Here is a 72089-nt window from a genome sequence, read left to right as displayed (position 1 = left end):
CCAGAGAGGCATTGACAAATGGTTGAAGAAGAAGGGTTTATATTAATTAGGAATTGCAGGTATAGCTGGAGGCATACAGACAGAATGGCATTTCTTTCTAGCTCCACCTAAACCAAATGGACACAGGCTAATGACACTGAAAAACTGGTAGTAGAGTTATTCAGACTGCGGACTGTGGGCAGATGAACAAAGAAAGAAGAGCATGCAGTTTGGGATGACACATTCCGTAGGGATGAAGATATAAGAGCTCTGAATTGTCTAAAAATGTAGGGCAGACCTTAAAAAAAGGTCAGTCAGGAAATGGTGAAGAATAGTTTCTGTAAGTAAAGTCCCATTCCATCAGGCACCAAAGAAACCAGCTACACCAAGACTAAATATGAAAGGTCTTTATAAATATTAGGAATCTAGGGAGACTGATTAATAGTAATGTCTGGTTTTAAATAGGCTACTGATATAATAGGCACCTAAGAAACTTAATAAAAGAAAGATAATCAGACTGCAGAGGATTCAGATCAGGAATCAGCTCAGGGATTACACTTCTTGTGTCACTTTCTGACCCATTCTAGTTAAGGAAAATTCAGAGCCAAATAGAGTAAATAAAGTCCGCTAACAAGAACTACAGAATAAATAAGGAAAAAAAATGTCATCCTTAAAGTGAAGAGTAGTATTGGGCTACTGGAAATAATAGCTAGCATCGTGACTGAGACATCGTAAAAGAGATGAAGAAGCATATAAGATCAGAAAAAAATAATAGGACAGAAAACTTCAGTCCTAGATATAATAGGGAGGAGTCAGCAAACCTACTGAAGTTCTTTAAAGGTACTGGTGGGTATGTGGATAATGCTGATATGGTTGATATAGTGTATTTGGGTCTCCAAGATATTTTTGAATAGGAATCTGATAACACCTTCAAAAAGAAATAAGCCATAAAGACAGAATAAGAAAGCTGCCTCATTTATTGGTAACAGATCAGCAAGACAGCAAAGGTAGAAAGAATTCTCATAAGGAAGACTGTCAGTGGAACCAGACAAGGACCTATGCTGGGAAAAAGTACGTTTAGTGCCTCTAGGCACAAACAGGGTCTGTAATCTTTGAACTAGGTGAAACTTTTGAAAACTGTAGCCAGTGTACAAGTATACAAAGAACTCTGAATGTTTTTTTCCTCTAATGTAGATGTAAAGGTATTGCCTTTGGATTTTGTATAGTGCTTGCTTTCTTGCTTTTGTCTGATTACTGATATTGGGAGAAAAAAGATCTGCTGTCACCATTAACTGCAGAAGCAGCAGTAATGATGGAGAGGTTAATGTTTCAGAGATGAAACCAAGCATGTGTCATCACTGGGTAAAGTAAAAGAAGCATAATGAGGTTTATGCTGCTCCACTGTAAATGTAGCTTCTCCCTTGCCTGCATGAATAAAAGTTATTAGAGAGAGAATTTAACGCGAGGATACCAGGTAATTACAGTATAGCAGTTTTCCTTTGAAGAGCATTTAGCAAAGAATGCAGACTATGATATTGACATTACTGGTATGGGAGAAAAACCATTGCCCTCGACTCGCTGGAAATGGTCATCTTCTGAGAATAGTTTTCATTTGCTTTCTTATATATTTGGTTTCTTATATATAACTTATATAAGAATATATAACTTATGAACTTACTCATCATGGCTCCTGTGGTAGATGGGATGAGTATCTAGCACCTCAGCAGACAACTCTTGTGCATGTGTGCTGATCTAGCTGTAGAAAATAGGGCTAGGAAAAGAATGAGGGAAATAGCAGGTTCTTCTGACCAGAACAGCTTCACAGATCCCTGTTGCACAGCTTTCTTTATCCTCGGCACCTGATTTGCCTTCTTGATAAATCAGCTTTTTAGACTAAAAGGCACCTATCTTCCAGCACTTCAGCATTTCAGAAACTACTGCTATAAAAGTTCTAGCTTTTACAAATGTGTTAATACGGACATTTATATTTGTACTTTTAAGGAAGCCAAGACATAGCTGTCATTTTTTCAATTTGCCCTAAAAGAAATGAAAAAAAGTGTTTCATAACCTATAGCTATGACCTTGCCACACAGCATTTCCCCATGAGAGAAGTAATCCTCTCATGATTCATTTTTAAGGCAACATAATGTCAATCTAAGATCATTTTTCAAGGGGAAAAGTGAAAAAAAAAGGAAAGAAAAAAGTCTTGCAAGATCTGTTAAACAGGCCCAAGAAAGGCAAAGACTCTCATAAATTGCCTAATAAGTGTCAGCCAAAATTGGCTTAAAGCTGTTTTTTTCCAAGTCCTCCTTTTATAAAAAGGAAATATTTTTTATTTGTAGTGGAATTCATTTCTCCTAACTCTAGGTGTCTTGCTCAAATGCTTCACCCCCTGGACTCTATCAACTATCAGGTGACCTTGAAAATCTAGAGCAGATGTAGGCACCAAAAAGTTAGGAGTGATGACTCTCATCCCAGTTGTCACATACATACATTTTTTTCACCACAAAATTCATATCTAAAGGATGAAAAAGGTGCGATATTCCTCTAGCTGTGCCTTATATTTAAATGCCAAAGTGAGAAGCTTTAAAGTGAAATTAAGTGAACTGAGATGTCTAGCAATGGAAAAAACAGCAATAGAATCAATCCTCATTGCCCGCATACTCATCAACGTGTTTCATCACACTCAGGAATACAATACACAGGACTAGGTGATGTGATAGTGTAGTACATAAAGGACAGAAATAGAATGTTGTGGGGTATGTGGCTATATTTACAAAATGTATTCAGACATATAAAGGCAAGTAGTAGACTCCTAAGCATGTTCTCAGTTTGAAAATTGGCAACTATCACACAGTTCTGTAAATGCTGCAAGGCCGCTACCTTTAATGCTTAATACTATTGTAAACCTGGTTCATAGCTTCTAATTAGATTCATCCATCTGGCAATATTTGTAAAAATAAAATATTCCCCATGATCAGACTACAAACAGAATATTGCTAGTATGCTACCAGTTTACTATCAGGAAAAGCTTATTAAATACTTTGTGTTTGGGCAGCCAAATCTGAAAAATAGTAATAATAAAAAATAGCTTGTTACACATAGCAATTGGTAAAGAGAAGTAACCACAGCTGAGTGAGCAACAAAAACCACAAAGCACAGTTCCTAAAGACAATGTTCCCAGCTGATATACTGTGCCAGAACCTAAGTGCATCAATATACTTTATAATAGAAAACTAGATTAAAAAAATCATAAAGTTAAAAATGAAGGATTTAATATCTTCCCATTGGCTATTTAGGTTACCATAATGGTGTTGCAGGAAGCACCTTTTTCCTAAGCAAAATTTGAAACAGAAAAAACATTGTGGTTTAAATGACTAAGTATAAAATTATTCAAGATTTATGAACAGTCTTTGGAAGTGGAGATTGATTTGATCTCAAACCAGCAGGTGAACCTGATATAAAACAGTGATGCAGAAAAATAAAATAATAGGATAGTGCATTTAAAAGATAACTTTTTTCAAAGTAGCACTTAATTAGCTTATGGGAACCTGATCTGTGAAAGTCAGTGAGACCAATAGTCTGGCAAGATTTATGCTGGTATTAAACACTAATTTAGAAATAAAAAACAAGCATAGTTCTGCTAAAGAAAGGAGAGTAAGACTTAGTGCAGGTCCTAAGTCATTTACCAGTGTGTTGACCTACTATATTACTAGCAGAGGTTCTGTAATGATCTCTTAAAGGATTGCAACCCCTTCCCCTGCAATTCTAGGCTGGACTTTATGGGCCTGATTATACTGGATTACATTGTGTTGTGCTGCTCAGGTGTGGCAATTTCTATGATTCCACCTTTAAATATTTCCATTAAGACACAAACATGAACAGTTATCTCAAATCCACGGATGAAGATTCTGTTTGTCACCACGTCTTGGTCGAATCACACAGTTTCATTGTGTTTCAAGGGACTAAACCAGAAAGCAGATGGAAATTATTTGGCTCATTAGGCAGGATTAGAACCACAGATGATGAATGACAAATCAATGTGCTCTCTTTCATGGCAGAAACTGCAATGTTGAATCTCCCCCAAATCAGAGAATGTCTGAGCTGTAGTTTTTCACATGCTCTCATAACCTTCTGGTTACTTAGATGTGGTGTTGGACCATTGATGGAAACTTTTTTCTCATGGGAACGGTATTTTTACTGGAATTTTTGTAACTGAAAGAGGATCAACAAAGGAGCTCTGTTCATCACCCTTAATTTTTTCTGATGTAAGAATGTGTTGGCTAAGGTTATTTTGAAATACCATGTCTTTTCATAACTAAATATGGAAAGCCTAGACTAAAGATATTACAAGGATTTAACGGTTTGTCTGTGAAACCCTAGAAAAAAATCGTATACACATTGCATACAAATCTCACGCAGGCAAATGGAAATGGACTTTTAAGAATATAAAATAGTTAAACATATGCAGAAGAGCCTATGTGCACGTTAAGTTGTGGCCCTGCACTCACAGTTATGACAGCTGCTTTGAAAAATGAGCACATCGCTTTTCTCATAATGCATCTTTAGCTACTTGTCTCGTGTACACGTATCATCTGCCAGGGCTTTTGCAATTTGCATCTCTCTCTCTACTGCTCTCCACTTCAAAGCAAATCCCTGCAGTCCCCTCCTAGCTCCGCCGGCCTCCCGCAGAGAAGCTAAGTGATCTTCTGTTCCTCCTGACAGCTTTAGGCACTGCCTAACTCCGCTCTTGTCTGCTGCAATTGGCCCAAACCATAGGCCCAAATGACACGGATATTTGTTCTTCTGCTCATTCAGTACCAGGGTGGCGCAGTCAGTGCCGACGGGAGCAATGTTTGCGCTGCAGCAGTTATGGGAGAAACAGGGACCTGGCTCTCTTCCGGCTGCAGATCTGAGGAGCAGAGAGACTCGGCATGGAGGAGGCCCGGTTCCCGGGGCTGGGAGGCCTGAGGGCTGCCCGCCCGCTGGTGTGCAGGGGGACAGGGGTGCTCAGACGGCATCAGGCAGCGAGAGTCGGGCTGAGTGCTCTCCCTGCAGAGGGGAGCCGTCCTCTCTGTCACCAGAGTTTTGCTCCCCCAGCAGTAGAGCTCGGGACCCGCGCGTGACGAATGCCACTGCACCCTGCTCTCTGTGCTTCTCCACGTCTTGCCCCAAAGCTGGATTTTAGCCTGTGGCCCCAGGCCAGAGGAGGGCTTGCAGTGGTGGGAACAGGAGGTATACGGCAGCGGTCCGGCACGAGGTGCCCAGCGTAACGCTGCCAGCCCCTCTGAGACCTGATAGGCCCTCAGGCACTGGCAGAAATGTGGGACTGTGCATGAGAATTAGTCTGAGACCCTTCAATCAATATCCTTATCAAAGGAAGGTTTTTTTGAAGGAAGAAATCTACTTAATACTGATAGAAGCATGAAGCAGCTTAGCAGACACCAAAGGGGCAATATTTAAGACAAGAAATAATTGAGCTCAAATGGCAGGAAAAGAGATCTACGAGGGAAACCCCATCACAACCTCTTAACAGTAAAGATGGTCAAGCACAGAAATGGATTGCCTAGGATAATTAAGAGCTGTTCAGACAGACTTCTGCAGAAATGTTTTTGGGTAGAGTTGATCCTGCACCGGGGCATGGAGTGGTCCAGGTGATCTCGGCAGCCACAGCCCCTCTTTCGGTAACGCTGTTTTCCCCACCGTGAGTGTCCTCAATGGGACGACCATCCACTGCATATAAAAGTGAAAGAAGACAAACTCTTTTACAAACCCCTTACTACAGTATTTGAATTCGGGATGGTTGTCACAGCCTCCCTTGCTATTCAGGAAATCACAGCATGTCTGTGTGCTGCTTGGGGAGTGGGGAAGAAAACTGTCTCACCATCTTGGGAAATACCTGATAAGTATTTTTAGTCTGATTTCACAGAAAATCTGTCTATGTGACTGCAGCCAGAAATAAATTTTTCTGGTAACATCAAACTTGGTTTGGCCGCTAAGCCTATATATAAACCTGTGTTACAAACCCAGTGAGCTTCATTATTAACGTCCCTTAAAATACATTGACTGTATTTTTCTCCTATTATCAAAGGATAGGCTGTTAAAATGTTAAATTTATTTTGTCTATTAATGTCTTTAGTTATCCACCTATGAAAATAATTTATGGATGGAGGAAAAAAACCTAGCACTGTGTATCTGCATGGATCTTGGCTTATTCACATATCACAGGAGGTAGGATCTCTTTTCAAGAACTTATAAGAGAGAGCGAGCAAAGATGAGCAAAAAGAACTGAGGAAAAAGATCATGGAGCTAGTTGTCTTATCCCATAGATAACTGCAGACTGTAATTATGTCTGGGTCATAAGCATAATGGTACTGGGACTGACCTATTACCAAGCTTTTAAAAAGTCTTCGTGCTCTGTAGTTTCTCATTGTAGCCTAGGAGAAAAAGTCTTTATGTCAGAGCAATGACAGAAGAGCCGTTCCATACAAACATTTTTGTTCTGTGCCAAATAAATATATGAATTAAAAGATGTATTAAAATTGAATATTACTGATCTGTCTTCAGGTTACAAAAACAAAGCCACCAGTTTGCTATCCAGACAATTTACCAGCTAGAAACATTGCTGTTTTTCCATGTCATTTCCAAAATTATTTCAGCTTCTACTCAAAGCAGTTATTTTTAACCGCTGGCATGGAGCCAGAGAAGTCTGAGAGGGTACACTTCAGGGATTTGCTTTACAATGGAGGTACAAGGGCCGTATGGCAGAACATATGATGCAGCGCAAAAAGGAAGATAGAATAACTATACTGCAAGCATTTCTTTGGGTGTTATACTTGCATTCAGTAAATAACAGTAATTGAAATTCTTTCCTACTGTTTCTTCTCTGATAAGAGTGGTATTAGACAAAGACTGAGTTTTGTATATGCTTTTAAATATATTCTTTTGATTATATTTGTATTCTAATATTCCAGGTATACATGGTCACATCACATAAACAACTGCTCAGGCAGTGCCTGATCTGAAAAGGACCTCAGTGCTGTGGCATTGAGCTCTGTAGCCTTCTAACATGGGTTACCTGGGTCTATGCAATGACCAGGATACTTAGGAGTTAGGCTCTGAACCCTGTGCTCAGAATTTCTCATGTTATAGAAATCCAGTTAAACATTTATCCAGCCCAGTGATCGGGGGTTAGATTGTGTTTCTTTCCTGCCTATCTCCCAATGGTTTTCCCTCTTTTCTCCTACAGTAGTCAAATATTAATTATGTTATGCTGCATTGTCATTTTTCAATTTCTGCAAATGAATGCAGAGTTCATTAGTTCACACATCTTAATGTTTTACATCAATCAGTATGGTACAAATATTTCCCTTTGATAGATCACCTAAGCATAGAAACAGCTATTGCTTCATCTCTGATCACAAACCATCATTGTTTTTTTTTCCCTAAGCCAAACCTTGGTGTCACTGATGTAGCAGGGAGTCTGAACAGGCAGCAGCTACCTGTGGTAGGTCCCAGTCCACTAGACCTGATGTCTATAAAGTGGCTGGATCTGAGCAGGCCCTAGGCATCACTCCTGTTTTAGCACTCACAGACCTGCTTTCAAGGGGCAGATCCTGCCAAGCCTTCCTTCCTGAAACTAGCCCTTGACTGTCACCTTGGACCTACACCTCACCCTTCATTATGGTGTAAACTTGCAGCCTGCCACAATCCCAACCTGAGCAAACCTGAGCTTTAATACTGAGGGCAAACACATGTAGTGTTTCCACTGGGGTTTATGAAGACTCCAGTGCTCTTAACACATAAAACACAAGCGCAGACCGATCATTAGAAGACAGATGAAGGTGCTTGTTGTATTCAGAGAGACACGGCCACCCTACATTATCAGATGTTGGCAGATGCAGTTCTTCTCTCAAGCTCTTAAAATGGTCATGAAATAAATCGGTGCACGATCTTTCATAGTGTTCCAGTTTTTTTGCATCATCAGAGCCATGGCAAACTGCTCACAGTCTTTTCCAGGGGATGCCTGCTTGGTTATGAGCCCATGCACAGAGCAGAGACCTGAAAAGCTGGCTCTGCCTGTGCAGCACCCATCTCGTTTTGTCCAAGGTTGTTTCATATAATTGGAGCGAGGTCAACATTTAATGTCCTTCTGCTATTGACTCTGTGGCATTTGTCAGAATTAAATAAAGACAGAGGTAAAAACAAGAAGATAAAAATAGGCTGGAGCTGACATATTCAGAGTGTCAGACAGAACCCCTGCTTTGTGCATAGTCATTTGCAAAGTCATCACACCATGGTGTTCCTGCTTGAAACTTTCCAAGTAGTATAATGAACTTGGAAACATTATTGCCAATTAAATTTAAAGATATGTCCAAAACCCTCTGACTACTATAAAAAAATTTATGACTACTTTAATTTGGATATCAAATAGTGGCATTTTTCCAGATAGTGGTATGGTGACCAATGCTGATCTGCTCAGCATAGCACTCAGTGAAAGTTCTGCACAAAAATGTGTTCCGAAGGCAATTACCTTTTGTTAAAGGACAGAGTAGAAAAAAGACTGAAGGCAGAGAAGAAAGGGAAAAGGGAAAAGGGAGAGGGGAAAAGAGAAAGGGAAGGGGAAGGGGAAAGGGAAGGGAAAAGGAAAAGGACAAGATTGAAGGAAAAGAAGGAAAATTCATCTTATTTTACTACAGGCAACCGCAAGCCTTTAAATGCAGTATGTGTGGATGAGGTGAGGAGCTGGTCAATAAAATCAAGGAATTCATAACCTGTATAGGAGACGGATGAGACCAGGAGAGGAGAGGGGTTGTAGAGGCAGGAAACAGGCTTACAAGATGATGGAGCAGAGGAGGCTACTGGCAAAAGGTGGCTGCTTGGACAGGACACAGAGTGACCTTGAAAGTATTGTCAAGTTTGATAAGATTTTGCACAGGAAGCCAGCGAACAGAGCTGATGAGGGTATTTAGTATTTGAATATGTAAACAATGGAGATTAATTCAAAAAAATTGTTGTATGTAGGCTGAAGAAGGCAATGACTGCATTTTGGAGAATCCTGTACTAATCAGGGCAGCATGTATTAGAGCCTGAATGAGATGCCTGGACATAAGGATGGAGATTATAAGGATTGTTCTTTGGAGATGCTGAGGACAAAGAAGTGGCAGGTTTTAGAAGTGGGTGTATCATTACCAATGCTAGTGAGAATGGTATCAACATGGAAACACTGAAAGCCAGACTGGAAAGCATCTAAAATAGATGAAAAGCAGAAAAGTGATTGTATTTTGCAGCATATTCAAGGACTTTAGAGAGAATGGGAAGGAGAGAAATGGGCAGAGATAGAAAAGAGCATGAAAAACGGGAGGCAATTTTTTGAGGAATACAGAACCTGGAAATGAGAGTTTGAAAAGTATATGGGGGAATTTGAACAGGGCAGTAGAAGGAAGATGAAGAAAGAGGAAGAGATCACCTAGGAGACAGGTCAGCGCTGAGGAACAAGGTAAGACAACTAAAGAAACACTAAAGCAAAAAACCATTTTAGTAGACCGCAGAAAGACTTGTCAACAGGAGCGTGAGCTTGCCATAGAAACAGCCATCACTCATTATCTGCATTTAGAATAACATTTATTATAACACCGAATAACATTTGGCTATGACTATATCACTAAATTGAAAAGCATCTGAGACCTCGTGCTCTGGCCAGCTGGCATAGAGCAGTGCATGTCCACATTGTTAAATTCTCTTAGTTGCCGGAACAGAGTGGTTCTGTGCAAATTGCTGTTGAGAATGGGCCTTAGCTCCTATTATTTCCTGAACTGTGCTTGGGAATTGTTTGGGAAAAAGCTAGTTGGCACAGGTCAAGTGTGTTTTCAGGACATGCTAATGATTTGGCAGTTCGGATTGGCATTCCAAGTTTTATGAAGACGCTTACATACATACAGAAATTTATTTTGGCCAGCCCAGAGTTTCTTGCTGAAGCTGGCCATGTGTCCCTGATGGTTAAGCTACATAGTAAAAGTATAGAAAAAGGATAGGGTCAAGTTGCTGGAAAGACATGGAGGGTTCAGCACTGGTGCTGTGGTCAGGACGACTGTGCAGTAGGGTACTACTTAAGGGACCACACAATATAAAACATGAGGGGACCTTCAGACCCTGGAGATAAGACAGGCACCAATTTAGCTTAGAGACATTAAATTCTGAAGGAGGTACCTCGGTCCAAATACAGTACATTAAGGATTACCCAGCAAGAAGCAGAAGACAAATCTGAAAGAGATGCATTTTGATTCTAATTCTCTTATATCAAGGACCTGCTGAATATTTGAGTCTTTACTGTATCAGATTAGTGGGATATGGGGTTAAACACACCTTTTCATTGGTACATATTTTCATCACATGGATTTTGAGTGTCTCACCAAATTATTAAGCACAAAGTCTCTATGGGAGAATAAGGCTGTAAATTTAGCGTAAAATTAAACTACCCATTAAAGAATATTTCACATTTATACCTCTGGGAAAAAAAGGTTGTCATCACAGTGAGCTATAGCAGCTGTGAGTAACCAAATGTCTCATTCTATCTACCAAAAAAACTGCCACGGATCAATGGCTGTTGTTCAGTGTCTTTCTTTTGTAAGAATCAACACAAATAAGAGGATAAACTGGAAAGAAACTGAATGAGATTTATTTCAAATGACACCCGCTACCCCGGTGTGGTAGACTAGAAACACATTTAGCATGAAGCCAGACTGGAAATACTTCTGAGCAGGAGAAGGGTTGCTGCACTGCCTCAGACAGAAGTGTTTGCTGTCCCCCAAGAGTGCACACGCAGTCCCAGCTTCTTCAGAGGAAGCTGTAAGAAACTCTCGTGTGGAGAGGCAAAGTTTTCCCACAACTCTTGGGAAAACACCTTTTTATTCTCCACAAGCTGGAGATTGTCTATGACCTGAGGAACTAGGTATTTTTTCGCTAACCAAAACTTATGTTTCTTGTAGTCAGTTTTCTTGTATCCAACCTCCTTCTCACCCCTTCTCTTCCTCCTCCCTCTCCTCCTCCCTGCAGCTTGGGGTGTTCTCTGTACACATACAGATGTCTTTGTGACAATTCACCTTCTGCGGTGGGAACTGAGTAATCACAGTCTCAGCTTTATCACCAATTTTCAACTAGCTAAGCTGTATCAAGAAAATAATTGGTCCACATTTTTGGCAATAAAAGTATCCAGTTACTCTGTTCCATGTTGCAGAGGCACTGTAGTTATGTCGAGAACTCAGAGAAGGACTCTGCATTCTTGAAAATATTCATGAATCCCATAAGGTTCAATTTTACCAGAAATATTTTCTCTAAATAGAAAAATTATACAGAAACTGTTATTTAGTATTCATTATATACTTTTGGAAAACAGTCATCCAGTGCATGAGTATAAACAATAGATAACCAGAATGCTTAATGCAAAAAAGGAGTTCTAGAAATCTAATGCTTCCCATTGTCTGGATTAGGATGAATTTTTAGCTTGGCCAGTTTTCTCCACATCTACCTGCTCTTGTTACAGTATCTACTCTGGAGGTATTGCTGTCCCTTGTCAGAAGATAGGCTTGGACTTTTTATCATGCAAGAAAAACAAACAAAAAAGGAAAATAAAACAATAATTTATAAATGATCTATAATACTTATCACAACCACATTCAAAAAATAGTCCTATTAAGTTGTCTAGGAAATTGCTGTCCCAGAAAGTGACTGAACTCATGAAGAGTACTTGTCATAAATGTAATATTGTCATTAGTTTCTTGAGAAGTATAAGGAGGATGCATATAGCTTTTGTCCACAAGGACAAAACTGCTCTTCTGGATATGTTCTCACACTGACATGTGCTTTGGGTAATCCTGTCAAAACAGGTGGTGAAGGTGGCTTGCAAGCTTGAGGGATTCCCAATGTAAAAATTAAGGAATTTCTCTTCACCTGCATTTTCTTTTCTCTTGGGAGCTCTGACTCCAGCATGGTTCTTTTCTCCTCTCAACAGTCTCTAAAGGACCCTTTCCTCTTTGCAACCCCTCCACCTCAGCTTCTGCCCTCTCCCCTGGTGTTTGGTTTCCTGCAGTGTATTTTGTTTCTGCCTAACTTGGCAGAGGTACTGGTGCAGTCCATCAGTCTCTGTGCTGGCTTACTGTGTGCTCACTGCATAGTTCAGACTCCCTTTGCAGAATTCCCGAATCTTCCGCCCTTTACAGCCCTTCTAGTAGTGAGACCTAACCTCAGAAAATGATGCTTAGCCTTCAGACAGCTACAAATGATAAGCTAGGGAATTACCTTAAAAGACATTTCCACTTCTGCAGATTTCATTCAAAGAATAATAGTTCAATTAAAATTAAATGTCTGTGATTTGCAGCACTGTCCCAGTCATGTAGAGACACTGAATGTCTGGAGGAGTCCTTTGTCCTTGTTAGTTAAAGGTTTTTTTTTTTCCTAACGTAGCATAGCTGACCCTCTGCAGCTGGTGTGTCAAAACCCTCTAGTATACAAACTACTGCTGCTGCTGCTTGATAGCAATTATCAGCTTTTGGAACCTAATTCAAAGCCCATTGAAAATGATGGAAACACTCTTGTTTCAACAACTGTGGATTACTGCTGCATTTCATGGACTCCAACAAAAAGACAGGGTCCTATTAAGTCTGTGAAAATGAGGTGGATCCACATAATGTACCACCAAAATTAACACAGCTACACAGTAACCAAACAAGCCCAACCAATGGCACTGGCATCAGCAGATGTATTTTCAAACACTTTTAGCCTCTGAAAACATACAAATATGTTATTTAGAACAAAATAAACCCTCATCAGTAATGGAGTTCAAAACACAGACAAACTGAAACACCTGCTAAGCTATTTGCATTCATTAACATCCAAGTTTCATAGCAAAAGAGGTGGGGCACCTGCAGAATTCAGCTTAAAGAAAAGGATTAAATTCCTTAAGTCAGTTCCTTTCAGGTTTTCCTAATTTTGCTGGATAGTTTTCACCTTACAATCATTATTTTTTCTTATATTAAAAAAAAAAAAACAGAAAAAACAAATACACATAGAGCCTAGGATGGAGATGATAAGGAAACTCCATGAATAACAGCTTAGTAAGTACTAGAAGGTTTGAACCAGAAAATCCATTTCCAGCTTTCTTTATGCATGATCAGTAAAAGGAAATCAGAGACCGTTTGGCAGACAAAATGAGGATCAACAGTGTCTCCTGTTCTTTCCCTGCTCTTTCAGAGGTGAGGAACCGTTCACAACTTTTTCAATCAGAATACTAACTTCTCGAAAAATACATTATTCTAAATCAGATCTTTGTTGAGATATACAGAAGAATATGATTTCAGCTGTTCCTTTTTAATTTAGTGTGATTCACTTTATATATTCACTCTCTCTCTATATATATATGTATATGAAGATATTGTCTAATTTAATGTATATTAGTTGAAGAAACAATGTGATGATACAAGATAATCAAGAGAAAATGAACAATGAATATCTCCTAATTTAACATTTCAAGGAATTCTAAATGTGTTAGCCTATTGCCAGATCATGTGGGAAGACATGTAAAATCCTGCCAGCCATTACAAAATGTGCTTGAATTTCATGGTGATTTATACTGTATAGGTGCTGAGATAGGTGGAATGTTCCCAGTTTTAAATGCATATTGGTACTGCCTGTACTTAGTCTTTTGTTGGCTATTCCAGGTCTTCTGCAGGACAGATTTCAGAGCTGTTTTTGTCATTAGTCTATCTGATAGAGAAAAAGACAGCTCAACTCAAAGACAGCTAGTGCTATTTTAGAATTGCTAGCTGAATATGTCAGCTGACCCACAACTGGAGTGATATTGTTACAGTAATGGGACAAAATATATGCTGGAAAAAATGAAAATCTCGTGATCTTCTTGTACATAAAAAGAAAAAACCCATTTCCTTCATATCTCCCTAAAGCTGAAAAGTAAAAGACAGATATGCTAGTAAAATATACTTGTTATATATTGGTATCATAGAGTCTGAATAGTCCTCTTGAACAATTTTGGCTTTGTGATGCTATCACATGTCCTGTGAAGTTTGAGCTCTCTTCCTTTAAGCCTCAGCTTCTTTAATTGTGCAGTTGAAAAAGAATCACAGCTTTCAGTTAAATAAGAAAGTTTTTAGTCTTTATATTTACATAGAAAAAACTGAAAGTAGGATCTCTGTTCCTAAACTGGAAGGTAAGTGGAAAGATTACAGAATGTGTTATTTTCTTAGTCTTGTGATTTTTAAATTACTTTCTTGTACTTACTTTTCCTTGTTACATACACAGGCCTGGCAGTATCCATGTCTATTTTTTTTTTAAATATGACCTTCATCCTGCGAAGACCTATATACTAGTGATTATTTATGTAATTAATTAGTCTTGCTAAACATAACAGCTGGTCACTGCTAGTATATTTCTCTTTTTCTTTTTCTTTTCTTTTCTTTTTTTTTTTTTTTTTTTTTGGTCTCTCTTTAAGCCTGCTCAGATCCCATGACAACTGAGTTTAACAAACACCCTAGTTTTGGTACAGCCTAGTTATCTCTGGGAACATCTGGTCTGTTAATTCACATGTAGCTATGGAAGTCTTAAACAGAACTTCACTTGCCCATTATTCCCAGGGCCCCTCGAATGTACTGAGTTTTCTTAACCCCAGTACCTCAAAAAGAAAGTTTCAGAGGCCCCCATCAGGATTAAGGATTGTATATATTGTGTTACTGTTCTCTATTTAACTTTCAAATATCTTTATAAACCCTTATCACTGGTGGATAAGGTGAACAATTTTTATTGCCAATCTTCCTGAGCAAATGAAAGTGTGGTTTTTTTGGTTTTTTTCTTTTTTGATAGTGCTGCAGGAGCTCCCACACCCAAATCTGCCTGTCAGTACAGCCACCTCATCTACTTGTCCCTCATGTCAATTCTACCTTTCCAGGGTCTCCCCTCTCTCCTACAGTGGTGGGGGCAGCAACAGAGCCCCATCCCCATTTCTCCCTTTTGCCTAGCGAGGTACGTAGGGAGGAGTACCATTGGTTTTCTCTTTGTGCCTTCCGTGGCTGGTATGGCCAAGAGGTGCAGGAGGAGCTGTCTCAACAGTCACTCTGCTTGAGCTGGTTTTCTCTTTCTGCTTTGACCTTCCTTTCGGCAGGTTCAGACTGATTATTTTAGGGGAAGTCTGAGATGATCACGTCTTCCTGGAACAAGGAGTTGCTCCACTCTGCTCTTGCCACTTGGCTTGCTAACCTTAGAGACAAGCTCTTTGATGTGTATGTGTGAGCAGCCTCTTCAGAAAGTTAGCTGTCAAGGCAAGTCCACCTCTGACACTGAGAAACACGGCTAACTGCAGAATGGTTGCTCTCTAGTCTGTTGAAATTTCTGCAAGTTTCTTCCTCAGATACGTATACAGCTGTCCTGCAGAACTATCTGGTCAGAATTATCTTGTTAGATAATGCTGATATTTTAAAATTAATGATGTCATGCAGGAGAGTTGGTTTTAGTTAATTTCCCTGTGTGAAGAAGTTTAAGCATAGCTGACATTTTGTATTCTACAATATGTGCATGCAACTTGCGTTTTTCTTGTGGACAAGTCATTTAAGTCTGAACTTAGCAGTGAAAAATAAAAAGGGGGACAGGGGAATGCAAAAATGCTGCTACTGATCTCATGCAAACGTCTTCCGTTCATAACCTTTTCAGGCTTTTGATTTGTTTTGGCAGACTGGGTGAGAGGGGGAGAGAGAAAGCAAGGCTACCAGCCATCTTACACAGTGCAAGGAATGGTCCCCAATCCATCTTGATAAACTAGTAAGCCCAAAGATTTTATATTCTGCTAAGACATAAATATTGTGAATGATAACACATGACGCTTGTATTTCAGTGCAACCTATTGCTGTGATTTCATGCATCTTGGTGAAAGCCCCTTGGCTTCTGGAGAACTTTGTGGTAGTGCAAGTGTCTCGTAGTGCAAGTGTCTCACAGTGCAAGATCAGGACCTAAAACTATTGAAGTTCAGAGTAAATTTATTAGCAGAGAGAAGAACATCTGTAAACAAGAATCTGCCTGTTATTTTCATTCCAGGAAATCCTTTAATGCTTTAATGGATTGAAGAGACTATAAACAAACCCTTTTGTAACTGAACTTAAAAATACTGTGCTGGGAAAAATTATAATTTGGGGTATCTAAAAGACTCTTTAAAAATAATAAAGTTTTAAGTGAAGGCAGTAAGCTAACAATGTTTGTAAATAATAAACAGCAGTAGTCAATTGGTATTTAAAACACACATTAGTTTGCTGGTCATATTAATAGGGAGCAAAAAGTAAATCTACATAGTACTTTGGTTTGTTGCAGATTTGTATTTTATAAGTGATGTTCTAAAGACTTTCCATAATTATTTACCCAGTTAAAAGTGTCAGTTTAAATTTGCATGGGTATCTGTAACTTGTGTCTGGAGACAGTATGGATAATTTATGAGGAAATGAGAAATTATGAAATGCAGAGGAGGGTTCTCAAAAAGTTAGCTTTTAGAAAAGTGAGCTTCTTTGTAATGTTTTTTAGGATCATTAAAATAGATGAGGAAAAAATGAATCTAATTTCAGTAATGGCTATGTTTTAAAGTCTTTCTCAATTTCCTCATTAGTCATGAACAATTTTGATCTGATCTTCCAGTGAGGCCATGAAACAAGTCAAACTTGGTACTTGATAACACTAGAAAGAACTTGACACCAGTAATATTCATGGAAATAATGTGATGTAAACACTAGCTTATGAGTTACCTTGTGCTTTATGCAAGTCTGTGGTTACAAAAAATGGGACATTACGATTTTGCCATCTAAACTTTACCCAAAGTATTTTTATTTTAGGTGAAGGAGAGAAGGAAGGAAATCAAAATTCAGACAGAGCAGCTTTCTTTTTTAAGTGCTTTTCCATGCAACCCAAGTAGTGTCCGAATTAGCTTTTGGTTTACTCTTGCACATCTGAACTTTAGACTGTAAACCCCCCCTGATCCAGCCAGCCAGAGCTCAGCAGTTTAGGCCTACTGGTTTTAGTGGAACAAGGTCAATCTGCACCTCCACAAGCATGGCCACGTCTCCTCTGCAGGTAGCACACATCAGCCACATTTTGTAACTTACTGAAATAGCTCCTGCTCTTCAGACTGCCTCAGACTAATGTATAAGGAAGTCACCATCCACTGCATGATGAAATGGGCACCCACCCATTAGACCTGTTAGAGTCAAGGCCAGGATTACTTTGTGTGCAGAGAAAGCTGCCTCTTCTCTTTGCATAATTCGTAGTGGTGCAGATGTTCCTGGTTTCTCCATAGCAGCAGTGAGGAAGAGGCTGCAGGAATGGCTGGGCAGGTGGGAAGGAAGGCTCTGGCAGAGGTGGCTAAAGTCACATGGGTGTGTTCAACAGGAAACTCAAGAGGCAGATGGAGCCATGCTGGAATATTGTGCCCAGGCATTAACCAGTACTAGAATAATTTAGCTTTAATAAAAAAAATAGATGAAAATAAACTAGTGAGGAGATGAAGAGGGAGAGTGGAAGCCTGACTGGGAGAGGAAGGTCAGTGCTACCAGATGCATAAAGAAATAAACTCTGAGATTGTTAAGATGCCAAAACTGCAAAGCATTTGAAATTCACAAAAATGTGAGCTAAGGGGACAGAAACTCTTTGGCAGGTGGGGTACCGCAGGTTGTTTCAGGAAAGGGGACTGCATTCTGCAGAGAGGCCCCGCTAAGACAGGGGAAGTCACCTGGCAGCAGGAGTGCCTGGGTGCACATGCACTAGAGGTCCCTGGGCCTTTCTCTGAGATGGAGGCTGGCAACACGCTGGTCGCCACAGGCAGCTTCACCGTGTCTTGGATTTTCCCACCAAGAGAGCTAAGGGCTTTGGTGCAGCAGAGGCATTAGTGACCTGAGACACCAGATCTGCAGTCACAGAAAAGCTATGTGCAGGGATAATCACTAATCATAAGTATTTTGCGGGGTTTCTAAGAGTCCCAAGACACGCACCACAGTCATGCCCTCACAGTCCAGTATTAGAGGGAGATCCTGTCACAGGCACCCTTACTGACCGCTTGTAAGACCAAAGACCGTGAAAGCACGGTATGTTTCCCAGCGTTCCTTGTAATTAGCGCATGAATCTGAAACCGTGCTTTAATTTGTATGGAGCCCCTGAAGAGGAACAGAGGAATCTTGACTGGTTGGACTCCAGGCACTCCTTCAGCTCCTGAGCAAGATTTTGATGTAGGTGGCTTGGATTATCAGAAAAGCATATGTAATGTCTCAAAACATCAAAAATCAGCATGATGATAGGGCTGAGATTGTATTTGGGTTTTCAAGACTGGGAAAGAAAAATAATTCACTGAGAACAACATTGGCAAAAGAAATATTAATGAGTAAGAAAAAATTAATAAAAATGAAATGAATAAATCAAGAAAATGTTCAGCAAGCAAATAAATGAATGTAAGGTTGATAGGTAAGCTGGGAAAAGGTGGTAGTCAAAAAGGAGATGACAGAGGTTTGCAAATGATTGCAGTCACAGCTATAATAGACCAATAAGTTCAGGCTCTCAGAAGTGTTTACTACCCTTAGGAATATGCGAAAAGGTAAGCACAGCATTTTTGTTACGAGTCATAAGGACCTTCATCTGAAATATAAGTCATCTTAATAACACAGGCAATAGGGAAAAATCTGATATTTAGTATGAAGACAGAACATATAGGGGAGAAGAAGGAGGAACTCAGAGCAATTCTTGGCAACCTAAGGCGTTAGACTAATGTAAAATATCTGCAGATCTGTTCAAAACGAGTATTGAAAAGAACTTGGAAGCACTGCTGTACTCTGGAAATGAGTATAGGAAACAGCATCCAGTCCAGAATACTAGAGGCTGAAAGGAATAAAAGTACCTGGGGGATTTAGGCAACCCTACACACCTGCCCAGGATCATGTGCTGCCAATATCAGGGGAACCCTGATAGTACATATTATTTGGAATCTGTAATGGCATCAACATGATGGTTTTATTCTACCTCCTCCTGCATTTACTTTTTTTTTTTTTTTTTTTTTTTTTTATGCTAAGCATCCTTTCAAACAAAGTGATAAATCACAGGCATTACTCACCCTGAACTTTCATTTTCAGAAAGTCCTTGACATCACAGGCATGTACTTTTACAGGATTCTGAAAAACTTTCAGTTCCCTTACAAAAGAATCCATTCCTTCCTGGATCTCCATCGAGGTACCAAATATTCTGCAATATACAACCAGGAATCGCCTCTCTGGATCAGCACTCCCAGGAAGGTTAGAAAAGCAAATCCTTTCCCTTTCCTTGGTGACTGTCTCTTAAAGCAGAGTCAGTGCTCATTTCTGGAATAGAAACTGAATTTCCATGCTTAGTAGTGTGCTTCAAGGTCTGGTGTCTTCTTACAGCTGTCTTCTGAACACAGCAGTGTGATCAATAGTTTACTTGGAATGGGATGGAATAGGTTACCTCAGTCTTGTAATCTGCATAGCAAAAAGAAGAGTTATGGAAGTCAGTGTGATCTTAGATGTTCTTGTCACCCTAGAAGTAACCTTGAGCATAGCTGATAAGTTTGGTTAGCAGGGCAATACCTGCATGAATCTGGGGCCTCTAATAATGTAAGATGTGGATTGGTTTAGGTCTGTTCAGCAAAGCACGTAACTACATTTTTATCAGCACCATGCCATCCCACACACGCATTTACCACACGTTCTGTGCTGTGCCCTGATTTATCAACTTTAAAGATCTTGGGCTGAGCTATAAAATGAAGGCACAGACATGAATACTTGCCTTATTTAGAAAAAAAAACTGATGTATAATAAAAAGCCTGCAGACACATTTTTAGTAGATAAAAGAATAATGCTCTCAGCAAATAAATCCAAAACAAGTCTGTATAAAGATCTCTCTTATTCAGGAAATGAAGGCTACTGTAGTGATTTCATGACCTGTGACATTCTTGAAAACATTCTTCCAAAGCAGTAAGTGCTGCCTACCTCCAGTAAAAAACTCCTTAACTCCTTAAAAATATGACAGAACTGAGCCCTATATACTTAAATGATTTTGCAGTAAAAGTTTGCCATATTGTCTGCTGCTATTGTGTTATTTCGAGGTGTGCCAGATGGAGTCATGTTTGCTCAAGTGATTAAAGGTCTTATGCATTCACTGAAGTTGAAATATTAACTCTTGGACAACACGCTTGAGTGTGCAGGCTTGGGCTCACTCATGCCATTTTTTTCTAAGCTTAAAAATACTGCTTGTTTGTTTTCAGTGCTATTTAAATCATCATCTTTGTGTTACTTTTCATTTTACAGTGATTGGCAAAGAATATTAAATTCAAACAAAAATGTGATGTATCAGAAATTTTTCTCTGGAGCTTTGCAGTTTAATATTGACTGGATTCTGTGCTTTCACCCAGTAAGGATATATCATATAAAGGACTAAGAAATCATGGCATCTGTTCTTGTGTTATCTGAAGAGAATTTTGCCTATTTCTGCCAAAAGTCTCTGACAAATATTATGAGCTAGCGAACTGCATCAACAAATTTTGAGTACCTGATAACTGGGAAATGTTTACTTTAACAGTGAGCATTGGCATACTTAATTTTATATCCTTACAAAATTTTATTCCAATAGATTACAACTAAATCAGGCAACCATATGGTAATTAAAACATCTTTCCCTTAATAAACATTAATTTATTACAGGTGCATTAACTATCATTGTGTTGAAGAGTGAACATTAGGTATTCAGAAATTGCAGGGTTTGACTTTTTTATGAAATCTAGTAGGATTTCATGTTTTAATTTAAATTTTAACAGCATATAATTAAAAATATTTTCATCTAGTTAGTCCAAATTATCCCCACGTAGATTAAGATATATACATATGTGACAATGTGGCTGACAGGTAAATATCCACTCTCATTCTGATTTAGGTAGTCTCATTGGAGAACACTATATTTTTCATTTGTTGTCAATCTCAGATGTATAAAATGACAATAATGAGGATTTTATCTTAAGTATATATTTCCAGTTCTACATCCTGTTGATTATGGAGCCTTGCTTACTGCTTCTTCAATTTTACTACTGAATACTGAATAAACACCAAAAATAGAATTGATACTGTGACTGGCAGCAAGTGATAGGCCTTTTAACTACTGAGATAGAAGAGTGAAATCTAATTTTAGTTTTTATCCTTATAAGCATTTTTGTAGTAAATTGAATAATTACCCTGATAACTGTTCCTTCTGGCATTGCATATGCTAGGTTCACTGCACTGAAGCTGCAGAATACAGTGATATACTTGATATACTAAGCTAACTTGAGAAGCAAAGCCATTTACATGCCACATCCAAAAAGCTAGATATTTTTTACTGAACTGTTTGCCTTTTTTTTTTTTTTTATCCTTTAACCATATATTGCTTAGACAAGGTGTAGCTCGTAGTCACCATGAGCATTGTGTAAGTAGTATATAATACCTTTCCTTGCTCTTTCAGATGAAGGAAGCTGGTGCCCTTTAAATTCAGAGTCAAAATGTTTTCTAAATTGGCCATGGACCCTTTCACCTTAGCTGGCTTTATGGTCTGAGAAATTTAATTGAAACTTTGCGTGGCTTTAGTTGGGGATGAAGTTAGTCCATTATGCTTTCAGGCACAATTAGGCTTTCTTGGAGCCTTTCCTTAGGATGCACATAATGTCTTACTGGAGGATAAATTTCTTATTTGACCTTCTCCTATTTCCCATTTGCACTGCATTATGAAGTGGCTTGAATGACTTTCACTGAGAAAGGAGTAGAAGGACAGTAATGAACTTTTGTGGGGATAGACAGTTCTGATGCCTCTGGATATTTGGTTTGATGGTACATATTTGGGGCAGCAAGCAAGTGTGCTCAGTCAGCAGGAGCTCTAGGAGATGCTGACTTGGGGGATGCCAAAACATGTCCTGGATTTTTGGTGTGAAGGGTCAAAGGAGAATATCTATCCTTCAACAAGATGAATCTATTATTTTGTTTTGTGCTGAGGAGGTGGGAAAGGACCTTAGACCTTCTGTAACTGCCACTGTCTATGTTGGAGCTGGTAGCTCTTGTCACTGTTCTCCTCCCCCTTATATGTCCCTGCTGCCTGAGATCTCCAAAATGATGTCTGCAGTGAGCAACATTCCACTTGCCTTTCTGCAATTTAAACCATCAGCCCTGTCAGACATTCCTGGTTGTGTTCAGCTACTTAATTTATTTGAACTGCCACTGGGCGATATGTGCATTTTTAGAAGCCGAGCCAAAAATAAATATGCTTTTCTACTTGTAAATTATGTATACTATATTAATTTTTACTAATGCCTTTTAGTTTTACTCCTTTTAGCCAGCTTGCTGTGTTTGTTTTCTGTCCTCTAATAACCTCAGACTGTATGCTGACATATTGAAACACTTTGTCTTGTTGCACAAGATATAAAATAGTATGCTCAATCAGAAAGGCACTTTTCAGAGCCTTCCGAATAATCCTGAAGCTTGGGGAGGAAAAACAATTCAAACCATTTAATTGAAATGCTTTTTAATGCAGAGCTTTTAGTGCTTGTGCAATAATAGAATGTTCTAAAAAGATGCAGATTTTTTTTAGAGGTGAAGGTTGCATCTTCAAAAGAACCATCAACAGAATTAGGTGCTGAAATCCTTTGAAGTTGCTTTGAAATTTCCAGCTTAATTTTGTTTACTTTTGTGGAGTCACTGATCCAAATACAAGAGGAATATAAAATAGGAAGGACTTACCCTTTTCAGACTGCACATTCGTGGCCTTGGACAAAGTGGAAGGGGTTCAGAGGGTTTTAGCACTTCTTTCATCCTACGCTGCTCTTTCGTTCCATGGAGGTTTTATGGGTTATGGTTTTATGGCTAACTATTTCCTGATTCAAAGTTACAAATGACTGCTTCAGTAGTGTTAAGGCGCTGGCAAGGAATGCAATCCAAAGGCACAGAGGACAGTGATGTGACACGTGAGGGCTCTGTTCCTCCTTTTTCAATGAGGAGTTCTTGCTAGAACAAAGGCAGGGAGAAAGAGAAGCATGGTCTTGCCACCCAATTTAGAGCATGGATTGGTGTTGGACAAAAAATCCATCCAAGAAAAAATATTCTGGAGTTTTCTGGTTTTAGACAGCATAGTAGGCAACTAACCCCTAGATCTTTTGTACTAAAAAACTCAACTGTTTTTTTTATTATTTTAGAGTATAGAATTCTGTGCTCTATCAGCACAATGAATCCCCTGCAGTGTCAAAGTTGTTCAAAATGGAAATTTTTCTGAAAAGCAAGAGAACATCCAGGACCCTCTGAGATGCACAAGACAACATTGTATACAGCAAGTAGCTCTGGGTCTCAGCAGTAAACTGGCAAAGTTGATTTATTTTTTGACAGACATTTTTATGCAGAGCAAAAAGGCACTTAGCCTCCAACCAACAATGGTTTATATTTATAATTCTTAGTGCAACAGAAGTCTGATGACAGTTAGAACTGATAGCAAATAATGATGCTGTATTTTTCTACAGAGGAGTTTTGTTTGGCTACCTCTTAAACTAATTGGATAGTCAAGATAGGTATTTGCCCAGATTCTGTAGCTGCATCAAAAACAGAAGCTTAAGATTTTACAGTGTTGAGATGGTAGCAAGTATTTTCATCATCTGAATAGTTACCTATACATGAAAGTATATGCTAAATTAACCAAAAAAAGTGACTTTAATGGTACTGGAGCAAAAGCCAACAAAGTCCATTTTATTTCTTAATGGAAGCACCCATCCAGGGTGCACTAAATACTGAGGTAAGAGACCTCATCCTGCTTAGACAGCTCCTTTGCCATTGTAATGACCCCCCCAAAAAACCTCAGTGGCAGGGAAAAGTAGAAGGGGCTGGAAGCGTGCTGGAGGAATCACTCTATTCAAGTTATTTCCTCTTAAAAGAGACAGAGATTAGAGACACCTGTATGTGCCACATTAAGGAAATGCAGTATATAGATCTTTAAATGGAACTGTAGTATACAGCTCTTTAAAACTAGTACTCTCAGATGATGCTGGAAACGTGAGAAGGCAGCAATCTTGAATGGCTGTGATACAAAAACCTCCCCACACCAGAGCAACATTTCATCTTTTGAATACCTGTATCTTGTTCTTACTCACCCTGGTTCTAACCCTCTAGTTTCCCTTAGTTTCCCCTTCTCTCTCCCCTCGCTGCATTGCTAATTCTGATCTCCCTGTAATGTTATGAATTTGCCTCCCACCTGCGAGCTGATCTAGATTTAACAAGTTAGTTGCAAAATATTCTGGCTATGTTAGTAACTCCCATGGAGTCTTTCCCTCCTCCTGTACTAAGCTAGTTGAGATATGGAGAGTGAATATCCACATTATGCATAAATTTGATAGGCTGTTCTGTTTTACTGGTATTTTCATTAAAATGCATTTCTCAACTCCCATCACCAAAGAAACGTCAGCTTAACTTTATATCCTTGAATAAAATACTGAAGATTTTTTCCCTCTTCCTTTATACCTCTGATTATTTTTTCTGTACGGAATGGTCTAAATACTGAAATTCAAATCTGAATTTTCTTAATTTGAAAAGCAGGTCAGCTTAGGATATCGTACATTAGAAAACATAGCTTTAGATCATTGACTTCTGTCTTTCACATCCAGATCTCAGATGTTGAGAAACAACTAGAAATGCACAGCAGTGACATCGATTTATGGCAATCTATTTTCAAAGCGTCTGACAAGCGTAACTGGCTGCTTTTGCTGGAATTCAAGAGATTGTGACAATCTTTTGCACTTCTCCTGAAAGGGAACTCCTGTGTCCCCCTGTGTTATATCTGGGAGGAAAAGGTAATGCTGCTCAAGAATTGGTTAGCGACCCAATCACCAACTGCCGGGGATGCTACAGATACACACAGCACACTCAATAATATCGATCGCCAGCATACTGTTCAGTGGTTTACTTTTATGTTATGTAGTTTACTATTAAAAAGGGAGGTTATGGTAAAATCTTTCCTCAGAGAAAAGCAATTAAAACCTCCCTAGTAGTGTGGCTTGTGGCAAATTTTGGAAGATGATTCCTTTTTCACTGGTGAAAGGTAAGAGAAAGTGGGATTGGGATTTTTTTTCTTTTCTCCAGAAAATTAGTATTTTTGTTCACAATTGGGAGTGAAAAATTATTTCAAATCATTAAAAGACACCATGAAGGTATTACAAAACCAGTTTTTGTCCAAATGCTCTCTTGGGCTGTTTAGAAATAAGAACTACTTATATACCCAGAAGAGACAAAAATGTATGGAAATGCTACAAATTGCAGATCTAATATGACTGGGGAGCAGAGTTAGCAGAGCATGCTTGTTGCAGAGAGGGTAGTGTGAAAAATTTTGCAAACTACTGAGGGCTTTGGTTTGCCAGAATCCAGTAGGTTTTGGAAGGTTTATATCTAGTAACTTGATTCAGTTTAGTTTGACTAGTTTATCTTACATTTTGGTTGTCACTGTTCTGGTTCAATTCATTATCTGGTTACTCTTTCACTGTAATGTCAGAATGGTGAGGAGAGTGATTTAAATTTAGTGGTTAGTTTGTGATTTAGCAGATTCAACATGACTAACGGTGAAGGAAATAGAAGAAAATCGTTGAATGAGTAAACTGAAAGAGTGAAGACATAAATGGTATTGATGTGTTAAGTAACATGACAGAAAGATTGCCTTTCCTCTCCAAGTACAGAAAAGCACTTTCATTTGAAGTTAACATATGTCATCAGACAGATTCACCTGCTACAGTAAGATATTGAGGAATCTTGATGATATTTTTGAAAGAACAGGTGTTATATTCATCCTTGAAATGTAGCCACTGTGGATATTTAGTTACTGTTCTGTGTTCACCACTTTTGCTCAGGAGCACTCTTTACTCATACAAAATTGCCAAAGAAAAAGCACAGAGTAAGGCCAAAAGGAAAAAAAAAAAAAAAAAGATAAAGATTCAAACACAATAGGAAAGTTGCAATTTCTTATGTCACCATCACCTTCTATTTACCGTAAAGCAAACACTCACAAGAAGGGACCAGCCTATTTTGTCCCTAAATACACTTCCTCCAGACAATTCCAGATTTTTCGATGAACCACTAGTTGGTACAAATACGAAACTAAATGTAAGATCAACACTTGTACTAGTCAAACCCTAGGAATGACATAATGACAACAGATTTTCTTTAGGGAGGTATCAGGGCTCCTTATCCTGTGTTGAATCTAAAATGCCTTCTGAAATGCCTTTGGCGATATATCAATTGAGACCAGGTAATGTTGTAGATGGAATGACTGAAAGAAATAGTGATATGTTCATGTGAAAACCTTTACGTTGTCATCTTGCAGATCCCTATTTTTGGATATCATCTTTACCACCTACAGAGAACAGCCTATAAGGAAAAGGCCTACTATCTTTTTTTTCTTTGTATATATAGTGTGTCTTGCCTTAACCAAAAGCCCTGCTTCTGCAAACACTTTAGTGGATGTTTCAGTAGAGCTATTTATGGACTCAAACATGTACCTAACACATGCAAGGCTAGAGCCTAATCTTTGCAGTTTGTACATTTTGATACTTCTCCCCGTTGGGCTGATTTTTTTCCTCTTGGGATGACATAACAATTGCTCTATGCTCAATAGAGGAAAAAAATACCTCTAGCCAAACAAACCAGGCTCAGAGAGAAGAAGGAAAGACCTTGGATTGAGAGAAAATTGAGGAACTGTACTTGTTCAGACTGCTTCTGTTTAACTCCAGGATTATAAAAGGGAAGAAAACTTACTACAGAGTCCTGAGAGAGGTAAAGACTACTAAAATGGATGGATTCCTGAAGTGTCTTCTGCTTATGTTTTTATCTTCTCAGTCACTCACTCAGCCACCATCACTTGGGAGATCTCTTGTCCTGTCTGCATGTGCTGACACATGGCATAGCAATGCTGTGGTCTTTTTCATACATCTCTATCAGGACAACATAAGCAACCCCGATGCTAGGCAGACTTGTGTGGTGCACAGCTAGCGTCTGCTTTGAAAACCAGGCAATGCTAACTTGGCCATTCCTGATAATGGCAGTCCCTGAGAGACATACACAGAGGATTTCAAGGGTGAAGATCTATGACCCCTGAAGAAGCTCTTCTTCAAAAACAATAACCTCTAAACTGTGCAAATGGCACCTACTGAATTGCCTGCAATCTACATTCATCCAGTCAAAGAATTTGTCAGATGAGAGGCACTGCTCTCAAAATCCTCTTGGTCATCCTTCTCCTTCACTGTGTGCTTAGAGCTAAGCATTTCCTCTTTTTGTAAAAGGTGCTAAAATGTTCCCTGGCATAGGCGTTACACTTAAAAGCGCTACATTTTTTGAAGAAAATCCTTTCCATTATTGAAACTGGCACAACACTGGCTTTGTCCAATCCTCTGCCATCATCCGAATACCCAATGCCAGATTTTTATGTAATTTACCCAGTATTCGGGGGACGTATTCCATCCAGTTGTGCTAATTTCTTCTGGGTCAAAAATAAGTTGTGTTAAAATGCTGTACAACCAAAAACCAAAGCAGATCTTTTCTAGACAAACAAATCTAGTGAACTCAGTTACATGTCAAGACACCTTGCTTGAAATGAATATTTAAATTTTTTGAAAATGTCTCATTTTTTTACCTTTCAGCTGTGTGAAATATTTATTCTGATTTCACACCTCACCAAGAACAGAGAGTGGAGAGCATAGGTACCACTTCTACAGGAAGGTTTTTCCACTTGCTGCTGCAGTTTTCCAAAAGTTATAAATTGAATACAATAAGAGTTAACTGGTGTTAAGAGATTAAAAGAAGACCAAGATGTAGCTAAAAAGTCCCTACAAGAAAGCAATTCTGTTCTGTCTAATGCTATTGTGTCTTCTCATGCAGTCCTTAAGTGACATGGACCATGAAGTCAGTTAGGACAAATTCCAAGCGGAGAAAACAATTTGTACGGGCTAAGAGTCTGACCTAGTATCTTCCCTATATTTATAGTACAAAGTACCTCTTAAATCATAAAGGTTATTTTGAAACCTTTGCTGCACAGGCTAACATATTTTCCAACTTACTGAGCATTCCAAGTGCAAAATTGTTCACATTCAGAATACTTCACAGATGTACCTTTTCCTGCAGTGGAGACTAACCGTTGTTTAAATAGTAACTGAATTGTAGCAGTCTCTAAAGTTATGTCATCTGCGACAAATACTTTATATAAATGATGAAAAAAATGAAGCCAGCTTACCGGTAACATTTAAAAATATTTTATATTTAGGTGTTTCAGAATGCTATTCAGAAGACAGCACAGCAGAAGGCTACGAAGCTGGTCTGCTGCATTTGTGGCACACTTCCTGGAAGAGTGACAGACGTGTCATCCTTCTGTTTTGTTTTGTGTTTTTGTTGAGTCACATTGGAGGTAAGGTGACATATCAGAGCCAAAGAAGTCAGTTTGTGATATGATTTGCATTTCACTGAGTGACTTTCCACAAAACGCCGCAATGCTGACTACAATATACAGCATATAATGCTGCAGCAAACACAAGCAAACAACTTGTGGTCACCGCAGTTACGAAAAAAGGTACGCAAATTGAAGGGATTATATTATCTATACCTGGGCATTGCATACTGCAATGCAAAGGTAGCAGTGCAGACATCCCTACGATAAATGCATTGTTTCTCAGAGTTGTTCAAGCAAGAGATTCTTTATCAGACATGCAGGTTTGTATTATCTCTTTTAAAAGGTACCCAAATGCTCTGCTGTAGCATTTTAATATAATTGAGGTGAATAAGGTTGTGCATGTGTAACAGTGGGCATTATTTGTCTCAAGTGCTTCATTTACTTTTGGAGAGCTAAAATGAATGCCTCCAAGCTATACAGGTCTTGCTTGCTGGAACACTGTAAGGACTCTGAATTTTTGTGTTTTGGTTATTTTACTATTTTCACATATTACATTTCCCCCATCTGACCTCTGTGTCTTTGAAGTGTAATCCCCATTCACTATTGCATATTCCTAGAGAATGCTTGCACTGAATCATGTCAGGCCAGAGCCCAAGCCTTACCTAGTCATCTCTCACTGTCCAAAACGGCATTACAAACATGGCATTCAGAAGGTGCATAGCAAAATCTAGGACAGATATCAGTGAAGTCACCTGCAAGAATCTGCTTCTTGCTGAGCATTTTTTCCCATTTGCAAACTCAACTGATGTGCAGTTGCACTTGCATTTTCAATTACCCACCAGGCAATAGAAAATTTTGAAAAGCTAAAGAAAACTTTTTTTTTTTTTGATTGAGCAACAATTTGACAATTTGTGGAATGGGGGCCAAGTCCAGGTGACTTTCCATTACCTTAGGGTATGTATGAATTGCAGTGCCAAAGAGGAGAAAAGTTCAGAATAAGCCTATAGCAGCCATGAGGATATTTCAGCAAGTCTCACTTATTGGAAAGACGGTGACATCATATGTGGGCTTGAGGAGGACTCATCTTCCCTACTGATCTAGAGGGGTCACTGGGTTTGTTAAATACATGGAAAGGAGATCACTTAGGGCTCATGTTCTCTTAACATACAACATTGATGTCTCTTGAATATATTTAAACCACCATAAATCCTGGTTAAGACTATAAGGAGTCATTGACAGACCTTCCATAGTATTAAGTGAGCCTACAGTGACCTACTGATAAATCAGTCTTCTTCCTAGTTAGTCTTAAATATTTACCCATTTTGTAGGTAGGCTAGCTTCAGAGAAAGGCCAGCATCTAGCAACAGTTTCAGCTCCCTTTAGTCACAGGCTACATTTTCTTTTCCAATGGAAAGAATTGCAATAACATGCCCATTTTCAGATACCATTAGGTAAATCTGAGAGCTGAGTTCAAATCTGCACACAGGCCAGATATCTTCTTCCTGGGGAAGTCAGGATTAGACAGCCCCCAAAAGACAGAGGCTGGGGCCTCACAAAAATGCTCTGTGCTGATGTCTAGGTGCAGGTTATATACTGACCATAATCAAAACACAGATTTGAAATTACTACATGCAGGTCTACCACAAAAATATTTCACAGTGAAGTCGCACCACCCTGGAAGAACACAAAACCAGCTTTTATGAGGAACTTCAGGACTGGGTTTAAAAGACGTAGAAATCGAAGTCTAAGTTACACTGCTAGTTATATTGTGCCATTATTCACGCAGTTGTAAGTAATAAAATACCAGTCACCAAAAATGCTAACCCATTTCTGTTACATGCTAATGCAATGATTTACTTTCTAGTCACAACAATGTTTGTCATGACACAAGGTATACAAAGTTCTTCTGCTCTTTGAATCTGCTAAAGCTGTAGATCATCAGATAGCTATACTGTTTGGAAGTTGGTAAACATACATAGTAAACAAACTGATGCTATTTTGGAAATACGCTGGATTTACTGCCTGTTTTTCTTGAAAATGTAGTTCTTTCAAACCATTAGCTGGGCTTAAAAGTCAAACTAATTTCTGAGTTGGGGGGGCAGGGGGAGGTGGGATCAGGAACATAGCAACTTTTTACGAAGGGGATTTTTTTCCAGAATGTGCCCATTTCTAGAAGATGAGATAGTTTCATGCTCATTCAGAAAATGCGCTTCAGAAGTTCTGAGGGCATAAACTAGTATTTTTCATCCAGTACATTGTACCGATACCAAGATTATTATGATTTCAAAAGGACTTGAACTGGTAGTTCAGGTATTATGTCAGATATTTCAGGTACATACATGTATTTCAGGTCAAACTGAGGCATTCAGAAACCATCAATATATTAACTGCATTTTTCTATGGTATCTGAAACACAGGCTGTAACTTATGTCTGCTAAAACTTCCAGTTTCACTGATGTTCCTTGTGTTTAGAGACGATAAAATGCATGTTCGTCTTAAATTACTTTTTATATAGGATTTTTTAGTAATAGTATTTTTAATTCTCATTTCCAAATGAGAAAATGATTGTAACTCTACATAGATTCTCAAATCTCTGAACCATAAAAGTAATAATAAAATTTTAGTTGACCTTATTTTAATTTTTTGATATGACATTTCTGTTGCCAGTTGGTCAACTGATGGCATATTTAATGCAATAGCTAGACTATGTAAGTTATGCAAAACTGTGAACTTGCCTCTAATTATCAATATTCAGTCACTAAGATATTTCTATATTGATCTTTTTTCATAATTTCATGAGTAGTTCTTGGCATAGCTTTATGCTGAACCTCAGCAGTTTTATAGAAAACTATTTATTTCCAAATACGTGCTACTCTTGATGGAAACCTGACTAGTACAGCTATTTAACTTCCGTAGATTCCAACAGAAGTCAAAGCAAACTGTTTAACTCTTATCACAATACTGTCTAAATCCAGAAGTTTGTCTCTGATTATAGCAGACTTTATGGTGCCAAAACCCTGCTGTAGCTTTTTGTAGTGGAAAATTACAACAATCTCATGATATAATATTATAGCTATTAAATAAGCCCATTACAACATTGGATAATCAAAACCATTTGTTCAACTGTTCTTCTTCAATAGAATCTCCATTTTCCCTGGAAGAATGGAGTTTAGATTTAAATGTTTAGTGCATCTTAATTTCAGTCAAGCCCACTAAATTCCACCAACAGGCTCTACCTTTGGAACAATTCTTCCTATGAAAAGAGGAAGAATTGTTTAATGCTTAATGGAAGTTGGTGAAGCTTAATTGCTTAATGGAACCTGGTGATGATTCACTCAAATACATATTAGTACATCAGAAATACAGAATTTACTGTTCAGTTTGGGAATGGTTAGATGCTGTTAGCTAATAACAGAACTGTATACTTCAGGCTTTTATGATTTAAGACTAATGAATGGTGTATGCAGTGTATGCCCACAGATATATTTCCTGTATGTATATATTTTTATTGTTATAATAATTCTAAATATTTATTTTCAACACTACTTTGATCTAAATATTACATATTTAGCAAGATATCTAAGTTTTATATGACCTGGTTAAGCAGAAGGCATCTCTGTTGCTCCTTGCTGATAGGCTGCAACAAATCCACATGAATATTTTAGCACTGGTTTTATTTATTGTGAGATATGACTGCATCTCATGTAGGAAAAAGTTCATTTTGTACATGTGTATACCATTATCCAGAAACTGAAATGAGAAAAAGTAATCAATATCTAAGCTGTTTTGAATAATTTGACTAAATAATTTATTTAATAGTGCACATTCATATAAATGTGATAAAAATAATTATGATTACAATTGTATGCCAAGATGTTAATATTTATCTGTTTATGCTTCTTTCTGTATCAAACATCATTACAAAGATTTTTTCCTTACATTTTCAAAAGCATCCGCTAATTTTATTGCCCATTATGACAGTGAGGGGTAATAAACTGCTGCATGGGAAAGCATGCAGAAGTGGGGATGCTTTTCAAAACATATGCCTTTCCTATGGTACAAACGTGACCAAAATATTGAGTGACAATATGAACATTAATACACATTAATTTCTAGCTATTAATTATTTCCACAGTTTAAAATTCATACTATTATGGGTAACTTCAGTTATTTGCATTGGATGCAGCTGCTAATGCTATCTGTTTTGAAGTTTGTTGTTGGTACTATAGTGATTTTGAGCTTCTTTTGAAGGGAGAATAGGAAACAGAAGCATTAAATCAGCAGAAATGGCTGACCGAGCTCCTCCCAGCCTCCCTACTGCAGGCAAGGGGGAGGATTCTGGCTAGCAAAGTAAGGCAGCCTCAGCGATGAGTAAGGAAATGTGATGGAGTGGCAGTTTGTTCAGTACGTTTGCAGCTACTTTTCTCAGGAAGTCAGTTTGCTTTTTCTGGGAACTCAGATTCTTGTCATCCCTACACACTCTGAATTTGCCTGCTGGTTTTTTCTGTTTTAATCAGCATTCTTGGCCCTTTAAATATGGCAACTTCAAACATATGGTTTGCAGCTGACTGTTCTTCCCTTTGTGAACCTTGCTCTAGGTTGTCTGTTCACCCACTCCTATGGGATGAAATGTACAGTCTACCTGTAGCACACATACTCTATTTTCAATTAACTGAAAGCAACTCTTTTATACATGTGGTTCCAGAAGAATTGGCAGGTCTCATTCTTCCCAGAGCTCATATCACAAACATTCTAGTTCAACTTGGCTTTTACTCCTTTGAGGCAAATCCTTTCTGAGTCATCTGTTTACAAACATCATGAAATTATTAATATCTCAGGAACCACAGATTACTGTGGCTAAACTTGTGTGAACACTCTCTGCTAAGCCCCTGTGGAACTGGCTTTACATGAGTATATATGGAAAAATGACAAATTTGTGTTGAAAACAAACAAAACTTGGTGGATTTCCCCTTAATTTGAAGATTAAAACTCCTAAGAATTCCTCAGAAAGTTTGGCATTTATTAAAGGCTGATAATGCATAAAGATTTAGCCTGGAATAGAAATTCATATATATTTGGTAAAAAGAAACTCCCTGATGTTCATTTGTTCTGTATAGTAAAATGCAAAAGACTGGTATTCTGGACAGGAGACAAGGTCAGCATTCACTGACTTTCATTTCTCTGAAGAATAAATAGAAATTAATGTTTGAGAGAATCATTAAGAAATAAACAGTAGGCAGTGAGGGGTTTTTTCCAGCTGAAAAAGTATCATTCTGGTTTCTAATCATCAGACTAAGTTTTAACCAAACCTAGGAAGTATAATTTATCTTCTATTTGCTTTTTGGTAAAGCTTACTACTCGATATCTAAATAATTATCAAATTTCAATGTCTTAAGTTTGTGTGTGTGTACATATATATGCACACACATATACATATATACACATAAATGTCCACACACATCTATGTAGTTGCACATAAAAAGACATTTAAAAAAATTATGGCTGTTAAGTTAAATACCAAAAAACAAGGATACAGCAGCTATAATTTTCACAAATTATGTGTCTGCAGTATGACCTAGGCATTCTGTTTTCCAAGGACTTTTACTCATTTAGAGCACAATGAGTACTACTCAATAATTTCCCCTCTTTTTATCTGGCTTTTTGCATACTATCCAAATTCTGACATGAAAAAGGAACTCGTCTTCTTCCTAGTTTTTTTTTGTGTTGTATGAGTCAATTTATCTTCACTAGATATCCTTGACTTTAGGAGCACTATTTTTTTGGTGCCAGGTCATAGATCTCATAGCATTTACTTCTCAAAACATACACCGCACTAGTTTAATTTGTATCTGAACTTTCAGTATTCTGGAAATCAGTTATGGGGTTACATGTATGAGATGAGGAATACAATGAGAATGTGTTTTACAGTGGATAGGTAAAAGATGTATTTCTGTTCACCACATTCATCTGCTTTAACTGCAGGTCTTCTTTCCATTTCTAGACCTTCCAGACTCCTTAACAAATAAGACGAGGCTCATAAATTACCTTTACCAGCAAGAATAAAACAGCCCCCTGCACACCTGCCTACCAGGCTTGTCCAACTTGAACACTGGTGAGGTCAGTCTGCTAGAGCTGCGTTATCAGGTAAATGAAGATGGTGAAATAGCACATTTACATAAACAGGGCAAGCTAAAATTACAGCATAAACCTCAGTTCTGGTATTTACCAGCTTCCAAGAGTTTGATTTTGCAGCACTGTTCTCAGTGTTTTATGTCATTCCCTGGGGGGGGGGTTGGGGTTTTTTTTGTTTTTTGTTTTTTGGAAAACTGAAAAAATGCTAGAAGTTTTATGAAGATTTTATGATCACATTGAAACCCATCTGTTCTACAGCAGAGCTGGATGTCTTATCTGTATATCTATGCTAGCTGAGCTGATACCATAACTGAAATAGTGGTAGGTGATTCTCTGACACTAAGGAAGTGAGCACTTCCCTAGCTGATTTCACTGGAAGGACCTGGGAATCCTTGATGTCTGAGCATGATCTGCATGTCCTGGGTCACTTTCTCCTGTCTCCAGGATTTTGTCTCACTTGCTTTGCTGAGTCTGGTGTCTTCCTCATATTCATTTCTTCTTGAAAAAAAAAACATACTTTAATAGGCATAGTGTTGCCTGCTTTTATTTCTGTTTCTCTTACCCCTAAATTTGTCTACTTCTGTGTATCTCTTCATTCTCTCTCTGCCCAGTCCCATCCCTTCCCTACTCTTGTCCCTAGCCAATCCTATTTGCCTCCTTCTGGTATTTCCAATGTCCTTGTCATCCTTCCATCGGTCATGGTTTCTCTTCCCTACACTTTTGCTATCCCCTTCTGCCCTTGGGTCCAGTTCTCTGGCAAGCCATCCTGTTTCTCTTCTCACATCCAGCTGCCAGCCAGGGCAATCTCCGGGACTCCATCTCCAGGATGCAGTGTCAGTCCTCTCCTCAAGGGCCAGCCTCTGGTGTTTCAAGGGAAAAGGGGTCACAAATTCTCTTTAGTAGTGCTTTGTGGTGTAGCTTTCTCCAAATAAAAATTTTTCCACCATAGATAACCATATTTCAGTAAAAAATTCATAATTTTTGTTTCAAATCATCTGCAGCTGAAAAGAGTCTTCTAATAGAATATCTTGGGCAACTTTAATAAGGAAAGGTGGTACCTGGTGGGCCAAGAGTGTGGCTAGCCTGATGGCCCATACTTTATCTGGACACTTTGTGTTGCTCCAGTGGTACAAAGCAACTGCAGGTTTATATCTGTTTAGGTAAGGTTTGTAGTGCCTTTCATGTCCATACAGCAATGTAAAGCTGCAGAGTATCAATGAATCTTACCTGTTCGCTCTTTGTAGATATAGATATATATATTACTGTGTATCTCTTAAAATAAGGTCTGTATTGATGATAACCGACCAACAAATAATTCAGGATGCTTTGGCTGGTTAATGGTGTTTTGAAAGAACTGAAGGCAGTTGCTTTTCCATGGTCTCTTGGTGCACTTGAGTAATGCAGCAGAAAGCAAAATGTGGCAAAAGAGCATCTTGGTGAAAACTTTCAAGCTATCAGGTGACTTTGTGCAACATCAAATTGGACATAACAAAATTGGATCTGTACCGCATATCTCAGACAAATCAAAACATTTCAGTGACTGGAACATATCAAGCAAAACGGCTATTCCCGTTTTAAATAAGACAGTTTCAGTGGGGCTGCTCCTGCAAGCTTAAAAGAGAAACTAGCTCCTCTCATTACTGTTGGGATTGTTTGTTCAGTGCTGGTCCATAAAAAGCCATGGTGAGATGGGTAGGAAATCCAGCCATCACTCATAAATAAGCAGGAAGCATTTGAAAATAGATGAGAGTGCTAGCGCGTTTGTGTATGTATATCTATCCATCTATATAAATTTTAAGCTATGGAAATACCTAATAGTTGTTATCAAGGGTATGAATCATTAGAGCACATACACTAATGGTGTTTTCTATACTACTTCTAAACTTTAATTAACGTAATTGCATTCAAAGTCAAATAAAATATTCAGCGTTAGATTCATCATTATAACTCCATAGATGTATTTAGGTCCTAAGTTGAACTTTGTCTTTCTTTTTTTCCCTATTAATTTCAAGTCTCTATTTCTGTCCAACAGCTTCATATGCCAACTAGAAATAATAACTGCTGCTGCAGGGACAAAAATACAAGTTGAATATTTAAAACAAATGATACTTTTGCATAAAAGCAGGGAAATGCTTATTGCAATTGCCAGGTCATTTCTTTGCTGCTTGGCAAAAAGGGAATGATTACTAGGCATTTACTTGAGCATTTGTGTAAATGCTCCACTGATCATTAATGTTTTATCCGTTAGCTGCCACTTATTCACTTAATAATGCTTTCAAATAACTCAGCTGACCAAATATAAAAAGCAAATAACAAAGGGGTCACATTTTTAAGTAAGACAAATGCTGAGGGATTTTGACTGAATAATTAAGCAAATGTCTACAAATAATTAATCCTTCACTTGTAGTCACTATTGCTTGCATTCGAAGGAATCGTTGCACCCTGTTTTGGGCACTGTGTTTCAGGAAAGAGCGATGTGAGAATTTTCAAAGGTGACTCTAGAAATTATCAGAGGCATGAGAAATATGCTTGTGAAGAAAGATTAAAAGGGTTGGAGTTATTTAGTTTAGACAGGAGAAATCTGGAGACAAGTGAAGCCTTCAAACATAAAAACTTGCTCTGCACCCACTAAGGTTATGAGTAGATGTACAGGTGAAAATCTTAGCAAAAGACATCAGGGTTATGTCATTAGGAAAATGTTCTTATGGTGAGGATAGTGAAACACTGGAAGAGATTGCCTAGGGACATTGCGGAGCATCTGCAATTGAAGATTTTAATTTTTTTAAGCAAATTAGACAAATACACATTAGGAAAAGTTTTGTATAGCTGATGCTTTCTCAACAGTTTGGCATACTAGCTGACTTCTCACGGTCCTTACCAGGTCAATTTTCTGTGTTTTTTCTATTCTGAAATTCTTTGATTCAACCTGCAATAACTTGATACTTGAAAACAGGATGCATTCACAAATGCCTTACACTAAGTACTTCTACTTCAATGGGCATTCTCCAGTACTGTCTCTAGTGAGCCCACTTAAATCTGTGGAAAAACACACCCTCACCACCACACTGATAAGATGTATATATCTTTCTCTGTTTTTGACATTCAGAAACCAATATACTGTTACTGCCAACTCCTTGGGAAATAGTTTCTTCTTAGTGGCTTCCTCTGATTCTTTGTGTTGTCACCAGTTGTTGTCACCAGTTACGTGGCTGCAGCTTGCTGGGTGTTCAAATAAAACCACTGGTGGCTTCCATGCAATATTAGGTAAAGATTTTTTTTAAAACATTAATTTCCATCTTTATCAATGTCCAACATTTTTTTTTTAATATATTTATAGGACCTTTTTTTTCTTTCCAAAAATCATATAGTCAGCGCCAAAGTATTTTTGTTCAGAAAAAAACCTTTGACAATGAAATAGCTCCCTCATATAAATTCTGGATATTGTAAGCAACAAACGAGTTCAGCTTAACTGCTGCTCTAGCTTTTAGCACAGAACTGAAAGGTCCTGAGGATCGAAAGAGGAAATACCTCTTCTGTCCTTGCATTTAATGCGTAAATATTCTGACATTCCTCGAGTCGGAATAATCTGAGATGAGCCGCGTAGAGCATTGTAAGAGGCTGTCAGGGCGCCACGGGGGCCGGCAGAGCCCAGCCTGGCCGCCAGGGCCGGTCCCCCCGCCCCGAGGGAGCAGGGCACCGGGGCAACCAGGACAGCCCCAGCCCCCTCATCAAGCACTGCCATGGGGCCAGGGCGAGGCTGGGCCGTGCGGGTGCCCGCAGGTCGGGGGCCATGGCCGGGCCCGAGCAGGCCTGCGAGACGGCAGAGCTGCAGCTCTGGCGGCAGCCAAAGGCAGCTCTCGGGACCCGGGCGCAGCGCGTCTGTCTCCCCTCGCCACGGCCACCACAGGACGGGGCCGCCCGCGGCTGCGCCGTTGCTGCGTGGGCCCTGGGCCGCGGCGGCCAGGCCCCCGGCGGGGGCAGACGCTCAGGGCCCCGACAGAGGTGTCTCTTCTCACACAGATGTCTTTTCGGTTGAAACCCTCAGATATCAATAAGCCCAAACTCCAGTTTATATTAATGAGAAGGAATTTGTTTAAATGTCCCTCCAAAGCTTGGAAACGCAGATATTTTTAATATGGGTATTAATAAGCCTAAAACCAAATATTTTCTTAAACAACGTTGAACTGCTTCAAAGGTATTTTCAGCATTTGAAGCTACCAAAAGTGTACACAGTCAGACTTATCTCTATTGAATTCCATGGGTTTTATATCAGGAGTTATTTAGCCAATTTAAATGTCAGGCTCTTTTCATTTCAGACAAAAATGTTACTTTCACTGTCCTCTGTGGGGCAAGAAGTGGCTATGAAACTCATGGTTGCGAAAGTTCAGGTATTGCCATGCAGAGCAGTGAGGTACACCGAAGTGGCAGATAAGCAGAGAAGTGGGACTTTAGCTTTTGCTTCCAGCTATACTGCATTCCTCTCCCTGCGTCCTACCTCCTTCCACACTTCTAACCTTTTTTCTGCTTTACTCTTGCTAAGTCAGAAATGAACAACTCACACTTGTAAATATTGCTGTCTGTTATACATGGCACTGACTCCTTCCTGTGGCCCAGGCAGCAGAGGAGACCCACAGCTGGTTTTGCGAATGGCAGGTAGAGTGAAAAGCAGAGCTAATAAAGTCTGCTTTCCTCATGGGTTAATGTCCTTTGCCCCCCTGAACTCTCCCGTCTTCTGCTATCCCCCCGATCACCGCTGCCATGCGTGTTGTCTGCTGTTCCTTTCCTGGGCAGGTGGCACAAGGCTCGGCAAGCGGGCAGCGTGCAGATGCCAACAGGCTGTTGGGGACCAACATACCTGCTGTGGGTCCCACAGCTTTTTCTGCCATGTGGTCTCTTGTCTGGGTCTCTGTCCTCTGTTCAGGCACTAATCTTCAGTGAACTTGCAAGAACGTAATCACCTTTATCTTAAAAATCCATTAGCATTCCACTTCTTACACCATTTTCTGTCTCGGGCAAGACAGAGTAAACAGCAACCCATAGTGGATCTGAATATTGGGGTTTATTTAAGAACCAAAGAAACTAGAGCTTTTACCTTACTTGATTATTTCATACACTCACTCTCTCCCCACAGCATTATGTTCACTTGGTCTCAACTTCCCTCCCCAGCATGGAGATCACTGCTGCCCTGGGAAGATCAGGCAGAAAGTCAGGTCAGTCCACGCCGTGCAGCTGCTCGCTGCTACCAGTCTCGGATATTACCAGTTAAGGTACCTGGGCATCGCCTGGCATTCATCTTCATGCATCTCTCCCATCTCTGTGATCTTGCCCCAGTTCCGAGATCTTTCCTCCAACCAGAACCTTCACCTTCTCCTTTTGAGGCCCCGTCTTTTTTTGTGAGACTGCTTCTTTTCATGAGTCCTTCTTTTTGCCACAACTTCTTTCTGGGATTCCTAGCCCCTTATTTCCCCATCTAGTCTGTCTGCAGAAGTGTGATGCATGAGTAGCCTCCTGGTCAGTGGTTCTGTGGTGCTTCTTTATTAACCATGGATTATTTTTTATTTAATTTAGTTTAATATTATTTATTTAATAACTTTAATCCACAATAATTTAATTATTTAACTGAATACTTGTTTAATTTATTTAATTGTGGATTGATTGTGAATTTAATTGTCATTCTTTATTAACTGGAGGATTCAGGATGTGCAACTTTTGTTTAATCCGTGTGTTATCAAAACTTATGAGCCCATGCCAGGTGCAGCTTGCAAATAGCAGCCTGCTGCTCAAGAGTTCAGAAGTTCAATTTCAGACATTCACCCACATCTCCACATACAACCAATTATCTGCCACCTGTTAGCATTCACAATTTAAGCTATATTTTCACCTATGACAGCCCTGTAAACAGGGCTGTTTCTTCCCCAGAATTTAACTTTAGCATAGTAAGTGCCACAGTACATTTCCAATACTACTGCAGTACTTGCCTTACATTAAACCTGACTGGAAAAGCCAGTTCAAGGGATCTGAAACACTTTTGGGCACTATTCCCAAGCAGTTCTTGGCCCATCTGATAAGGATTCCTATTTGTGTGAAGAATGATGGTGGAATGACACCTTAGTGAGAGCTGGATGAAGCCTTTGTTCAGTAGTAAATCACTGCAGACCTATTAGATTACCCTCAGGTCTGCGGTTACCCATCTTCACTGTCAAGCTCCCTTGCCTGTGCGCGCGCGCGCGCGTGCGCACACACACACACACACACACACACACACACACACACACACACACACACACACACACACACACACACACACCCTAAGCACTTTTGATTGTAAATAAAAAGAATAATTGAACTGCGCAGGGACAATTTCAATAATATAGTAAGGAACACTTAGCTCCATTGAATTTTAACTTGTCCCCTCTACCTTTCACTATCTTTTGCACCATATTTCCTTCAGTGCAGATGCAGTACAGTGTGTTAGTTGGTAGCTGAGTCTGCCTCCTTATCAGTATCTCAGCTGATGAGTTTGAGAAGAAAATGTTCACCTCTAAAATGAGGTGAGTATACAGATGGCTAGTATAAGAACAAATAGGTATCTGGCAAATATTTTCTTAGGCTGTGGTATTGGTGAAGTCAGGAAAGTGTGGAACTGCAGGACATTCAGAGTGAAATTCTATTGTACGCAAGCCAAAGTCCAAACTCTTTAATTCAAAGGCCAGAAGTTTGCTCATTGTGTACCTGTCTTTACTGATTGCTAAGTGATTGTTTTGGGGTAAACCATCAGCTATCTAATAATACTAAGAGGAAAATAATGAACTAGTTATGTTAAAATACTATTATATTCTATCACAATATTTTTTATTCTAATATATAGTAGGATACATATTACACCATTATATTACTACTATTGCATTCTGATTACTTACTTTTGGTAGCTTTATTTGCTTTTTAACATCTCTGTTGAAGTATTTCATGTACAAAGATCTAATTCAAAGTCTTAGCCTGTTTTGGAAAATCAGCTAGAACTTCAGTTGCATAACCAAGCTGCACAAGGGCTCACAAAACTAGGCTGAACACACCTTTGTATAGCACTTCCTTATTAGGACACCTCTAGTAATGTAAGCTGCCAATATGAGGATGCCTGAACATCTCCCATGTGCTTGTGCTGATATGTGCACAGGTCTTAAATAGCGTGAAGGAAGAAGCCAGGCTGGGCGAAGGTGCAATGCCAATGAGAAGGAGCTGTCACAGTCCCCTTGTTATGCAATGCAGAGACTGCGTGCTACTCAGTGTGTTGCTAATATTGCCCGGGAGGTACATTCCCACCAGCCACCTTTCAGAGTAAATTTGCTTCACTATTATTTCCATTTACCTCTGAACTGGGGAACTGAAATCAAGCCTTGCTCCAAGCCACAGAGGACTCCTGCAGCAAAGTCAGGGACTAAACCAACACCTTTGATCATATTTCGGTCCTTTAGGCCCAGGCTTTTTGTTCTTCTAGAGTCTGCTAGAAATGTGTAAGAAAATAAAACTATGCTCATTTTTCCTGCTTTGAAATTCAGTGAGAAACTTAAGTGCAAAGCTAAAACATAAAGGAAGATAGGGCATTTGAGCCATCATATTTTTAGAGGATTCAAAAGCAAGATGCAGAATTTGGAAGCTTATTAGATTTAGAGCAGAGTTAAATAGCTTTATTAATATGGAAGGTCAGGATAAAACATGAATTGCTTACTTGCACCTCTAAACTGTATAAGAAGATGTCAGAATGATTCATTTGTGTCCACATATAACTAAATATGCACAATGCTGGATTTTGATTCTTTAAAATTTGTCTTTTATGCGTCATGCCAGATATTTTAACCTACCATTTTGAGATCATCCTCTAAGGCTAAACCATAGAAAAGGAAGAATAAATAGTTAACATAAATACACAGAAGTAAATGCTAACTTAATTTATGCTTTGGAGCCATGAATTTGCTACTTAAGTTCCTTAAATGAAATTCAACTGTATTTCAGACTGGTAACTTCACCTCTTCATCTTCAATCCTCCTCATTTCTTTCCATTTACTATATGTTCTTGCTCCCTGACCTACAGCAAAACTGCATTTGTTTTTTAATTAGAATTTCTTGAATGGTCCGATGAAGACTGTACATCCTGACTATTGTGACTGTTTTACCCTGAGTGTGCTTGAAGACCCCTCCTAATTTGTAAGAGCTTGCAAAACTTTTCAACAGCTGTGGATTGCTCATGCAGTGCAAGAGTTTATTAGATGTCTATCAGGTAGTACTGTTGAGGCATAAATCCCCAATTATGCACATACTTTCATATAATGGCTGGTCAAGAATTCATGCAGCGGGTGAGGCAGAAAGCGTGGCTGAGCTGTGTGCTCATTCTTATTCAGTCAGGACTTGAGCATGCATGCTCGTGTGCAGACTTCTGTATACAAGCTCTGTTACTGTCTCAGGCTGTGTAACTAGCTAAGATTATCAGTTATTCACTTGATATCCATCACGCAGTCCATCCTTTAACATAGTCCTGATGTTACTAGCCTTTTAATTACAGAATATTCCAAAGATTTTTAGGCACAACTGTAACCCCTGTTCTGCCATAATGAAGTATATAGAAAATGCAAAAAACACAAAAGGATGCTATGCACTTTCTTACCAGTCACAATAGCATCTCCTCATGTAGGTTTGTAATTCAGGTGTTTAAATAATCAGTAATGTCTGTAAAAAAATGTTTTCTTTCTTTTAAAAATTACTAGGAAATTACTGGATTAAAACACCTTAAGGCAGAGTTAATTACTCAAGGGTTTCTTGTGCCCTTGCAGAACATCAGGCTCAGCAGACCTCTGAAAATAAGAGAATAAGAAGTTTTAGCTTTCGTATCCCACTTCGAATCACAAGCTCCATTCTGTGAAGCTACACTTAGCAAGAAAGGACACATTAATTGCTTGCAGATGCAGTCATTCCTACTTGCAGTTCCTAACTCCAGCAGGGTCAGGGTTAAGGGAATAGATACATATCTTTATAAGTCTTCATTTCCTGTTTTTCAAAGCTTGAGTTATGCTTAAGTCTATATCCTAGAAGGCAGACGTCACTGTCCAACCTTACTTCATTAATTATGTTTTGTCAGTAAGATGTGAGGACATATATGTGCAATTTACTGAAAACTAAAATTGGAGACAGTGCAAGAAATAAATTGATTAATATCACTATAAACAACAAGGGACATTGTATAGCCTGTATTATTCATTTTGATACACAATGACATAGAAGTATAATTTTTTATTTTCAGAATTTCTATCAGGTTGCTGAACAGTTCCAGGATCTTATTACAGTTTGCTCTAAGCTATGTGGAGCAGTGTAATTGTTAGCGAGAGATACTATATGTGTCTTAGCAATAAAGAATTTACAGTTGAAAGAATAAGTCATTTCCTTACAGAAAAAAACAAATGGAAGTAATTGTGCAGTATACTTTGCATTCTCCATTCTTCTCTGTAACACTGAATGGCTTATGTTCATTTTTGATTTATTAATTCTTGCTTATTATTTTCATACACATTTATTAATACTAAGTTATCTAATGATTTATCTAACACCAAGTATTGAATTTTGATGCCCTGCAAGAATGAATAAATGGCCACACTTCTGCAGTAACAATCATATTCTCTCTCTCATTTTAAGGCAACTAGGGAATACAGATTTATTTAATTCAAATCTCAGATTGTGACTTGGAAGTATAATTTCTCTTTTAATTTCAGAACTGCTTACTGATTACAGTGTGTAATTCCATACCTCAGATATGAAATATTTTTGTCTAAATAAGTGTCTGGTTACAGAACTTATTTGAAGCTGGTTCCCATAGAAACAATGAGGAGGAATCATGTTTTTATCCCAAATGCCTTTTATTTTCACTTAAGAGAAACCACCAACTGTACCAGTTGCTGCCTTCAGCTGGTTAAACTTCATTCTTCTTTCCTGTGGTCTGTATAGCTGTACATCTACTGTGGCACTGTATCAACAGCATTAACGATCACCCTGGCAGAGCATTGCTATCAGATTTACCTAAAATTGAAGGTTTACAGGTAAGGTGCAGCAGAATCTAACTGATGGATAATCTTTGTGCTGACCCTATTAGAACAGGCGTGCAAAGTTAAAATGAATGTGTGCATTTTGAAACAGCTGAATTTGAAAGCATGCTCTTCTGTTTGTCTGCTGGGTTAGGAGCTCAGTAGTCAATATCTCCTGTCATTACTCCTCCCCATTCCTGAAGCAGTAACTTCTCTTCCCTTTCCGATCTCCAAGAGTACCCTGTTACAATACCATGGTTCTCAGAGAGGGCCATAAACTAGTTCTTTGCCTATCACTGTTTCTACGCAAAAAAACTAAATTAATTTGAATGCCTGTTGTGACATTCACATTTTCTTAGCGCTTTCCAAAGACCTGCCTCAAATATGGCATTTAGAGTACCACAGCAAATGCATGCTTACAGGCATCCGATGAACATCGGTCCTCTACCGCCTCAGGGATACCACCTGTCCCACCAGGCTGGCTGCACATGTATCAAGGTTTCTATAGTGTTTGTTAGATGTAGCTCATCTGTACCTTTCTTCCAACCAAGGTAAGAGCCCTCATCTGCCTACACCTTTTGGCACCCACACTGTTGCCCCTGTGCCATCATGTTTAGACATCTGCCACTCACAAGGTTGTGGAGAAAGTGACATGGCTGAGACAAGCAGAGGCTGGGAATGCTGCCATGACATGCTACCAGTCATCTGGCTCTTTTCTTGGGCCACAAATTCATGGTATCAGACTAGCAGTATCAAACTAGCAGTTCTCCAATACACCAGAAGCTTGGCATAGATGCTGGAGGTTGTTGCAGTCTTGCTCAGGGCTCATTGATTTGTAACATTCACCAGGCTTCTGCCAGATATAAGTGTTTCAGTATAGACCTGAAGGGAAGTCAGGATATCAGCAGACTAAGGCTAGAGAAGGGGCTGCTAGTCAGTTCTTTCTTAACTTCTCTATTCTTTCCTTATGTCTTCTTCAGAGGAGCCTACTTCAAACAGCTAGCAACATATTGAAAGCCCCTCATCACCTGACAAAGTTGAGCACAGTGTTTTCACTGGTGTCTACAAATAACAGATATTTTATCTCAAAATTACTCAGTGTCTAATTTCACTGTTGAAATCAATTTTTGAAACACACAGTTGTCAGGAGACAGATTATTTCTTTTGATCTGTCTAAACTGTGCTTTATTGATCCAGACAGAGAGGCTATTTTTTCACTTTCTGTGCAGTGAATGTCCTTCCTCTCTTTAAATCCTTCTTTAAAAACCTCTGCTTTTGGAAATTATCACATAGATCTGCATCCTTCTTGTGCCTCAGTCAAGAACTTCTGTATTCTGCCAGTTAGGTGAAACTACTCAGGGACAGGGACTTCTTCTTCAGGAATTATCACTTCTGTTTGTAAAATACATATATTTTTATGGCACTCAGTATATAATAATTCTAAAAAAAATGCCACCAGAATATTAATATCTCATGATTAGAGGAAAAAACAGGACAATGGGAGTATGTTCCACAAGCACACCGTCCTGTTTTTTTCCTATTGTGTGTTGGATATGTGAAGAAGTTTCATAACCGTCCCAATTCTGCCAAAGTTATGACATAGCTTTCTCTTTACTCTCCACCGCAGAAGAAAGTGTCGGTGTTACTGTGTAAAAGCATCATTTGAGGAACCAGCAGTAGCGGCTTCCTTACCTACTAAACAGTGATGCCTAGGTACATGCCATCAGTAAGTAGTATTCAAATGGCGAAAGAAAGTTTCCACAATAAAAAATTATTTTCAATATGAAAGAGAAGTCCTGAGGCACCTCTCTTGATATTACCTGAATACCTGCACTTCTGGTTTCTCGGATATATTCAAAAATGATGCCTGCATTCTCTGCTGCTAAAGGAATATAGAAAATCACCAATGATTATTTCACTTTTTTTCTAAATTCTGTTAGTAAGAGGAAATTACTCATAATTAATTAGACAAACTGAGAAGGTGAATATAGGAAAAGACTTACTTGTCAAGCATGTTAGCTGTTTAAGGAAGGGACTTTTCAGTCTGTGCTTCAACTAGGATCTGTTTCTCACATCTTCCTGCAAAATGAAATTTTGGCCTTTTTACCTATGAAATATGAATTCCTAGCCAGAATGTTCTCTGCTCTGCACTGTATTTGGTGCGTACCCTGGAGACAATAATTCTTAAAGTCTGGTTGATTTAATTAATCTAATAAATAATATTGCCTGAAACTTTGTTTTTCACTTCATGCACTAGACCATTATTCATATAATCCATTCTGGGCTCAACCATGTTTCCTTGCTTTGGCCCAGTATTGATCTCAGTATGTGCAAGCATCAGAGCACAGAGTATCTCACCAAAGGCAGGAAAAAATGTCCTTCTAATACAGAGCAGCAGCAAGTGGTTAATAATACCTACTGTATCCTTACCCTGCAAAGCTGCACACAGCGGACCTACTAGCCTGGCTCAAAGAGCTGGTTCAATAGCATGCAGAAGGCACCTGCAGAGGTGAGATACAGGAGCTGGTATTCACCTCCTCAAATCCTGCTGTACAGAACCAGCTCAATTAAAGTAAGATGCTCTGTGTCCATAAAAGAGCAGCAGAAAACAGGTTTTCAAAGGTTATAAATTGTTCAAAAATGAAACAATCAGTGTTTGTGTTCCAGGGTTTACAGAGAGATATGCTGACGCACTCACCCTTCATGAAAATCCTCCAGGAAGCACCCATTCTCTTACAGTCGGGTAGGAGCCACACTGTTCTGTTGTGGGCTTACAGTGGAATTCTTTCTAAAAGGTGTATTTGCTCTTTGCTGTGCTTGTTCAAATGCAAATATTCAAATGCTCAAGAAGGGCACCTCTTTTGACACTAAAACAAAACTTCAGTTGACACCAGCTGCTTCAGATTAAATATATTTAATCTGGAGTCACTAAATTAATTTCAAAAGATGTTTGCAGGAATACAAACAAGACACTCATAATTTGATGCCACAAGTCCTCCTGTGGACCTAGAGAGATGAACAAGGTAAGCACTTTGTTCTAGCCTAGGCTGACAGACAGAAGCAGGAAAGTGTTCCAGCAATGCTGCTTACTGAAGTGGCCTCTTGCGGAGCGCTGTACCAAACAGCCTCTGTACCTAACTTCTGAAAAGCAAAGGGAGTCTGTTTGAACTATCTCCCAGCACTAAATTCCACCTTTTATTCTGAGATCTCTGCATCTTCTTGATCTGTTTAGGTACTTGCATTTTATAGGCCTGGAGACAGGTTTTGCATTTGGCTTACAAGAGGAAGTTCTTTCAAACAGTTTATTGCCAGAGAAACTCAGCTAATTCATAATTGGCTCTGAATATTTCTTTATGTGTCATCCCATATAAAATCTTATGGACATGTGTATACTGTAAAGTACATGTACCTCTATTGGAGGCAAGCGCAAGCCTTCTGCTTGTGCTTCCAGATGACTAAAAGTCATGCAAACATGGCTGGTGTAGTGCAGAGCCCAGGTTAACAGGCCCTGCTTCTTGGAAAAGAGATACCTCAGCACCAAACAAGGCAGACTCCATCAGGTTTCCGTCAACCTGGAGCATGGCCAGAAAGTTTCCATTTGCCTGCGAAGGGTTGCGTACACCTATATGTCCACTTTAATGGAATCTTATGGAATATTCTGATGGAATAAAACAAGCAAACAAAAACAAATTTAAGAATCAAAAGCAGAAGGAGTTTTATCAAAAAGATACCTCTGTATGGAAAGTGAGTAAACCTACAGCTTGCAAAGAAAATTGTTTTGAAGAACCCGCAAGGTCATTCTGAAGTATTTAAGAGATACAGTTGCAGGAAGAAATTCTGCAGTTCTTAAACCTGATGAGCTTATTTCATACTTCCAGCTCATCCGCACTGATGGTGGATTCTGCAAGCAAAGCAGCCAACTGGCTCCTCACAAAGTGAGAGCTTACAGCACGCTGGCACAAAAGCAATAAGCTTTTCTGTGCAGATTTTAGCCTCCAGTACATAGATCAGATGTTACAGATCAGCTTAATTATTTATTTGGCAAGAGTGTGATGGACAAATGGAGAATAGGAACAGACAGAGAAACATTACATTCCTGTTAGCTCATTTGTAAATCAGGTATAAGCTTGGAAAAGTCAAGATTATCCTGATAATCTGTTTACTTTCACCAGCATAACTCCATTAACTTCAGGGAATAGGGTCCTGCTTTAACATCAGTCAGAGACTCTGGGGTCTTTATAATTTTAGGTACAGCCCAAGCTGAATGTGCAGTTCTGCTAACATATCTTTATCAGTCCAAGGAGTGCTTCCAGGCAGATTTATGTTGGTTCATAGTGTTGACAGGGTTACACCGGCTGTTAACGTGGCAGTAGACTTCCCTCTGTCAGAGCTGAGAATGGCAGTTTTACTCTTTTGTACAGTGTAAAGCTTTCGTGCTTTAGTTGCCTCTAAGGTACAAATGTTTTGTCTTTACAAGCAGAAAGATGTTTTTCATAGAAATTATGTGAAGTTTACCTATAATGTGGAAAAGGATAAAATGCACAGTGTAGGCCTTTACATGTCTAGCAAAACTTCCTCTAAGCAAAGTTAAACCTGGGACACTATGTAAAGAAAGTGTGCAGCTGACAAAAGGGGAATTTTGATCAGAGTATTGAGTATTAGGATTTTAAGAGCCACATTGTTGTTGTTTCCATATGAACTTTTCAAAAGCATCATGATAGTCTATTTTGTATCCCATTGAAATCTGTGTATGGCTGAGTTCTAAAAAGAAGAAAGTCCAAGAAAGCCTAGATGCAGTAACACCTAATCCAAAGAGCTTAGATACTGTCCTGGAAAAACAAAGGAGTGGGTTTTTATTTCCACTGACTTTTGCAGAGAGCCGAAAGTATCATTTCTAATCTACCTAAATTATTTGGAGTCTGCTTACTTGGGAAATTGCATTTCTTTATATGTTATTCTTCCATTTTGAAGTTCAAGGACATGCTCAAAGAGATGCCCTTTAGAAACAAAAAAGGAGCTGACAACAAGATATTGTCTTGGAGGAGATATTGACTTTGCAGCTTGGTCCAAAAGTCTGGAGTCCATCCTCCTCATATGCTGCAGTCCTATCCACTCTCACACATCCTCTCTCATACAGAGGATGAACAACAGTGAGATTTTCTTTAACTCCATGGGACTGTGTACGGTAGGAGTTTAAATTCAGGCTGCTTGGTCACACTATATGGCAAGGAGAGGTGGAAACTCACTGCTGGAGAGGCTTTGCAAATATTTTTGTAGTTAGATTTGAATTAATGTTGACAGTGCCTAGAATTTCCCAAAGGTTGCATGTATTTCATTTAAGATGAAAGAAAATGTATTTAAAGATAGATGACTGGTATGTAATACATGGAGGGTTCTGGCTGTATAGCAGTAGTTAAATGATTTCTCGACATTCACAAAGTGTGTTTATTATTTTTGTTCAAGCATAAGAATTCAGAGGAAAATATTGTGACTGAGTTTCTTTAGTTAACTGCATCCGGTTATTTTTTCCCATCTGCTTTGGGGATGCTTGGAGCAATATTTGGTTGAACAAAGTCTGAGCAACTGTGGTTTTCATGAAAAATTGTCTTGTCTTTGACATATTCAGTGTGTTGATGAGAAAAATAAATAGAATCTAGTGCATGGGGCTGCACTGGAAGTTGCAGATGGACAAGTTGATGCACTGAGCCAATATGAAAAGCAAGAAGAAAATTTTGCATCTAGAAAGGATGAATAAGATATTAAGTTATTTGTGGTTACTCTTCTCTGTGGGTTACTGTTTTTACTTCTGTTCTTCTGTGGGTTGCTCCAGAACCACTGCAGCTATATGCCACCACTAATTTAGAGACAGAAATATAAGGACCATCTGGTGTTTATGTTTTTCAGTCTTAAAAGTTGACTGGAAAACATAAATGACAACCTTAGCTGTCAGGTAGCATAATTTGAAAACATGTAGGTTCCCTCCATCATTGAAAGGCATTTTTTTTCCTTTCAGATAAATACAGTAAAATGAGTGAAAATGTATAAATATATTTGCGAAAGAATATTTTGCCTTAATTTCCAAATTACAGATTATGGAATGATTTCTCACTAATTTGGAAGTGCACCATATCAGCCATGTATTATCACTATTACACCGTGTAATTTCACCTGTTATCTTCTATCTTTAAGTTTAGACTCAATTTTGTGAGGTCTTTTCCTTTATCAAAACAATATTCCATTAAAAGGTTCATATTGCTTAATGAAGGCTGGCAACTGTTGTTATATTACTCTGCCACATAACACCTCCCTTTTCATGTTGCTGGACCCAGCTACACACCACTTATCATTTCCCTAAGAGCTATGATTTGATATCCCAGGATAATCACATTTTGTTTACTTAAGTAACCACAATTTTTGGAGTGTACAGGGCAGAAAAACCTGCTTCAGTTCATTGGGTTTTTTTAATATTTTCTGAGAGGATTGAGGTTTGTCAAAAAAATCTCTTTTCATGGTTTTCAGCACATTTTCCCTCTCAGAGTTTCACTTCAAATATCACTAAAGCTGCGATTTGAGACTCCTTGTTTTTCTTTTGACATTCTTTCCACCTCCCTGCTGCCCCCCAGCTGCCTGCATTACTGCACACTGAATCCGGCTGTGGAACTAATGTCAGCTAAAGAGACCTTTTTTGGCCATATTATTTTTACATAGAACCAGTGTTCCAACCAGGCTCTCCCTGTCACTCAGCAAATTTTTGTACAGTCTTAAGCCAGCTCTGCCACCAAAAGAAAATTACTTTTAAATATTTACTTACATTTCTCACTAATTCCCACGTGCAGCCATCTTGTATCAATCTATTTGGTAGCAGCCAAACAGGAGATTCACTGAAACACTCTTTTGCAAGACTGAAGCTCTCTTGGCATTGGAGTGGTACTGTGGCAAGAAATAAATAAAAGGCAAAGATGGGACTGGATGATCATTCTTGCTAATGCACAAAGACTCAGGAGTATTTTTTTCCAGGAAATCACTCAGAACTGTGCTTTTTGCACCAGTGGGAAACCAATCAGATTGTTATGTCCTGCTTGGCATTCGAGGAGTATATGCCTCTTCTCAGAGTGTAGTTCAATAAACAGACTCTACACAAGCAGATGTGGTGGTTTTCCGTTCCGAAGTGTTGGGCTTCAGACATTCCCCTGAAGCCACTTGAAGTTGTGATTGATCAGCAAGACCTGAAAACCAGGTCCTTGGATTGCTGCCTAGTATTTTTAGTCTTTCTTTGACATAGTAATCTTATTTCCTCTTTTCCCTCATGGTATTTCATTCTCCTTATTCATTTAGCATTTCGCACTGAACTGTGAAACTTGTGACTATGATCTTTAGATGTCATCTCTGTAGGGAACGGCGATCGGAAGATCTCGCGATGGCACGGAAAGAGGAAGGAAGAGGAAGGATATGACGTAGAGATAGCAGTGTGCTTGTAGGTATATAAGCAAATACATGCGTACAATAAACGCCATTTGCAGCATCCTCATATTGGTGTCAGTGCTCATTGGCCCGGAGGCTGGGGGAGCCTCCGTGCCGTCTCAGGCGAACGGGAGAATGTCGCATCAGAAGGCGACAAGTGGTGACCCCGACGTGATAGCTGAGACGGCGGACCGCAGGCGGTCGAGAGGATCCGGATCATGGACGCGGTAGTTAAGGTTATACGCGTGGGTGCCCGGGAATGGGGGCTCTCTATGAGAGCGAATGCAGTTGCGAACTGCGTCGGGCGGCTCCTGAAAGATGGAGCGATAGTTAGAACAGGGGACATTTTTTCCCCTTCTAACTGGGAGAAGTGCACTCGAGCACTTGCTCAGAGAGCTATGGCCACTAAGAAGGCCGCAGAGCTTAAGACGTGGGGAGATATAACAATCATTTTAGAAAGGACTAGGGAGGAGCTTGAGACCTGGCAGGCTGCCCGCGCGGCGCTGCACATGTCCGCGGAAATGGCAACACAGACAGCAGCGAACGCAGAGGAGCGAACAGAGGCGATAGAGGGAGAGGCGATAGTAGGGGATGAAGTGAAAACGGAGAGTGTGGAAACAGACATAAAGGAGGAGGCGGTTAATCAAGAACCAGAGCAGGGAGAGGGGGAGGCAAAAACTCCAGAGGCTTACCCAATAACGCCCTCTTCTCCGCCTCCGCCGCGGTATCCGTGGAAAGAAATGAGGGCGATGGAAGGGGGAGAACTAGGAGAACCAGGAGACCTTTGTGGAGACCGAGATATGAAAAAGCCAGAGGCGGGTAGAGGAAAAGAAAGCAAGGTGAAAGTGAAGGAGGCAGAAGAAAAGGAAAGACTGCTTATAGTGGATGATCCCCGAGACTGGCTACCGGGGACCATGATTCGGGTGCAGTGGGAGGACGAAAGAAAAGAAGCAGGGGAAAGACCAGAAGCAGGGGAAAAACCGAGGGTCCCGCACCCGGGAAAAAATGGCGCTGGCCGAGAGAGGAGTGGGTGTCCACCAGCATTGCGGAAGGAGGAGACTGAAGACTCAGGTACAGCAACTAGGGCGGAGTTCCCCCGCCGCAGTCAGAGGCGAAGGAGAAAAAAAAAAAAAAAAAAAAAAAAAAAAAGGGGGGGAGGAAAGTCACAAGAGATATGGAGCAGATGTTTATGCTGCTTACAGCTCTGGAACAAGAAACAGCTAAACAAAGAGGGCTATCAGAGGCAATAGCTAAACAAAGAGGGCTATTAGAGGCAACAGCTAAACAAAGAGGGCCATCAGAGACAGCAGGTTTCACCCAAGCGGGAGGGGGAAAAGAAATTCCCCTAACAGACTGGAAACTGATAGCGACGGAATGTGCCCTGAGTGGCCTCAAGTTTCGTGCGCCAATAGGGGCCTTCCCAGTACGAATTGCCCCGGGGGGGGGGGCAGTGGAATGGATGCCCCTCGATCCAAAGACGGTACAACAGCTATTGAAAGCAGTGCAAGAACAGGGCCTGCGACACCCGGTGACACAGACGTTGCTGGACGCGGCGCACGCGGGAGGCCTAATACCGTGGGATTGTCGCGCCCTCGCGCGACTGGTTTTATCACCCACGATGGTCCTTATGTGGAAAGAAGCGTGGACCTCGCGCTTGCAGCAGGCGTTGATGGCCGCACAGGCAGACCCGCAGAACCCACTGGGCCAATCCACCCTACCGCGGTTAAGAGGAAATGATGCGGCCATGGCTACACCCCAGCAGCAGGCAGCGGGCCTGACACCTCGGGAGATACTGGTGACAACAGAAGCATCTCGAAAGGCCTTTGATGATATTGGGCCACTGGTGCAGCAGGCAGAGCCATGGACGACTGTGAAGCAGAGAGTGGGAGAGCCGTTTGACAAGTTTTGTGACAGGCTACAGGCAGCAGTAGAACTTGCATCTTTACCAGACGCTGCAAAAGGAGCGGTGATGTTGGAATGTATCAAACAACAGGGTTGCCACTACCATCAGCAATACCAAAGAATTGGCCAGTTGTGGTGATGGATATCCAAGATTGCTTTTTCTCTATACCATTAGCCCCTCAGGACAAAGCTCGATTTGCCTTCACACTGCCTTCAGAGAATCTGCAGGAGCCAGCAGCGCGATATCAATGGACAGTCCTCCCGCAGGGCATGAAAAATTCACCTACGATTTGTCAGGCGGCAGTAGCTAAGGTATTGCAGCCGGTAAGAGCGCAGTTCCCGCGCGCGCTTATCATCCATTACATGGACGACCTCCTAATAGCTGCAGAGACCCAGCAAGAAACCGATCAGGCAGAACAGGCAGTAATTAACTGCCTAAATGAAGCGGGATTGTACGTCCAGAAAGCGAAAACGCAAAGGGGAGAATCTGTCGACTATCTGGGAACCACCATCCTCCCCAGAGCTGTGGTCCCACAGCCGATAAAGCTCAATAAAGAGATACGAACGTTGCATGATGTACAGCAATTGGTTGGAGCTCTCCAATGGCTGCGAGGGCTGATAGGTATTCCCAAGGAGTGGATGGAGCCACTGTTCGAGTTGCTCAAGGGCCACAAACCATGGGAACCGAGGCAGATGACACCGAACGCGTTAGAAGCCCTCCGAAAAATAGAAGATCTCATGGCAAAGGGCGGAGTAACGAGATACGACCCGGCCAGACCAATCAATCTGTACGTGGCAGTTACAAGAACAGGAGCCATAGGCGTTCTAGGACAAGGGACACCGGAGCGTCCGGAAGTCGTATGGTGGATAGTGTCAAACCAAATAAGTACGGCATACGTCACAATCGTAACAGCGTTGGCACAGATGATACAGAAGGGACGAACCGCCACCGTTCGGCACTTCGCGAAGGAGCCTGAGTCCATTTACCTGCCGGTAAAAAGGAGTCAATGGGACAGCGTGGTCCAGAAACAAGATAGTATAGCAATAGCTTTAGAAGGATTCCCAGGAACAATCAGATTATCACCTGTGCTGGAGATGTATACACACCTCACCGTCCTTCGGCCCCATCTGAAAGCCCGAGTGCTACAGCGACCTGCACCAGGGTGCACAGTGTTCACCGACGCGTCATCGGTGACCAGGGCAGCGGTTGTTGTGTGGCAAGATCAAAAGGCCCAATGGCACCGAGTGAAGATCAGCGAGCCGGACAGTAGCGTACAGCATCTAGAGGCCCGAGCTGTGGCGCAGGCATTGCAAATGTGGCCAGAAGAGCATTTGAATGTAGTGACAGACTCCATGTTCGTCTTTAAATTGTTACACAACATGTCGTATCCCGGATGGGCCGGATCGCCCATTGCGCTAATGCTAGAAGAAGCCCTACAACAACGGCGGGCCACTGCCTCTGTTATTCATGTTCGGAGTCATGAGGCAATCCAAGGAGTGTACCAAGAAGGCAACAATAAAGCCGATCAAGCGGCCAAAGGTGTGTGGACAGTCGCAGAAGCAAGGCAGGTGCACGACCTTCTCCATGTTGGTGCAAAAGCACTGGCAAAAAGCTGCAACATCCCCCTTACCACGGCTCGTGAAGTGGTTGCGGCTTGCCCGTATTGCCAAAAAACCCCCCTGTGGGGCGCCGGCATCAACCCCAGGGGGCTGAAAGGAAACCGAATATGGCAAACGGACTTCACAATGTGCCAGCGACTTCGACCACGGCCCTGGCTGGCTGTCACAGTAGACACACACAGCGGTATCATCGTTGCGACCCAACATAAACGAGTCACAGCGCGGGCGGCACAGTTGCATTGGCACACGGCAATGGCCTGGCTGGGTGCCCCAGAAACTATTAAAACAGACAACGGCACGTGTTTCACAGCGCAAAGCACGAGAGAATGGGCCGTACGGTGGGGAATTAAACTAGTGCACGGTATTGCCTATAATAGCACAGGTCAAGCCATTGTCGAGCGAGCAAACCGCACTTTAAAGCAAAGGATCGAGATTCTTGGGGAGGGGGAAGGATATACACAAAGAATCCCCGCGCACAAACAATCAGAAATAATTATGCGCGCCTTATTCGGTCTGAATCAGTTCATCAGGGGGGAGGAGAACAAGACGCCAGCGGAAAAGCATTGGGTGGTCCGAGCGATGCACGAGGGACCAGACGTAAAGGTTCGAATCCCGGAAAAAGGGGAATGGGAAGAGGGGTGGCAGCTGGTAACCCAAGGACGAGGGTATGCAGCGGTCAGGCAGGGAGAAATGGTAAGATGGGTCCCTATGAAGTGGGTACGCCCAGACCTCAGGGCAAGGACAAGACAGGAAGCAGAAAGTCAGGTGAATTAATGAATGTCTGAGTTTTATTGCAGGGGAGGACCACCCTGAAAAGCCGATGATCCCTTCTAGCAGCAAAGACAACAGACAGGAGAAGAACAGATGAGAAAAGGCGCGTGAAACCACAAGAAGAACGCGTAACCAGAAAACCTGAGAAGATGGCAGGGGGGAGCAACCCAAGTAGCTCTCCTCGTAGCGATGCTGGGACTGGAACTCCAAGGGGTGAAAGGCGAACCAATGTTAGCGAAATGGGGTAGTAACAATCTATGGCTCACCTGACAAACCGGACAGGAAATAAGCAATTTTGCCTGATGTTGGTGGGTGCGGGGCAGCCCTTTTAAGACATGCTTAATAGGGGTCCCATTGAATTTGACCGTAGACCTACCAAAGCTGAGAGAGCATTGACACGCTGAATGCGTCATTGCCCTGGGACCCGCAAGAGCTTGACCTTCTGGGTTCAGTAGTGGTAATTGGCTTGGGCTAGGACCATGGGCCAGGCAATTACTAATAGAAGAGTTGCACCTGCTGCTGATGCTCGTGCTAGGCATATTAGTATGTAGACTAGTGTTTAGATGCTTGGTAAGACAACTGCTAGAAAAGGGGTGGTCCCACCCACACCCACACTATGAACGCTTAACCCGCGACACGGCAATTTAAAGCAAATAGCATAGTCAAAGCATGGGGAGGGGGAGATGTAGGGAACGGCGATCGGAAGATCTCGCGATGGCACGGAAAGAGGAAGGAAGAGGAAGGATATGACGTAGAGATAGCAGTGTGCTTGTAGGTATATAAGCAAATACATGCGTACAATAAACGCCATTTGCAGCATCCTCATATTGGTGTCAGTGCTCATTGGCCCGGAGGCTGGGGGAGCCTCCGTGCCGTCTCAGGCGAACGGGAGAGTGTCGCATCAGAAGGCGACACATCTCCCTTAACAAAAGGAGATTTGTATGTGGTGAAAAATAAAGTTTTAGAAAAGTTTAATTTGCATGAACTGCTGAAGAATACGTAAGAAGAAAAGAGAGTCAGCAGATTTTTCTTGCTTTATAGAAATATGGATTTCTTTCAGTTGCAGCATTCTTTCCTTTGGATGTATTTCTCTGAGCATTTTTCATTGCTCATAAATCTCAAAGATGAATAAAAGAAAATTTGCTTTCAGATAGGGTCAGGATGTCAGTGAGTTTTTGAGAAAGGGGGATTATTTGGTCAAGGCTCAGACTTATGGATGTTGAGCTTTTGGAATGAAGGGAAAGGCAAGACCTTACAGTTTTGTGTGATAATTCTGAGAACATAGCTTCTATAGCTTCTGTTTTTGATTGGATTATTCATGGTTTGATTCAGCTATTTAAAATCAGCCTGTTAGACAGAGAATGTATACTTCTAATTGTTTAGAGTCTGCAAATCAAAGGGCATTTCTCAGCTTCCTTTATCTCAGCCTCAGAGCAAGATTAATATATTTTTTGATTAAAGTGTATTTAGGTTTCTCCTCTTGGACTGATTGATTTCACTTGCAGTTCCAAAAGGAACATTTCAGGTCAAGCAAAAAAATTTAAGAAAAACAAAGTTGAAAATTGTTTCAAATAGGAAGAAACACTTCATTTGACATAAGATGATTCACTTGGATTTTGAGCATCATGTTAAACCACATTTGGAGGAAAAAATATCTTGTCTCAAATTAGAAAAATGATCTGCTTCATTTGGAAAATGTGAATACTTTGCAGACTTGAGAATTTTTTGTTCCGTGCTCTGCTACTTTTTCTTTTTTCCAAAACAATTCAAAGAAAGAACATGAATTCGCAAAGGATTTTCGTGCTGCCAAACTTTCATTTTTAATGAAGAAGTTTAATGAAAATCTTTGCCACACTTTGGTCTTACAGATACATTTTTATAGATATGGAGAAGTATATGATAAGGTATTTAATAATCTATGATATGAATTTCTGTAACTTATTTTACATGTTTTACAGAGTTAAAGAATCTAATCTTAAAACATAAACATCAGCTTTAGAAACTTGTTTGTATTATAATTTTGATTTGACAAACCTTACCCAAACATCCCTTTAAGGTCTTTAGCACCTACATTGTTATCTGCTCCAACTTCCTGCTCAGAGCAGGGCCCATTAGAGCAGGTTGCTCAGGGCCACTCTGGCTGAGATCTGAATATCTCCAAGGATGGAGAATACACAGCCTCTTTGGGCAATTTTTAATCTGACACCAGAGTTTGTCTCCTCCAGCTGAATGCTGAACATCCCTTTGACTCAATCCTTGCTAGCACCATGGTGCAATGGGGAAAGGAGCCCTTTGACTTTCCTACCTTCAGTTTATTGAAAGTGTTCTGCACCAAGGTCTTCTTGCAAGGAAGTATTTAGCCCCATACCATCAAGCTTAGACATCAACATAATGATAAAATATCTCTCAATATTGGGTGTTTTGCCAACTTCTTTCTAAAGCTCGGATTTCACCTGCTGAGATCCCTTTCCTGTCCTGATTAGTGTTGAGTTTCAAACCCTGAAAGGGAGGGGTGATGTCTGCTTCACAAGACACATTTCTTGTAACCACTCCCTATGATCATTCACCTTCTCACCTATGTCATCACATGATTACTAGATAATCATTCCTCTTCATACACTAGAGGTTGTTACAGAAAAGAGGATGTTACAAACATTTGCTTTACAGACTATGAACGTGTTCCATACTGGAACACTTGTATGTTCCACACATACCTTTGAAAAATATAGGAATCTTTCATGGCCATCAAAACTTGAAACCATCTAGAAGCAGTTAGTTTTCTTTGGAAAAATGTTCCCACCCCAGAGAATAGATAAAGCAGACTTCCTCTATTCTCCCTGCTCTGGCACCTCTTCAGAAGAAAAGGTCTCTCTTTTTCTCAACTGCATCTGAAAAATCTAATCTTTCTAATTTTGCAGCAAGGCTAGCATGTTTTCTATGATTCTGGTAGCAGGTAATATTAGATGTTTAAATAGTAGTGACATAATAATCTAGTGTTACATGATCCAATTTACTTAGATCCTGCCCTGCAATAATGCAAGACCATCCTTTGTGGGTAGCTGTTTCACAAGAGTCTTTTCAAGCACAGAGTGGAGAGTTATTGAGAGCTGTGGCACTACGCAGCACAGAGGTGGAGAGGGTTTTTAGCACTGAAAAAGAAAGAGGATGAGATCATTCTGAACTCTGCAAGTCAGAGCTGAATATGGTAACAATAATCAACATCATCTCAGCTGTCCAAGATGGAGCTGGATTGCATCTTTTGACCTTCAATCTTTATCTTCCACATAGCATTATCTCACCATTTAACTCTGGGTTAGTACCATTAATGGAACAGTATCTCTCCTTCCAGACTTTTCTCTACATCAGGAGAAATGGAACTAATTGCAGAATCAAATATGACTTTTCCTGTAACTGTGACTCAGATACACAAGATCCACTTTTATTCAGAAAAAGTGATATGTTCCTTAATGAGAACTTGAAGAATCCAGGAGTATTCTATAGAACATTGTTTTCTTTGGAAAATTTGGGGCTGCTGCAGCCAGGCCCCCTTATGGAAACATATCTGCTTCAACAAAACTCAGGTCCAGAATGTTTTATTTGATTTTTTTTCAGAGGGGAGAGGAAGGATTTGGAAAAGAGTTAGAAGAGACCCACACCTAGTGATTAAGATGTTCACCATGTACAAGACCCTGTTATATCTAAACTTTTTAAATTTTTGTTTGTTGACCGCTCTTCCAGCTTATTCTGATTCGGAATAAGGGTAAATGATGAAGCCATGATATTTTGCATGAGATGAAATGCTTGTTTCTGGCTAGTCCTAATTAAAACCTATACCTTAAGGCAGTCTTCAAAATTTAGTAGACACAATTTCACTGTGAGAAGGGGAGCACAACATAACATAAGAAGTACTGCAAAAACATAAATGTGTTTCTCTCTTTAACTAAAGTCTTGCTTTCTTTTTATTATGCCAGTTTGGTATACTTTGATAGGTACAAAGAGTATGGGATAACATGCAGCATCTAATTAGTGATCATTATCTGAGTACAGCATTAGAATAAAGGGCTTCTTACTGCAGATATTACTTTTTTCTTGCTATTTTGTTTTTTCCATTTGGAAGATCACTTCCATTTAAATCATATTAACACGTTAATAGTTTTCACTTTTACTGATTCAGGTCCTGTACTAAATATTAAGCATATGCAACCTAATGCTGTCTTACTTTATTCTGCTTCAGTGACTTTGTAAGTCTTCTGTCACAGGTCGTTTATGCTTTTATTGGTGCTTCTCTCATCAGGATTTATTTCCATACACTATTAATTAGAAAAGAAAATTGCATCCTCCTGCTCCATTAGCAATATTATTATTTTTTAAAATGGTAATTCAGGGCACTAGTAGAGAAATCCATCCTGATTTAAATAAAGTGATCAAGAATGTAATTATTATTATGTAGATTGAATATATGATCATTCACTCTTATCGTCAGACTGTCTCCTCTCCAATACCCTTTAATAATTCAACAACTTCGTTAAGGCTAACGACCTGAGATAACCCACTAGCGAGGCATAATCACCAGACTTAACAAAGATAATATGGAATATGATCTCTAAACTGAGGGGGATGAAATCTAGACCATAAGAATTGCATGGTAAAATTAGGATAAAAAAATATGAAAAACTGAAATAGGGATTTTGTTACCAGCACAGACATACACCCTACTAGCATTTCAGATTTTCAGTTCTATGTCTTGGTATTCTTTACATCATGAAGACACAACCTCTTTTGATGACTTGCACTTTTCTCTTAAGTCTTGCCATAAACTTGTATAGCCTACTAACATGTCATGTGTACACTCTATAGAGAGTCATTCACATGCCATGAATCATGAGTCTACCAAAAATGTTTTAATATTTTTCTTGATGTGTAATTCATAAATAGATGCAGTAAGTTGGAATTCAGAATGTTTGGGAAGGGAGGAATTGGAGGAAATTGCAATTCATCTGGCATCCTAAGCCAGAAGGCAAACCTAGTATGGAAAATCAACATACTAAAGAACCTTTGCATATCAAAAATTACCCGGCTTCAATGAAACTTAAAACAGTGGTTCATATGCTTTCTCACCTAGAGCAAACCATGCCTGTGATATAATCAGTTTTCCTTAATTATTTAATTGGTAAGTGTGGAGGAGAGAAGGAAACCTTCAAGAATGGACTGGAAGATTCCTTTTTGCTGTAAAGATGGTGTTGTATCCATGATTGTCTAATGATAAGAGTGAAGCAAAAGTTGCAGAGAAAGGTAATATTTTTTAATATTACCTGCAGATATTCTAAAATGAGATGTATTACCCCAGACACACTTCATTTGGCACCCAATGGCCTAAGATAAACACCTGTGTAAATCGTTTAGTGGAACCAGAACAGGGCTGTTCCCTGAAATGCAGTAGGTGGAAATTGTTTCTTTTCTTCAGTCACAAGGGGCCTTATAGAAGCTTTATATGAGTGCTAGCCCTAAAGAGATCGATGTCAAGTGTATTTTAAGTTTTAGTTTACTTGTGTTTAACTTTTCTTCTCCTTTAATTCTGTTTCCAGCATTGTAATCAAGAAATTAACTTTTTATTCCACTAGAAACAATCTTGTTTTGCTTTTAAGATTGGTAGCAGTTAAAAAGATGAATTTAGACACAGGGAGGAACAAATGACTGAAGATTTTAAGTTCCCACAGGTCTGCAAAATCTGGGAGATGACGCATGCTTTTGACAAAGTTATGTGGTCAGTTTAAGGGCTAAAGAAACCTTCCTTAGGGTGATATCCCATGCCTTTCAGATAAGAGGTAAGTACTGGAAAAATAGTTTATGACACCAGCTATACCTATACTGTTGTACTTTGTAAGGGAAATTATGCCATTGTACGAAACGTTTTGCTCAAATTTACATGGAAATTGGAAATCACAATTTAAGGTATAGCATAAAGCTGCCAACAGTACCACATACATTGCTGTATGGCAATAAGACTGTGGGATTTTCCCAGCTTCTCAGCAGCTTTGTCAAGGATGTAATTTTCATATGCAGCTATAATAATTATTTTGGATCAGAGATATTAGTGCACTGCTGCAATTGATTTTCCTCTTCCATGTCATGGAAATCGCACACAGGGAGACCAGTCTTTCCTGACATGAGTGGCTTTCATTACATTTCTGTACTGGAAGGGAGAAGAGCATGCATCATAATTGCTTTAAAAGCTAATATTTTGAAATATCTTTGAAAAGTCTTTTCAAGATTTCACAGTAGAAAATTAATGTCATTTCAAAACAGGGGCTTAATGAGAGCTAGCAGTTGACAGACAGTATGCAGCATAGAAAAGGTGTCCGTTACCGTGAAGGATACAAAAGATGAATTCAAAACGTTTCAGGATCCTCTTGTATGATACATTTATACCCCAGTATGGCTAGATTAGACTATCATGGTACAATATGTGTCTTCCTCTAGTGCAAAAATGTCAAATGCTGGGCCACAGATGAAAGGAACAGCTTGGCATTTGCTCTTTAGCCTAATAGAAATGCTAGTGTTAAAGAAAATAAAGAATAAAAGGTTAAAGACTGATTTGCATTTTTGTTAAAACAAAGATTACATTAAAATGAAAATGAAGATAATGAGGTTAACACACAAAAACCATGATAATGGTTTGGGTGGAAGGAAGGAAGGAATTTAACACAGTTTTGGTTTATACAAAAGGAGAATGAAGCCAATGAAAACAAATTAACTTAGGAATCATGCTTTTTGGTGGTAATGAAGTCAAAACTTGTCAGTGTTTAGCCTGAAAAGCTTGAATTCTGTTGTACAGTTCCAGACAATGAAAAACAGCCATTTATCCAAAAAAGAAAGAAAATGCATAATGTGTCTGAGTCCTTTTTCCTATTCTAAAAATGAATATATTCAATTCCATAATATCACCTATCACCACTGCAAAGCAGAAAATGAGCCTACAAGAGGTCTAGGCCTTAGAGGTCCTAAAGATGATGAAAAGCTTTATTTTTTATCCTGATTGCACATAGCTTATGTGGACTTGCTGGTGAAATTCCTTCAAAACTGGTCCTTAATGATTAAATTTCTGCTACTTCAACATTGATTAAAGACACAGAAGAGATCCTCTGGAAGTCTTAGGAAAAATTCACATGAGCAAAGGAGCAAATGTTTATTATTCCTCTCAGTAGCCTAGTGCTTCTCTAATCTATAACTCAAGTTTCAAGAGGATTTTTAAGTCTGACCAAAATTCTGTAAAAATAATACCTAAGGATTTGCAAGCACTTTGCAGGAAAAGTATACTTTGATTTCCTTTCAGCTAATAATACTAGCTACTACATTCTCTGAGTTTTGAGGGAAAAATTTAAAAGATAATGACCTATACAGAGACAAAGGGACCAAAGGAAAAGTTGATTTTTAGCCAAACTTCCTGCTCCCAGACTCCTTCTGTACACTTACCCACTTGAAATCTGATCATTTTCCTGGTATTACAACTGCATTGTTATAACAGTGACAATTTCAGGTGAACAACTGAAGGCATTCTGATACAGTAAATATATCCTTTTATGATTGGTATTCTTAACACATACTGAGTCAAGTGACATTTTGTTCAGTCATTTTTATTACATAAGGGAATTACAGATGGGTAATCTGGAAAACTAACTTGATGTCTGTGGTACCCCTTGCCAGAAAACTGAGACAGGAAATGGTTCATCATAGACATAAAAAGCACAATTCAGGAAAAGATATTGAGCTTTTACTAGTTTATAGCTGATCTTCTCCCAGGTGTCAAATCGGAAATTCTGTGCCTTTTATAAACAATGTTAACGTTTGCCTGGGTGTTGTCAGTGACGGGGGAGTGAAAGAGTAATTACAGCAGCTCTGAATATAAACCCTGTGTGGAGCTAGTATTTAGTCACAGCCCATCCCTGCTACCCCCTCCTTGGACCACCAGCACTCTCCACAGGCAACACACTGAGGCAGGGAGAGCAACTTCCTTTGCCTGAGACTTAAAAATGAGACCCCATGGAGGAACGGGATGAAAAATACAGCTTTCAAACCCTTTTGTTGTATAGACATCTTTGTGAATGACTTTCAGACTAGACATAATCATAATGCTTTTCATTTCCATTTCTTTTCTGGTAGAGGGTGAAGCTCTTCTACTAGGTAAAAATAACTGGTCTTTGGGGCAGAATAAAAGGTGAAAGAATGTGAAAACTCTCTCTTAGGATGCAGTTTTCCATGGATTTTTATTTGTGCAGAATGGAATAGATTCATTAGGAGAAGATAAGACCCTTCCGAATCAAGCTGTAACCCAGGCGTAGGGAACTGCTCTAAGACATAAGAAACGTGTCACCAAACCCTTGCTCCTTTTTGGCAAAGGGAAGGTTTGAATGGTAATCACCCCCCTGCCAGGTGATTGCTCAAGCCATAGGCTATTGAATACAGTGGGACAGGAGGGAGAGAGGTTGGTGTTTCCTCTAGTTTGTCGGAGCATGCCTATTCAGCTGAGTGCCCAGGAGTGAACAGACAAGGAAATGCCTTGCTGGCATTAGCTGGGAGAGTTGATATTAGACGTGAGATAAATACTGAGTAGGTCTGGCCTACCAAATCTTAAGTCACTAGGTAGGTGCATAGTGGCAGACATTTCAGCCATTTTCTTGTAAAGTTAAAAAAAGGGGTGCCAAAGGGATGTACATATTTCCAAGGGTTAGGCAAAATTGTGAAGGTCTAAATTTTACACAAAAATACCCAAGTCCTTATTCTTTAATTGAGGGTAACTAGCACAGGAGAACAGCAGTTAAATTTTCCCACTGAAATCAGTGGCTCTGTGCAAGTCTGTAATCTTAAACATTTGGTAACTGCTTCCAGGAATAGGGCCAAAGAGTGGGATAGCAGAAATCCCTCACATTAACACCTTCTATTTGAAGCTAATGGACTGGTCCATGAGCAAAACATTAGTGAGGGCTTTTGAAAGTCCCACCTAGAGCAGTATAAGATGTAACAAATGGGAGTCTCATGAATTGCTACATCTGAAGAATGCCAAACAGAGGTGATTCGCAAAAGGAAAGAGGATAGGTGTTTTCCTGAAGATTAAATTCCAATAAATACGTTTTATTTTACAGATGAAAGATAAACTTCCTACAGAATCCAGACCAGAAGAATTCTATGCCATTGAGCAAGTAATACACAGTTGAAGATAATCTGCTGTCTGAAATGAGATTCAGGAATGTTAAAGCCGGTACGTGATAACTGCTACTTTATTTTCTCAGACATCTGAACAGGTCTCTTCACATTTAGTAATTTCACCTGCCCTTTGACTTGATTACATTATTAAAACAGCCTCCCAATGAATATGAAAGAACAAGAAATAGTTAACTCAATTTAGAAATGCTTCCCAGGTCATTCTCTTTCTTCACTCATGAATTTAGAGTACTGTGAATAAGGCATAGATATTATCGTTGATTTGCCATTGAAATAGATATATCTACAGCTGAGTGCTGACACTGAAAAATACATTTAGTTGAGGACCAGTTGCTATCAGAAATAACCCCATAATGGAAAAGAATTTGGAAAAGTATCTCAGGTGTTTTCAATTTTAAGATAGTGACTTAAAGTAATTGTCTGCTTTATAGTAAGTGTAAACAAGATTTGTGTGTCTAAATTCTTCAAAAAAGTTGAATATGCCAAACATGTACCAGTAATATTTTGACTTGCAACAACAATGACAAAACTTAAAACATAGCACTCTATTGCATTTAGTGAGATAAGTATAAACTAAAGGTTATTAGGCTGGGAAGGGTCAACTGTGCAGTTTAATGTAGGATATCCCAGGATATCCCTAATTTCCCCTCCTGCGTCTTGTCCAACAATAGTGGTTAAGCTAAAGCATAGAGATAGCCTGCCTTAAGTGCAGAGATTTTCAAAGACGGACTATCCAGCATAGCTTTGATAATTTTTTCTGATTTTTAACTATCCCTCAAATATCAAGATCCTATTCCTTACTTGAACGTACATTTTGTGATTTAAAGCCTTTAAATCTTATTATATATTTGTCTGATAAGGTTGTCCTTACTATCACATTTCTGGTCCCCAGAATGAACAAATCAGCACTCAACCTCCTACCTGAACTAAGGAGGATGAATTTCCTGAGCTGCTCATGACATTGACGTGACTGCCTGAAAGCTCTCATACTGAAAGGGTGAACAAATTCTAAGTGTGATTAGCTTATTTCATTCACAGGAATCAGTGTCAAACTTGTGAAATTAAATTATCGACAGCAATACTTTATAGAAAGGTCTCATCATTTATGTTCTTCAAAAGCTGGGATGGAATGGATTTAAAATGCTGTAAACTAGTGGATTACATACAAAGCTGGAGCCAGTAGAGGAGCTGGGTTTTCAGGCATGGACCCTACAGTGAAATCCAAAGCACAGATGCTGCTATCTGAACTCTGCATTGTACACAGGGACACACAGATGTCCTGAAATGGTGGGTCAATAGTAAAGACGGGAGGGTCAGCACATGTGACTCTACTCGGACAAAGACTGCCTTGATGCAAGCAAGTATCCCAAGTCTGTCAACTTCACCTGGACTCTTCTTCAGTGCTCTGCCTCAAGCCTGTGTGTGAAAAAAAGTAACGGTTATTCGACAGGGCAAGATCAGGCTTCTAATTACAAGATTGGAAGCTACAAAAGATTGAAATGCTGTGGTAACACCAGCCTCATTTGGGTCTAACAGCTAGATTGAGACATATCCCAGACATTACTCCAGAGATCTGACCTGTGTGACAAGCTTTTGACTTCTACAGGCTTCACACAGAGCCAAACATAATGCCATCCCAGGATATAATTTATCATTTTTCTCAACTTGTGGGTAGTGTTCAATGCACTAACCCAAAATAAGAATACTTAGCTTTAAGCTGATGTTTTCTGTGTTTCTGAGGCAAGAGGCAATCTCCTCCCCTTTGATAAGAGGAATGAAGATTGAGCCGAGTCCTATAAGCAGGCTGAAGAAAGTCTGTACTAAGTTACGAACTTACACAGTAGAAGCTCTACAACCCCAGCTCTGAATCCAATTGAAAAAAAAAAATACAACAGAGGTGTAGTGCAACATTCAAAACCTGTCCCAGTGCTAATGGTCAGCTGTATGCCCAGATGAAAGTCTGTAAAAACACAGGCACAGAATAGTTGTGTTTGTATCCTATATTGATCCACACAGTCAACTATGCGGATGAATAAAGGAAACGCCCTGAAAGTTGGAAGCATGCCAGTATTGATTATTTGCAAATTAGTCCAGCTAAGGATTTACATTATTTAGCTGTAAGGTAAATTATTGCTGACTATGGTCTTACCATCCATTCTGATGTTAGAATTAGAATCACAGAAAGTTTAAAAAGCATTGACAGAGATTAAAGCTTATCAATAGCAGCAAGTAAATTAAGTTAATGCTTTATAAATTAGACACCTGCTCCAAGTAGCCCTTCAAGAAACTAGATGGGAAATCTTATTTAATAGCATATGCAGTTGCCAGGAGGGCTTTCTTCCTTGTCAGGAAGTTTTGCTTGAAATCCTGGGTGTGTCGGGGGTGGGAATGATTCTAGCAGACTCACAAAGAATACAAATTGTATGTTTTACCAAAGAGCTTCTCTGTTACAAAAGACACATTTTGCACATGAAAAAATTCCTTTTCTTCTTGCAGGGAAAAATACAGATTGCTTAAATGTAGATCCTGAGAAACTATAGAGAACACAGCTTAAACAGGCCTTGTTATCATGATAGGGGTCTCCGAGATGCCCTGAGGCAGTAGTTCCAAAGCTGTTTTGTGTCAAGGCTATTTTGGATCCCTTTTATTCCTCACCTGGCTTTCTCATCTTACTCCTCCTCTACTTTTATCATGTCCTAAATACTTCTCTTCCCACCCTGCTCTGAGCAGCACTTTCTTTCTTCCAGATAACCTTTATTCTTCAGGCTCAAGCTGAGAAGAGGCAGCAATCAGGGCTAACAGTATCCCACTTCGAATCTCTCCTACCTGGTCCTGCTCCCCTCGTCCACTTCCTAAAGGGGCTGCAGTCCAGATAGGGAGAGAGGGTGCTAGAGCGAGGAGCACAGCCTGCTGCAAGGATGGCTCCCAGTATGCTTTCCACTGATTGCAATTGCCTTTTCTTGCCCAACAGGCAGCCTGCTCCTTAGCCCTGCAGTCAGAACTGCCCACTGAATGTTCACATAACCAGTGCTGTGTAGGACTACTATCTAATATGCTCACGGTATGCTTGATTTGACTGAATTATCACTTAAGTTTTAATTGGCACTGGTTATCTCACCAGATTTTTTATATGAGAGGACAGTTTTCTTGGGACTGGGGTCATCATCTCATAGTTTAATTTCTCAGTGCAAACGGAAAAGCCAGAATTTTTCAATATTAAAAGAAAAATGAAACGAGTTCTGCTTAACATACCAAGCCATACATCTGGTTTATTATTTGTATTGCAGTATCTGAAGTTGGTTAAGTCTGTGTGACAATCATGTTGCCACAAGGATTAAACATCATCTTTAATTCTCAGAAGCCCTCTCAGCTGATATTAAACATTCATGATTATTTTCTGAAACCTGCTGATCAACACTTCAAGCTCAGTCTGAAGGTGAGAAGGTAAATGGAAGCTGTCCTATCAGAATCAGAACTTTTATTCTTTCTGAGATCAGTCAATCACAGTCAAGAATAAGTGACAATTGTCATTATAATGCATTAATTGTGCTTGTCAGCGCTCCTTGGGGTTGTTCAATTGAAATAGTTCTTTCATTGGTCATGCTTCCAAAATTTTTCATTTTTACAAGTATTTATTTTTAACTATGTGTAAATAAAACCCAGGAAATAGCTAGTAAAGGGGGAACTTGATAGGCTCCAAAAGGCAAGAACTGATACATGATACTGTTGCATATTTTATTCTAGAATTTGAAGGCAAGGGAAGGAGAGAAACACCAGTGGTAAACTAAAAGAGGAGTGGACCAGAGACCAGGCAGAACATCAATAGCTTGTTTTATGTGTGTTTAAAAAAAAAAAAAAAAAAAAAAAACACAAAATGAGTAACGGCATAGTCTATATTCAGATCAGACAGTGATGGAATCCGATGTAATGACCCCACTGATGTTGGCAGACATCTAGTCTCTTCCTCTTATCCCCAGTTACAGCATATTGAACCACTATTCACACACATTAAAGGGCTTTATAAAGGAGGAGAGCATTTTTGTTTTTTTATGGAGGGGGAAATTAAGATAAAGTGGGTTAAAAGAGATTTGCTTAAGATTACCAGAAAGGGCTAGACCTCAAATGTTCTGGTTTATAGTTGTCTAGCTGTCTAGAAAACTCTATCCCTTTAACCTTTATAAGTAAGCTCTCTCCCTCGAAAGCTGGCAGGGAGGCAAGGGAAATGTGTTAAAATTGTGACTCACCTGGAATTATGTACTAAGCAAATATGTAGATCTGCACTGTCTCCACCAAAACCTTCACTGTATAGTTCCAAAAAAATTAACTCTTCACTTCTACAAAGCATCTATATGCCATGATTAAATCAGCTGATCAGCTGCCAGCAATATGTAGGTGACAGTTCTCATCCTCCACAATCATAACTTTGTTGGCCCTGTGTTGTTTTTACAGAGAGTATCAGATCACAAGAGAAGAAGAGCTGTTTAAAACTGAACCTAAGCAGGAAAGAGTTGATGCTAGAAGGTAGATAGGTGAAGGCTATAAGAAGTTTGGAGCCATGATATAATCTCCTTTGATCTGGGGCATGGCCCTTTGCTGTCTGATTCAGTTGTTCAGGAAGAACTTGGATTCAGAAGATACTCATAAAAACAGAAAAAAAAAATCTGTGATTGAACTCTATGAAATGAAAATATCTTTGAAATGTTGGTATCTTTGTGATTTTATAAAAATCATACACTTCATCTGTCTTAGGGGCATCACTTGCAGAAATGTTATTGGAAACTATTCCAAGGCCGCTTTAATCTCGAATGATCAGGCCTCTCAGGATTCACAGCTGGATTTGCCCCAAACATATTTTAACAAGGGTTTCTACAATTTCTGTAGAAATTTGACTACTTTATTAACTTGTTCAAGACTCATACAATTTTGACACATTACAGCATCTTCGTTATATCCACTTAACACCTCATTGTAACACATAAATGAATGCTGCCACATTGACATTTACAAGAGGTGGTCAAGTGCTGAGAGAATTGTATGTTGTCAGGATGAACTGCAGCAATTAGACTAAAATGAACTCCAGAGAAAGTAAATTTATGTTTATATCTTTATCTACTATCTATAGTTTCCTTTGAAGTAGTAATGCACTGACAAAGTCTTTTCCGGTGTCAGATGCTGTTGTTTACGCTTCTTGGTGTAGAAATTGAAATAAGGGAATAAGTAGGGTACAACACAATTTACTATACACTAACCTAGAATTAATTAAATCTTTCACTGAAATATGTTTATGTGATAAATATAGGGTCTCCTTATTTGCACAAGAAAAAAATGTCTTTTATAATCCCTGCAAAACAGAAAGCTCCCTCTGATACTGCATGGTTGAACTAATATAAATGGCAAAGACATAACATAGCTCCAGTTCTGCATTATTTGTGCAGTAGAGCTGCTGTAGCTCTAAGCAATTTTAATAACTTCACTGGGTTTTCATAGGGCCATTCGTGTAGTCACTCATGTGGAAATGCTATATGAAAGCTGACAGGCAGGAGCTGCTTATACTGGTCTACAATTACTTTAAGCCCATTGATTTCAGCAGAGTTGCTCCTGATTTATACCAGTTTCAGTTAGTGCAGAATCAGTCTTCATAAGTTTGCTGTAAGTGTACATACTTTCAACAAGTTCAATAAATCTCTGTTCTTGCAGAAATGCAAGAGACTCACTGGAATCATATGAGTAAGCCAGATCTTGTTACTAATTCCAAAGAAAATTGAAATGTACTATCTTAATTTTTGAATAACTTTTTGGGATGGAGCAATCAAATTATACAAACCTGGTAAAGTTTCTGGCCTGATGTCTGTAATAGACCATTCTTGCTAATTAAGTAGTTCAGTCTTGTTTCAAACATTTATTGGAAAATACATTAAGGACTTTACGTGATGTTCACTGAAAAATTGTTTGTCTGAGGCACCATCAGGAAAGCAAACACAATGCACTGTAAAAATTACATCTTTTTTAATCTGACAGATGATAGGAAGTCAGTTCTTCTGAGACTGGTACCTCTTGAATCTCACGAATATGACTTCTTGTTCCATTATGCACCTCAACTCATGTAAATTTAGTTAAAAAACATACACCTTCATTACATCAGTCTTACTCCTCCTCCTCCCCCCCTCCCACCCCCACTGTAGTACTTAAGTATCTCACATTCTTTAATGTAGGAGAGGAGGTGACAAATTCCCAGGCCTCTAACCTCAAGGATAACAGGGTGACCTTCAGGCTCTTTCAAAATCAGCTGATGAACAGGCCAGAGTTTCGGTGGGTCTGTCTCTAGATCTTCTGAGCAGGGAAGAGTGTAGGCCAGAACAGGGTGCCTCTAGAGAAGCAAGAGGCACCACTCTGAGCCTAGCCAGCTAAGTGTGTTGTCCTAGCAGCACAGTGAGATGTTAGAGCAGGGACATGTCAGCCTCCTTATTCAAGACACTG

The 72089-nt window shown here is 39.6% G+C and overlaps 1 long non-coding RNA gene across 2 annotated transcripts; it reads left to right on the top strand.

The window, feature by feature from the left end:
• Window positions 1-14141: 14141 nt before the first annotated feature.
• Window positions 14142-67246, top strand: LOC135324127 (uncharacterized). Of its 2 annotated transcripts, XR_010385478.1 has the most exons (6): window positions 14142-14200; window positions 15715-15801; window positions 28318-28458; window positions 34442-34584; window positions 65534-65649; window positions 66505-67246. It is a non-coding gene; the product is annotated as an uncharacterized LOC135324127 (long non-coding RNA). The 2 variants fall into 2 exon arrangements; XR_010385479.1 differs by lacking the exon at window positions 28318-28458.
• The last annotated feature ends 4843 nt before the right edge of the window (window positions 67247-72089 follow it).

This window comes from Dromaius novaehollandiae, chromosome W (genome assembly GCF_036370855.1).
Source record: "Dromaius novaehollandiae isolate bDroNov1 chromosome W, bDroNov1.hap1, whole genome shotgun sequence".
In the NCBI taxonomy this organism is placed as follows: domain Eukaryota; kingdom Metazoa; phylum Chordata; class Aves; order Casuariiformes; family Dromaiidae; genus Dromaius; species Dromaius novaehollandiae.
This window is presented reverse-complemented; position numbering and strand designations above follow the sequence as displayed.